The following is a 52,129-nucleotide window of genomic DNA, read 5'->3' as shown; positions in this document are numbered from 1 at the left end:
AGTTTTCAGCAATTATTTCTTCAAATACACTTTTCTATCCCTTTTTCTCTCTCTTCTTCTTCTAGTACCACTATAATGCAGATATTGTTCCGTTTTGATTAGTCACACAGTTCTCTTAATATTCTTTCATTCCTGTAGATCCTTTTATCTCTCTCTGCGTCAGCTTCTCTGCGTCCCTGTTCTCTGATTTCTACTCCATTAACGGCCTCTTGCATCTTGTCCTTTCTGCTTTTAAGTCCTTCCAGAGATTGTTTTATTTCTGTATTCTCCCTCCCAACTTTATCCGTTAGCTCTTGCATTTTTCTCTGCAGCTCCATCAGCATGGTTATGACCTTTATTTGGAATTCTTTTTCAGGAAGATTGGTTAAATCTATCTCCCCAGGTTCCCTCTCAGGGGATGTATGAGTTATTCTGGTCTGGATCAAATTCTCTGCCTTTTCATGGCGATAGAGGTAGTCGTGGGCAGTTGGCATGTGTGTCAGCTGGGAGAACAAAGTCCTTCCTGCTTGCTCGTCACCTTCCTCTCCTGCAAGAATGGCAACCCCTAGTGGCTTGTGCTGGACAGCTGCGCCCTAGCGGGGTCTCTCAGTCTGGCCCGCGTGGCTGCAGAGGAGGCTCCGCATGGCTGCTCTGGGTGTGGCTGGTCTCAGGCTGCTGCTCTGCTATGGCTTGGCCATGCCAAAGGGGTAACGGGCGGGAGGCTCTTTATCGCTGTGAGGGGCCTCAGAGCTGCGCTACCGCCCAGGGGGTTAGGGCGTCCGGACTTCCCCGGGATTCCCAGGTGCTGGGCTGAGTGTGCCGGGACGCTTCTGTCCAGCTGTGAGGCTCCTGTCCCTTTAAGACTTTAAAAGGCACTCACTTTTCTTTTGTCCCAGGGGCACTGGCTGTGGGGACCTGCTCACAGGTTTTACTGTTCCGTTTCCCTAATATCCAGCACACCACGCACTGTGGGGCTGTGCTCCCGGTGTGGATGGCTGGGGCTGGGTGTTTAGCAGTCCTGGGCTCCCTCTCCCTCCCAGCTCTGACTCCTCTCCTCCCGCTGGGAGATGGGGTGTGGGGCACTCGGGTCCCGCTGGGCCATGGCTTGTATCTTATCCCTTCGTGAGGTGCTGGGTTCTCACAGGTGTAGATGTAGCCTGGCTGTTGGGCTGTATCTTCTGGTCTCTCTTTTAGGGATAGTTGTATTCGCTGTATTTTCAAAAACATATGTGGTTTTGGGAGGAGATTTCCATTGCCCTACTAACACCGCCATCTTGGCTCCTCCTCCTTCTTCCCTTTTTAAAGGGAAAACTCAAGTTCCCTTTCACACATGAGTCATTGAAGGTTAACTTTTCAATTCAGTAGGAAGCAGAGTTTCCAGTGAGACTATGTTTGAGGAGAAATTGATACAGCTTGTGAGGGATACAGTAACTATGGGGATTGAACCTTCTCTTTTTGGAGAAGAGAACGGCTTCCTGGGTAGGGAGGACAGATGGATCTTGTTAGGTGGCAGTACAGAGTTTTCTCATTGGGCAGCACTTCAGATGTGCATAGAAGGTACACAGGGAAGCTGAGTACTAAGGGGTGGATGGTCCACATCACTGATTATTGCCTCTCAGTTCTGGATGCTTCCTTCAGTAGAAGCTTTGGGATAAACAAAGGAATCTCGTTAAGCATTTTCCTTGAAAGTATGGTATTAAGCGTTCTTGATGGAGGGCCCTGGAGGGCTACTGCAGTAAGAAGAGACATCTCTGTCATTTCAGCACAGGCCAGAGTCTGAAAAAGCTAATTTCAAAACTATATGAGTACTATGATCTCATTTGTACTGTAAAACAGATATTTACATATAGATCACTATAGTCTCACTGGCAAGCTACATCAGCCTGCATTCCTTCCCATTTCATTCTCATTTGCAGCCTCATCTCCACCCCAGAGGAGCAGGCATGCTTTGCCACCTGCCTGAAGAATCCCAAGCCTTGGGGAAGTGGGGGACAGATATAGAGGCTTCAGGGGAGGGTGTGGGGAGCTGCCCTAAGTCACACCAGCCAGAACCCCAGGCAGGACAATTAGCCTCCAGAAGCCCCACAGTCCCTAGGGCAGGAGTGCAGAGGCAGGAGACCAGTGAAGATTAAACACTGTACATATTTGTTCCAATAGTGATATGAGGAAGAAATAAAGTAGAAAAGGGGGCGATTACAAGGTGCTTGGCAGTGACCAGGAATGACCTTACTGACAGGGAGGGAGGGTGGGCAGCCTGGAGGGAGCTGGGTGGGCATGGGCCCAGCAGAGAGATGCTGCCCCACTGTCCAAGGCCAGAGGGGGCTGCCCCCAGGGGGACCTCCTGGGACAGCAGCTTTCCTGCAGGGATGCAGTGTTGTGAGGGGACACGGGGAGGGAGGGCAGTGGCAAGAAGAAGGGACCCTTTTCTCTGCCAGGAGTGAGTTTTATTTAGCTCTCTGAGCCAAGTGCTAGACAGGATGAGGACTCAGGGCAGGAAGGGTTATCTGGATGCCCACCTCCAGAGCCCACCAGAGTCCCAGGGAGGGCACAACCCTGTTACACTCCCTCCCAATGCCAGGGACCACTGTCTGCACCTGAATGACCCTGGGCTCCACAGCCACCCAGTGGTGCTAGCTGCACAAGCATGTTAACAGCTGGCAGATGATATGGCTCCTCAATATCCTGGACTCTAGCTGCTGTGTAGGGAGCCTGGGTGTTCTCTGCACTGTGGGGGCAACAGGGCCCAGGCTGCCTAGGGCATCCAGTACATGTATGGAGGCATGTGGTTGCATGGTGACCCACCACCTAGTCTTCAGCACCTCTGTCTTCCATTAGGACCAGGGGCAGGGTGGGCAGCCAGAGGCTGGGGTGGGGGGAACCCCAGTCAAAGCCATCAGCCATCCCTGTCTGCTTACCCTGTGTGGGTGGGCCATCTCCCCAACTTTAAGGTGAATCCCCAGAGTTGTCTGTTCCTTTCTTCATGGTGGGCCTCACTAGGGGACTCTTAACTCTGTGCAGAACAAAAGCACAGGCATGGAATTCGTTCTGGTGGAGAACAGTACTGTTGACCAATGCAGGGGACGCTCAGCAGGGCAGAGAGCCAATGGCCTGTTGTGTTGTTTGCTTGTTTTCCTATGGCTTAAGTCCTGCCTTGGCTCCCTCTGTCTGTGAACAACGTCAGGTTGGAGAAAACACCTAGGAAGCACGTATGGAGGGTGAGCACCTGATTCTGCCCCATGTGCAAGCTGTGGTCAGCCATGGCCATGCACACAGGCTTGTCCCCGAGTAAAGCAAGTCCCCTCGAGGGCAGAGCTGTCCCCTGCTGTTCTCTGTCCACAGCAGCCCTGCCTCCAACTGCTCATTCCACACACCCCAGAGCAGCTGCTTTCCAGCAGCTGAGTGGAAATGCTGCCAAAACCACTGGTAGGTGGTTGGACTGTACAAGGGTTGTTTTCCCTCTCTTTCCCTCCCGCCCTCCCTCCCTCTCTCCCTTCCTTCCTTTCTCCTGAAGGGGTAGTTGTTAGCAGTGATAGTCTCTTATTTGCCTCCCAAATAAAAACTATTCAAAAAGAAAACCACCCACCTCTGCCAATCTCTTTCTCCAAATCTTGACCTGAAATAGGACCTTTTAGAAGCCGTTTGTCTCAAGAAGCAACTCCTCCTGCCTCCCTTTCTCTGCAAGTAATTAAGCAAATATTTATTGATGATTTTGCCCCTTCTCCATGTTCTGGGGACACCTGAGGACACAAAGAGGCAGCCAACACAAAAGGAAGCCTAGTGCAACCTGAGGACCCTAGGGAAAGCTGGGCACTGTGCAAAGCTGGGGTTGGGAGCCAAGTGTGCCCCAATGGCCCTGTTCTGGGCGCTTCCAGCGTCCTCACCCAGCCTGCCCTGGGAAAGCCTGGTCTCTTCCCCTGGACCTTCCTCACTGCCCACCACCCCCTGGGGGGAAGACTTTGTTGACATTTCACAAAGGTGGCCCAGGGCAGTTAAGATCCTTGCCTAAGGTCATAGATTGCTAATGAGAACCCCCAGTGGGAGCCCATCCTGGCCAATGACCTTGGACAAGCTCATCACCTGCCTGTCTTGGCTTCCTTAGCTGTGAGATGGGGCTTTAATAACAGGTGATCCAAGAGCTTTGCTAAGGGTGAGGCCAGCCAGCAGGGCCAGGGTCCACGCCGTCACAGCAGCTCTCCTTATCCAAGTACAAGGTCCTTCCTGGCCCTCTTTTCAGAATCCAGGCCTCTCCTTGAAGCACCCAACCAGCAGAATGCAGTCAGTGACCCACCTGAGGCCACAGGCCAGTATGGGCCCTGCAAGGACTGGACCCAGGACTCAGCCTTGCCAGGAAAGGCCTGGTGAACTGAACCATAGGCTTTATTTCTGCCCAGGGAGCCCCAGAGAAGGGCCAGCCTGCTGAGCCCAGCTGCTCTGGGAGAAAGGGGTACCCACCCAGGGTGTGTCTGGAGACCCTAGGGAGCCACATGGGCCCCAGACCTGGGGTTAGAGAGTCTGATGGGTGGGGACTTGGGGCAGCCCAGGGCCCCTGGGCCTGGGCCTTGGGTCATCTAGAAAATCCACAGTAAAACCCAGAGCAGTGTTTGCTCCTGGCCAGGAAGGGGACAGATCCAGATCCAGACTCTGGCTGTGATCCAGACGTGAACCTGCTCCTGGGCCCCAGCCTTCACTGACCTCAGAGTCTCCTTAGGTTCTGGGCTGCAGCCTCCGGGTCCACAGAGACTGCAGGGTGACCTCTGCCCCCCACGTTTTCTTGGGTGCTCACCAGGCAGCTTGGACTCTGGTTGGGGTCAAATCCTGGCTTATTAGGGGTGTGTGGGTGGTGGTGGCTCCCACCATCTGCCTCTCGCAGCCCCCAACACCCATTTCCGCATGATCCCTCAGCCACAGGCCTGTCCAGGCCCCAGGCCCAGAACTGGGGTGCTTAGCTCTCCCTCACCCTGGCCCTCCTGGTGCCTCCAGCCCTGCACAGCACATCTGGCTTCAGGATGACTTCATTACCTCTGGGCGTTTCAGATCCAATCAGACCCTGGGGAAGGTCAGACTCACGCTGCTTCCTCTGCATGACAAAGGGTGGGGGCTGCCCTCCCTCCAGAGGCTAATCAGTCCATTGTAAAATGTCTCCCAATCCACATTCCCTCTCTTCTGGCTGATTGCCCAATTATTTTATTTCCCCAGCAAAACTCTTGAACTCGTGTGGAATCCACATTCAGTAAAGGGGCCTGTGTTTGCAGAGGGATAACAGGTCTGGGGGATTTGCCCTGTGTCTGACTCCACTGATCCCCTTGCTCATCCGCATTCACTCAGTCCCCTGTATTAGTGGTGTCTGACCATCTCTCGGACCCCAGGCCAGAAGGGTCCCCAGGGGCTGACCTGTGTGTTACAAACAGCCTGAAGTCATGGAAGGAAACTTCTCTTTCTCCTAAGTGATCTTGTCCAGTCTGTGGCTTCATGAGTCACCCATTCTCTGGTGACTCTTGGCTCACACCTCCAGCCTGACCACTCCACTGGACACCAGCACTATATCACCAACTGCCCTTCACCCCTACCTGTTCCTATCTTAGTAAATGGCTCCACCCTACAGCCAGCTAGGCCTTCAGACCCAGGGCTCATTCTTGGTTCCCATCCCACATCCTTCAGAGCCAATTCCCACCAAGACCCTCCATCTCACCTGCAAAATAAGTCTTTTCCTTTTTAATTTTTTTATTGAGGTATGATTGATAGACACTCTTATGAAGGTTTCACATGAAAAAACAATGTGGTTACTACATTCACCCATATCATCAAGTCCCCACCCATACCCCAATGCAGTCACTGTCCATCAGTGCAGCAAGATGCCAAAGATCCACTATGTGCCCTCTCTGTGCTACACTGTTCTCCCCGTGATCCCCCACACCATGTGTCCTAAATAAACATATTATTACCCCTCAATCCCCTTCTCCCTCCCTCCACACCCTCCCTCCCACACCCCTCCCCTTTGGTAACCACTAGTTCATTCTTGGAGTCTCTGAGTCTGCTGCTATTTTGTTCCTTAAGTTTTGCTTCATTGTTATACTCCACAAATGAGGGAAATCATTTCGCATTTGTCTTTCTCCACCTGCTTATTTCACTGGGCATAATGTCCTCCAGTTCCATCCATGTTGTTGCAAATGGTAGGATTTGTTTCTTTCTTATGGCTGAATAGTATTCCATTGTGTATATGTACCACATCTTCTTTATCCATTCTTCTACAGATGGACACTTAGGTTGCTTCCATGTCTTGGCTATTGTAAAAAGTGCTGCGATAAACATAGGGGTGCATCTGTCTTTTGTCTTTTTGAATCTGAGAAGTTGTATTCTTTGGGTAAATTCCAAGGAGTGGGATTCCTGGGTCAAATGGTATTTCTATTTTTAGTGTTTTTCCACAATGGTTGAACTGGCTTACATCCCACCAGCAGTGTAGGAGGGTTCCCCTTTCTCCGCATCCTCCCCCGCATGCAAAATAAGTCTTGAATCTATTTGTGATCTTCCATCTCTTGCCTGCAGCTGACGTCCCTGCTTCCATTCCCATCCCCATAATCAATAGTAATCTTTGATAAACTTTAACCAGATGCACTCTCTATTAAAACCCTCCAAAAATTAACTCAAAATAAATCATAGACCTGTTAGGCAGGAAAATAGGTAAGAGTGAGGTGGAAAGAGAATAAGGCCAATAAAGCCCACTAGAAGGGACTCAAAGAGTTAACCAGTTAAAAATAAAAAGCTCAGAAGGCCAGGAGCAACTTGACCTAGAATGCTGAATACTCCCCGGATAAAGAAAAGTATCTCAGCATAGCCTACGTTTTCACTGTGTCAGTTAGAACATACCCTTGTAAGATTTACTTTAGCACCTGCTAAAAGGCCCAGCTTATTCAGGAAGAACTCTATCTTAAAGCTAAGATTGCATTTTAATCAAATGGACAGTAGCTCAGCCCACTTTGGAGGCAGGGCAGACAGTCTTGATAGATATACTTCCAGACAGAAACTGATATCCTAGAAAGGAATCAAAGCAGACAATTTCTTGTGTTAAGTTAAAAGAAGAAACTTAATGTCTTATCAAACATGAACGTTCTGGGACCATTTGGCAGATCTGTACCTGGCCCTTTGTCACTTTCCTAAAAATCTTCAAGTGCCTATAAAACTCCAGACCCTAAACCTTTAGGCACACTCCTCTCTCTGAGGTTGCCCGCTCTAATTGCGTGGCCTTAAACTTTCTCTTTTCAACCTTTTAGAGCACTTCTCTCTCTGAGATCACCTACACTTTCTCTCTCTTTAAATATATAACTTTAAATAAAACTTTTACTCTGTTCCACTACTGTGTCTCTGACCTTCAATTCTTTATTGCAGGCAGGGACAAGAACCAAGGAAAAACCACAACACTCCCCCAACAGACCTAAATATAAAGTACTAAACTATAAAACTTCTAAAAGATAACATAAGAGAAAAATCTAGATGAACTTGGGTTTGGCAATGACTTTTTAGATGCAACACCAAAAGCACAATACATTAAAGAAATAATTGATAAGCTGAACTCCATTAAAATTGAAAACTTCTGCTCTGCAAAAGACACTGTCAACAGAATCAGAAGATAAGCGCAGACTGGGAAAAACATTTGCAAAAGGCACACCTGATAAAGGGCTTTCTTATGGCTGAATAGTATTTCATTGTGTATATGTACCACACCTGGCTTGTTCCACACGCACAGGTCGCACACTGGTGGGAGGGAGCCCCCATGTAACCTGCGGACTCTGATGATGGTGGGTCATCAGCTGGATCAGTGGCTCCTCTCTGGTGCCGCATGTTGATGGTCTGGGAGCCCAGGGTGGAACAGGAGGGAGATGGGGACTCTGTATTTTCTGCTCGATTTTGCTGTGAACCTTAAACTGCTCTAAAATAAAATCTATTTAAACAAACAAACAAACAAAAATTCTCCAATGACATCTTACTACACTTTGGATAAAATTCAAATTCCTCACCAGGTCCTTAGAGCACAAGCCTCCCTACCCAGTCCAGGTGCTACCACACCTGGCTTGTTCCCCAAGGGCCAGCCCCCTTCTTACTGGCCGGGTCGTGCTGTGTTGGCCCCACCTCAGGGCCCAGCTCTTGCCGCTGCCTGCAAGGCTCTGTATCCTGCAGGGTCAGCTAATTCTTATCATTCAGGACTTCACCACATGTCACCTCCTCAGAAAACCCCCTCTGGCCAATTCATAATACCTGTTTTATGGTCATGGGCTCTTTCAGCATCCAGGTTTATTTTCTTCATGCTATTTAGCACTGCCTGAAATGACCTTCTTCATCTGTTTGCTTAACCGTCCACTGACTGTCTCCCTGTTAGAATGTAGGCCCCATGGGCTCTGTGACTTGTCTGTCCTGCTTCCTGCTGTGTCCCTGTGTGGAGAACGATGAATAGCACACGTGGTGGGCACTTCGTCAGTATCTGTTGAGTGGATTAATTAATTCAAAGATGGGTGTTTTAGCTGTGCAAACTTTCTGACATCCTAAATCTCAATTTGTTTGTAAAATGAGGGAGATGAACTAGCTGTCCCTTCTAGCCCCAAACCACCAGCAGACAGAAGGGCAGGTAGGCTCCCCTCCTACAAACCCCCGTGGACATAAGACACTGCCAGGCTCGGCCAAGAATGTTCTCCCCAGGACCAGGAACAGCTGTCACTTTCCCAGTGCAGGCCACCTGTCCAGGGGCCCTCTGAGCACCCAGCCCATGCCTGCAGGCAGGACTGCCCCTCTGACAGTGAGAACTTGGGCTGGGTGTTGCTGTTGAACCTGGGGTTAGTTGGGAAGTTTCTGCACCTGTCCGGGGCTCAGTTCCAGCAAGAAGCAGGGTTTTGGGCCTACACAGTGGCTCCAAGTGGTTCCTTGCTGCAGGGCTGGTGGCTATGTGTGGTGAGGTGGGCTCAACCTCATCTCCTTCAGGAAGATAAGCTCTTAATTTAAGTGTTCAGTCACCCCAGGCCTGGGGGCTCTGGCCATCCATGAGCTCCCAGAGGTGCTCTCTACCCTGGGCATGTCCTGACAGGAGGGCATCTGGTGCATTTTGTGTGGGTGAGGGGCACAGTGCCAGGGGCCTGGCCTCCCTCAGCCCTGTGACAACAGCTCCTGGCTGAAACCAGCCTGTGCTTCCAGCCCCAGAGAGCTCCCGGTGCCTGGATGTGGGGGGCTGGGACAGGCCCTGGTGTGCTGTCACTCCAGGGAGACTCTGGAGAGCTCCTAACGAGGACACTTCTGCACTTCGGGCTTGACGGACAAAGGTCCTACAATCCAAAAACAAGTATCTGTCTCTGCTCTTGTGGAGCAAGAAAGCTGCACAGAAGCGGGGAGGGCCAGTTACTGTGGGACAGCTTCCACCCTGAGTCAGGTCCCCTCCTCCTACCCTTCCTGGGACCCCTCAGCAGAGGGCAGGCAGGTGGGGACATTATTAATTGTGGCAGGGAAGGAGTAAGGACAGCAGGATGGGGGTGTGAGGGGCAGAGAGAGAGTGGACAGTTGTCTGAGGACCCCGGGAAGTCCAGCAGCCCATACCCTGGCATCTTCAGGGGCTCAGGTGTGAGGCCAAAGGCAACTGGAGGTGCCCACAGGGGAAACATGTCCAGGCACCTGCTGGGAGGGGCAGGGACAAGGGCTGAGCACAGGGGTCACTGGCAAACTTTGGGAAACAACTAGTGGCTGCAGTTTGGGGGTGAGGGGAGGAAGCCAGATGGAACAGAAAAGATGGAGAAGCAGGAGGAGACACCCCAACTCCACACCCCAGGGAGCCATGGGCTGGCACTAAAGTCAGGGCAGGAGATAGGGAGAACGCCTCTGGCATTTATGGTACAAGGCCAAGCCCAAGTAGGGAAGAGAGACCAGAGGGCCTGTACACTTGTCTGCGACAGTTGGACAGGATTTAGGGACATAGTGCTGGAGGGGTCCTGAGGCAAGCTTGGGTCCCAGGCCTTCACAGAGGGGAAACCCAGGACTGTGGAGAGCACCCTGCTGTTGATGGAAGAGCCAGGCTGCAACCAAATGTCCAGGTCACATGTTCCGTGCAGTGGCCTTGAGGCTTTCCTTCTGGAGAACAAAAATCAAATTAAAAAGCTGAATTTCCGGCTCTGCCTTGGCTCTGTAATTAAAAACGAATAATACAAAGAGAGAAGAGGGAGTGTCCTGGGCTGCTGGGGACCAGCATTTCATTTCCCCCATGGGCTTTCAGCTTCCTGACCAGGAGCCCCTGAAAGCAGATGGAGGCTGGGGGGCAGGTTGGTGCCCCCACCTCAGATCAAAGCACCAGGCTGCTATGCCCAAAGGAGGGCATCTCCAGGGCCTGCGGGTCACTTTGGGCAGCCCAGGACCCTTCACAGACGTGAGATTTGACCTGCATGACCTTCACATCCCTCCAACGACTCTGGCTGTGGACCTTGGCTGTGTGCTCCAGTTAGGAATCATCTAAGATGTGTCTGTTTTATTTCAAATCCATTTTTACTTGTTTTCTGTAAGAAGATTCTGAGATGTGTTAGCGTGGTGTCAGCAGCAACTGAGTAAAACAGAAGCATCCTCTGGGGGCGGGAGTGTGTGTGTGCACATGTGTGTGTGTGTGTATACGCATGCACGCAGTCCTTTCCCTGACTACAGGCTGAACAAGGGCAGGCCTGAGGAACAGGGGCCCTTTAATTGCCCCACAATCACAGAGCAGGCTATTGATGGTCCTGGGAAATAGTTTTGTTTGGGTTTTGATGGGAAGGCCAGATCTTTCTGCCAGGTACCCTGAGGCCCCCAGAATGTGTCTGATAACAGGGCCTGGTCTCTCCCCATCTTTCAGGGCAGGGTCCCTTGGTTTCCAGATGGGAGCAGCTATAGGTAGATTCTAGACATGGACAACATGGGGAAAGAAAATGGACAAATCTGTTCTCTTTGGAGATGTGAGACGATGGCACAGTCCCAGGGGTTCAGAGATGCGGGTGGGTTGGTGTCCTGGCCCTGTGGTTGGCAGTGCTCAGGATGGCCCCTGCCTTGTGCAGGCCTGGAGCAGACCTGGCGTTGGGGCTGAGTCTGCCTGCTGACAACCAGGCCTTCCAGCTGCCGCCCCAGCAGGAGTAATGGCTGAGTGATGCCCATACCCCACTCTGGGATTGACCCCACTCAGATGAGGAAGCCACAGCCCAGGCTGGCCCAGCTGGAGGTGCACAGAAGTGCCCTCCATGGCTTCACTGGCCCATGTCTGAAAGGGGCCTGACTGTTGTTCCTCAAAGGCCTGGCTGGGGTCAGGAGTGCAGCGCCATTGTGGCATTGCCTCGCTCCTGTGCCCCCTGCCCTGCAGCCCACTCCCTCCCAGGCCTGCCTCTCCTGGTTCCCAGGCTCTGTCCAGCCCCTCTTTCCTCATCCCTTAGACCTTCATGTCCCCCCGACTCTGCTTGTTATGAACTGAATTGTGTCCCCCAAATCCATCTGTGAAAACCTAACCCTCGGGACCTTGGAACATGGCTGAGCTTGGAGATAAGGCCTTGAAAGAGGTGATAAGGTAAAACGAGGCCCCTTGGGTGGGCCTCTCAAGCGTGGCTGATGTCCTTTTGAGAAGAGGCGATTAGGACAGAGACATGCAGGGAAGGCCACAGCGAGAGGCAGCGGGGAAAGCCAAGGAGAGAGGCCTCAGAGGAGACCAACCTGGTCTTGGGCTTCTGGCCTCCAGACTGAGACAGTTCATTTCTGTTGCTTGTGCCGCCATGTCTGTGGGCCTGTGGCTGTGCAGCACAGATTCTTCCCTTCTCAAGGAGATGCCACAAAGCTCCAACCAGATGCAGCCCTATGTTTGGGAAGGGTGTGCGAATCCGCCTGCTGGCCTCCAGCCTCTCCCAAGCCCTGCCCACCTTCCCCTTAAGGTCTTCGCCTCACCCCAGGTGGGGTTCCTGACCACGAGTGCGGGCATTGTGGCTGCTGCCCACCCTGGGCACACCACCCACCTGACAGGCCTGCTAGGGAGGCCTGGGGAGGCTGGAAAGGACCCAGCTGGGTCTGACCTGTAATGGTCACTCAACAAATAGAACTGTTAGGCTTGTGCTGGAAACCTATCTCCTCCCAGTGTCTGGCAGGCCAGTCAATGGAGCCAGCATGCTGGGCGCAGCCTCCATACCTGTTTGCCACTCCCTTTGACCTGGTGGGCTGGGTTTGCAGCATTAGCTCAAAACTCTTTACCCACCTGCTAGGTGACAGCCAGCACCTCTGCTGAGCACACAAGGTGAAGCCTGTGGGGAACGTCAGCTTATCCTTACATCGATTATACAAGTCCATTTTCCAACAGTCACAATGGGTGGAGGAGGGAGTGGTCCTGAAGTCGTGGGGATTACCCTCTTCGCCCAGCCTCTCTCATTTCTTGCCCAGATGGCTGACGACTCGGTCACTGTTCTCCAAGGCTTCCAGACCTTCCTTCCAGAGGCCCAAGGAGAGTTGATGGCAGGACCAGCCACGTCCCGCAGCACACTCTCTCTTCACTCTCGCCACACCAATGACTCAACCAATACTGCAGGGTTGCCACCACCTCACCCAGCCACAGACAGTGCCGTGCTGGGCTGTCACTCCTTAGCCACCTCTGCCCTTTACCACTTCTATCTGGAAAACTTGCCATACCTTTCAAGACCTCCTCCAACATCACCCACCTCCTTCACCAAATCTCCCTGACGCCTGTCTGCTCCCCAGCACTCTTTACTGCCCCTGTCAGAGTATCATCACCTCCTAGGGTGGAGTATGCAGAGATGTCTTTCATACCTGTTTTCCCCAACAGCTCAGGAACCCACCGGGAAAGGAAGAGCTCAGGTCTGGCTCTACCTGCTGCTGTGGCATCAGGCACCCAGTGGTGCCCCAAATGAGCAGATGGAATCAAGGACTGAATGAATAAATTCACGGGAGTCAGGATGAGCCAGGTGCTTGGCGCACCCCATCCCACTGAATCCTCACACAGCTGGAGAGGTTCAACGTTATAGGAAAGCCACCTTCTCTAGGCTCTGCTTGTCCCCTGACCCTCCCTGGGTCCCTGGGTTTCTCTGCCTGGCTCCATTTCCAGGGCTGGACCTGAATATCTCAGGATATTGACACCATAACATCATGGTCCTTGTATTTAAATAACTTGTATATCATGTACCCTAAGTAAGATCTGAACACACACATACTGACTGATAACCATGCAGGGCTGGCTGGGCTATCTCCCCAGGGACCTGGGAATGTTGTCCGCAGCCACAATCAGCTTAAATCAGTTTGATGAGTCTTTGTTGAGTCCACAGGGCAGTGCTGGGTTGCAGCTCCCACACTAGCTGAGGGGCAGAATCTCTGATTCTGAGGTTTGAGGTGGGAGATGAGGATCTGGCACATTTCAGGAGGCAGAAAAGACCAGAAGGCACTTTCAGTGGAGGAAATGGGGAGAGCAAAGATATGGAGGACATACATGTAAGGGTGAGATTGGGGTCCAGACAGAAGGAGCATTTTGAGATTCAAGGATGATGAGATTGAAAGCAAAACCCAATAAATGGTAGTTTCCTCTCCATTTCCCTTAATTAAAAAAGGCAGGCAATCAATTGGTTTGAGAACCACATCTGGAGCCGGTGGTGCAGGGGAAGCTTGGGCCATAGGTCCTGAGGCTCTGGGAACTGCTCCCCTCTTGGAAGCTTCAGAGACCTTAACAATCACCATTAAAAACAATAGTAACCACCTGTTACTAGCCTTGCCTCCTGCTGGACACCAAGCCCAGCCCTTCATCTCCTTTAATCCTGTCTTAGCCCTCAGGGTGAGGACCAATGTCCCCCTGCTACTGCATGTAAGTTCATGGAGGGTAAGTAACTTGCCCAAGGTCACCCAGCTAGTCAGTGATCTGGCTCACAAAACAGGATGCTCAAGACTCTGAGCAAGACTGGTGTGCATGGATTCAGGTGACCCATGAGAAGCCTGGGCACAGAGGTCTCAGTAAGGCTCAACTTGAGCCTTCTGGAAGATGAGGGCAATGACATTGGAAAAGGAAGTCCACATTTCTTGCCCATTTCTTATTCTTTTCTCTTAATTCAAATGACAGGTAGGTCCATACTACCCAAAGAAATCCAGATTAAGTGCAATCTGTATCAGAATTCCAATGGCATTTTTCATAAAAAATAGAACAAACAATACTAAAATTTGAATAGAACCACAAAAGACCCTGAACAGCCAAAGCAATCTTGAGAAAGAAGAACAAAGCTGTAGGCTCCCTGATTTCAAACTATATTACAAAGTAATTAAGACAGTATGGTATTGGCATAAAAACAGACACATAAATCAACAAAAGAGAATAAAGTCCAGAAATAAATCTGCACATATATGGTCAATTGATTTATGACAAATGAGGCAAGAATATACAATGGATAAAGGACAGTTTCTTTAACAGTGTTGGGAAAACTGGACAACTACGTGCAAGAGAATGAAACTGGACCACTTTCTTACACCATACACAAAAATCAACTCAAAATGTGTTAAAGTCTTGAACGTAAGACCAGAAATCAAAAACTCCTAGAAGGAAACATAGGTGGTAAACTCCTTGACATTAGTCTTGGTGATGATTTTCTGAATTTGACACCAAACACAAATGCAACATAAACAAGCAGGACTACATCAAACCAAAAAGTTTCAGCACAGCAAAGGACACCATCAACAAAACAAAAAGGCAACTGAGTAGAAGAACGTATTTGCAAATCATAATCTGAAAGGGAATAATATCCAAAATATATATTTTTAAAAATCTCATACAACTTAACAGCAAAACACCAACAATCCAATGAAAAAATGGGCAGAAGATCAGAATAGACATTTTTCGAAAGAAGACACACAAATGTCTAACAGGCACATGAAAAGATGCTCAACATCACTAATCATCAGGGAAATTCAAATCAAAACCACAATGAAATACCTCACAACTGTCAAAATGGTCACTATTTTTGAAAAAAGAGAGAGAGAGAAAGAAATAAACAAGATCTGGTGAGGATGTGGAGAAAAGGGAGCCCTCCTACACTGTTGGTGGGAATGTAAATTGGTACAGTCATGACGGAAAACAGTATGGAGGGTCCCCCCAAAGTTAAAAATAGAACTAACATATGATCAATCAATTCCATTTCTGGGTATTTATCCAAAGAAAACAGAAACACTAATTCAAAAAGCAGAGTGGATTAAAGATGGCGGCATGAGAGGTGAGACAGAGGCTTCCTCCTAAAACCACATATAATACAAAAATACAATTAATACAACTAATCCTGAGAGAGCAACAGGAAAGAGGGCTGCACCAGACTACATACACCTGGAAAAAACAGCAGACCTCAAGGAACAGGGTAACGTACCAAAGCTGTGGCCCGGTGGGACCCAAGCCCTTCTCCCACCTCAGCTGACCGGCGAGAGGAAGAGAAACTGAGCAGGGAGGGAGTGGAGGCCTGGGACTGCTGAAATCCTAACTCCGGAGATCTGCTCTGGGAGCACAAACCTACATTTCATGGTGCTTTCGTGATACTCTCATGATTACAGGGTTGGAAAGCTAAGACAGGCAGAATTCCTGGAGAGGCTGAGATTCCAGCCATTTGTGGAAAGTGGATCCATATCTGGCTGCTCTGGGACAAAAGCTTATACTTGTGTGATCCGCCCACTGGTTCAGGCAGTGGAGACAGGCATAGCAGCTGGGAAGCAGGAAACAGCTCTTTCCTCCCCTCAGGCACCAATACCACTCCTCTGCGACCCCCAACATTGCTTAAGGGGCTGAGCAGCTCCAGAGAGCAGAGCTCCTGGACACTAGAGGGTGCCATACACAAATATGAAACACCAAAGGAACATGGCACAAAGTAAAATTAATATAACCCCTGAGAAAGATGACATGGAACTCATGACTCTCCCGGAAAGGGAGTTCAAAATAAAAATCATCAACATGCTAATGGAGGTATGGAAAGATATTCAAGAACTCAGGAATGAATTCCAGTTGGAGATCCAACTGTTGAAGAGCAAAATGGAGGGTATTAAAAGCAGATTGGATATGGTGGAGGAGATGATAAATGAAATTGAAACTAGAGAAGAGGAATACAAAGAAGCTGAGGCACAGAGAGAAAAAAGGATCTCTAAGAATGAAAGAATATTGAGAGAACTGTGTGACTAATCCAAACAGAACAATATTCGCATTACAGGGGTACCAGAAGAAGAAGACAGAGAGAACGGGATAGAAAGTGTCTTTGAGGAGGTAATTGCTGAAAACTTCCCCAATCTGGGGAAGGAGACAGTCTCTCAGGCCATGGAGGCACACAGAACTCCCAACAGAAGGGACCCAAGGAAGACAACACCAAGACATATAATAATTAAAATGGCAAAGATCAAGGATAACAACAGACAGTTAAAAGCAGCCAGAGAGAGAAATAAGATCACATACAAAGGAAAGCCCATCAGGCTAACATCAGACTTCCCAGCAGAAACCTTATAGGCCAGAAAGGAGTGGCATGATGTATTTAATGCAATGAAGCAGAAGGGCCTGGAACCAAGACTACTTTATCCAGAAAGATTATCATTTAAATTTGAAGGAGGGATTAAACAATTTCCAGATGAGCAAAAGCTGAGAGAATTTACCTCCCATAAACCATCTCTACAGTCTGTTTTGGAGGAACTGCTATAGATGGAAGTGTTCCTAAGGTTTAATAGCTGTCACCAGAGGTAATAAAACCACAGTAAAGAAAGTAGAACAGCTAATTACTAAGCAAATGCAAAATTAAATTAACATCCCCAAAGTCAATCAAGGGATAGAAAAATAGTACAGAATATGATACCTAATAAATAAAGAATGGAGGAGGAAGAAAAAGGAGGAGAAAAAGAAAAGAACCTTTAGATTGTGTTTGTAATAGCATATTAAGTGAGTTATTTATTTTCAAGAATAAATCATATTAAAAGAGTTAGACTCTTAGATAGGAAGGAAGTTAACCTTGAACCTTTGGTAACCATGAATCTAAAGTCTGCAATGGCAATAAGTACATACCTGTTGATAATCACCCTAAATGTTAAATGGACTAAATGCACCAATCAAAAGAAATAGAGTCACTGAATGGATGAAAAAACAAGACCCATCTATATGCTGCCTACAAGAGACTCACTTTAAACCCAAAGACATACACAGACTAAAAGTGAAGTGACGGAAAAAGATATTTCATGCTACTAACAGAGAGGAAAAAGCAGGAGTTGCAGTACTTGTACCAGACAAAATAGACTTCAAAACAAAGAAAGTCACAAGAGACAAAGAAGGATATTACATAATGATAAAGGGGTCATTCCAACAAGAAGATATAACTATTATAAATATCTATGCTCCCAATACAGGAGCACCTACATATGTGAAACAAATACTAACTGAATTAAAAGGGGAAATAAAATGCAATGCATTCATTCTAGGAGACTTCAACACTCCACTCATGCTGAAGGACAGATCAACCAGACAAAAAATACATAAGGAGACAGAGGCACTGAACAACACATTAGAACAGATGGACCTAACAGACATCTACAGAACTCTATACCCAAAAGCAGCAGAATATACATTTTCAAGAATAAATTATATACTAGGCCACAAAAAGAGGCTCAGTAAATTCAAAAAGATTGAAATTGTACCAACCAGTTTTTCAGACCACAAAGGTATGAAACTAGAAATAAATTAGGCAAAGAAAATGAAAAATCCCAAACACATGGATGCTTCACAACATGCTCCTAAATAACCAGTGGATCAATGACCAAATAAAAACAGAGATCAAACAATATATGGAGACAAATGACAACAATAATTCAACACCACAAAAATCTGTGGGATGCAGGCAAGGCCGTGCTAAGAAGAAAGTATATTGCAATGCAGGCCTACCTCAGGAAAGAAGAACAATACCATATAAGCAGTCTAAACTCACAATTAACGGAACTAGGAAAAGAAGAACAAATGAGGCCCAACGTCAGTAGAAGGAGGGACATAATAAAGATTAGAGCAGAAATAAATGAAATCAAGAAGAATAAAACAATAGAAAGAATCAATGAAAGCAAGAGCTGGTTCTTCGAGAAGATAAAATCGATAAACCCCTAGCCAGACTTATAAAGAAAAAAAGAGAGTCTACACACATAAACAGAATCAGAAATGAGAAAGGTAAAATCACTATGGACACCACAGAAATACAAAGAATTATTAGAGAATATTATGAAAAATTATATGCTAACAAACTGGATAACCTAGAAGAAATGGACAACTTCCTAGAAAAATACAACCTTCCAAGGCTGACCAAGGAAGAAACAGAAAATCAAACAGACCAATTACCAGAAACAAAATCGAACTGGCAATAAAAAAACTATGCAAGAACAAAACTCCTGTACCAGATGGCTTCACCACTGAATTTTATCAAACATTTAGTGAAAACCTAATACCCATCCTCCTTAAAGTTTTCTAAAGAGTAGAAGTGGGAATACTTTCAAACTCATTCTATGAGGCCAGCATCACTCTAATACCTGAACCAGGCAAAGACACCACAAAAAAAGAAAATTACAGACCAATATCCCTGATGAACATAGGTGCCAGAATACTCAATAACATATTAGCAAACTGAATTAAAAAATACATCAAAAAGATCATCCATCATGATGAAGTAGGATTTATTCCAGGGATGCAAGGATGGTACAACATTCAAAAATCCATCAACATCATCCACCACATCAACAAAAAGAAGGACAAAAACCACATGATCATCTCCATAGATGCTGAAAAAGCACTCGACAAAATTCAACATCCATTCATGATTAAAAACTCTCAACAAAATGAGTATAGAGGGCAAGTACCGCAACATAATAAAGGTCACATATGACAAACCCACAGCGAACATTATACTTAACAGTGAGAAGCTGAAAGCTTTTCCTTTAAGATCGGGAACAAGACAAGGATGCCCACTCTCCCCACTTCTATTCAACATAATACCGGAGGTCCTAGCCATGGCAATCAGACAACACAAAGAAATAAAAGGCATCCAGACTGGCAAGGAAGAAGTTAAACTGTCCCTATTTGCAGATGACATAATACTTTACATAAAAAACCCTAAAGAATCCACTCCAAAATTACTAATCTAATATCTGAATTCAGCAAAGCTTCAGGACACAAAATTAATACACAGAAATCTGTGGTATTCCTATACACTAACAATGAACTAGCAGAGAGAGAAATCAGGAGAACAATTCCATTCACAGTTGCATCAAACAGAATAAAATACCTAGGAATAAACCTAACCAAGGAAGTGAAAGACCTATACCCTGAAAACTACAAGACACTCTTAAGAGAAATCAAAGAAGATACCAATAAATGGAAACTTATCCCATGCTCATGGATAGGAAGAATTAACATTGTCAAAATGGCCATCCTGCCTAAAGCAATCCATAGAGTCAATGCAATTCCTATCAAAATATCAACTGCATTCTTCAACGAACTAGAGAAAATAATTATAAAATTCATATGGAACCACAAAAGACCTCGAATAGCCAAAGCAATTCTGAGAAGGAAGAATAAAGCTGGGGGCATTATGCTCCCCAACTTCAAGCTCTACTACAAAGCCACAGTAATCAAAACAATTTGGTACTGGCACAAGAACAGACCCATAGACCAATGGAACAGATTAGAGAGCCCTGATATAAACCCAACCATATATTGTCAATTAATATAAAGGGGCCATGGATATACAATGGGGAAATGACAGCCTCTTCAATAGCTGGTGTTGGCAAACCTGGACAGCTACATGTAAGAGAATGAAACTGGATTATTGTTTAACCCCATACACAAAAGTAAACTCGGAATGGGTTAAAGACTTGAATGTAAGTCATGAAATCATAAAACTCTTAGAAGACAACATAGGCAAAAATCTGCTGAATATAAGCATGAGCAACTTCTTCCTGAACGTATCTCCTCGAGCAAGAGAAACAAAAGCAAAAATGAAATCATGGGACTACATCAAACTAAAAAGTTTCTGTATGGCAAAGGACACCATCAACAGAACAAAAAGGCATCCTACAGTACGGGAGAATATATTTGTAAATGACATACTCGACAAGGGGGTAACACCCAAAATACATAAAGAACTTACACTCCTCAACACCCAAAAAGCAAATAATCCGATTAACAAATGGGCAGAGGAGATGAAGAGACAGTTGTCCAAAGAAGAAATTCAGATGGCCAACAGGCACATGAAAAGATGCTCCACATCACTAATCATGAGGGAAATGCAAATTAAAAGCACAATGAGATATCACCTCACACCAGTAAGGATGGCCAGCATCGAAAAGACTAAGAACAACAAATGCTGGCAAGGATGCGGAGAAAGGGGAACCCTCCTACACTGCTGGTGGGAATGTAAGCTAGTTCAACCATTGTGGAAAGCAATATGGAGGTTCCTCAAAAAACTAAAAATAGAAATACCATTTGACCTGGGAATCCCACTCCTTGGAATTTACCCAAAGAATACAACTTCTCAGATTCAAAAAGACATATGCACCCCTATGTTTATTGCAGCACTTTTTTACAATAGCCAAGACATGGAAGCAACCTAAGTGTCCATCTGTAGTAGAGTGGATAAAGAAGATGTGGTACATATGCACAATGGAATACTATTCAGCCATAAGAAAGAAACAAATCCTACCATTTGCAACAACATGGATGGAACTGGAGGACATTATGCTCAGTGAAAGAAGCCAGGTGAAGAAAGACAAATGCGAAATGATTTCCCTCATTTGTGGAGTATAACAATGAAGCAAAACTTAAGGAACAAAATAGCAGCAGACTCAGAGACTCCAAGAATGAACTAGTGGTTACCAAAGGGGAGGGGTGTGGGAGGGAGGGTGTGGAGGGAGGGAGAAGGGGATTGAGGGGTATTATGTTTAGTGCACATGGTATGGGGCGTCACGGGGAGAACAGTGTAGCACAGAGAAGGCACATAGTGGATCTGTGGCACCTTGTGCACTGATGGACAGTGACTGCATTGGGGTGTGGGTGGGGACTTGATGATATGGGTTAATGTAGTAACCACATTGTTTTTCATGTGAAACCTTCGTAAGAGTGTATATCAATCATACCTTAATAAAAAATTTTTTTAAAAAGCTACCTCACCCCATTTTCACTGCTGCATTATTTGTGCAATAGCCAAGATATGGAAGCAACCTAAGTGTCTATTGATAGATGAACTGATAAAGAAGCTAGTGTATACAATGGAATATGATTCAGCCATAAAAAAAAGAATGAAATCCTGCCATTTGTGACAACATGGACAGACCTAGAGGGTATCATGCTAAGTGAAGTAAGACAGAGAAAGACAAATGCCCCTATGATCTCACTTATATGTGGAATCTGAAAAACAAACTCATAGGTGATTGCCAGAGGCAGAGGATGGGGTGTGGGAGAAATGGGTAAACTGTTTTTTTTTTAATAAATCGAATTCTTTATATTTAAAAAAGTACAATTTAAGTTAAAAATTTATTTAAAATGTCAAGAAAAAATTAATATGCCTCAGTTTATCTCTAACAGTTCTTAGCTTGTAAATACATTTATGGATCAGATAGGTAATCAAGATTTTAATGACTCAGACAGGTAAAGGAATGATTACCACACGACATAAGTGTCACTAGGAGGAGACCCAGGCTTCACAGGAGCCCAAAGCCAGGTGCCAGCCCACCCTAGGGACTAATGGCACAGGAGGGTTCAGGTGAAGAGAAGAGCCTGGGGCACAGAGCACCTGCTGTCCACCTTTGCCAAGAAGGCACTCTTGTGCCCATGGTATCCCTGGACACAGTTGGATACCAGAATGGGGCACATGGCATGCTTGCACCCCAACTCACCCCCTGGGGCATGCGCCCTGGATAGCAGCTTGGCCAGGGCATCCTGGCAGCCCCTAAAGGTTTTCAAATGTATTTGGTGACTAGGTGACCCTCTCCTACAATTCTTTAATCAATACAGTATAAAGAGACCTGTCAGGAAGTCTTGCTCCTGACTCTCCCCCATCTGTCACACTCCCTCTGTGCTCCATGCACCCCTTTTGTTGGTGTTCTGGGTATCCTTCTAAAGTTTCTTTATCCAATTTCACATTCCCCGTTCTTATGTAGAGGCAGATACTCTGCACACTGGCTTGGACCTGGAGAGGAGGTGCATGTCATTTTCCAATGCTACTGCTTTTGCATAACGCCAGCATCTGTTTCTGCCCATGTTCTGGTGTTTGGGGCCTCAAGGGAAGCCAGTTATGACAGGCAGCCCGGGGCTGCTCTAGGCCTGGCTGTCCAGGCATGGTGGGAGCTGGGACTCAGCAGGGTGGGCACGCTGCCTTTTCCTCTGCCTTCCTGTTTCCCCATATCTCTACATCCACATCTGTCCTCAGCCCTTGTGCAATTCCAAGCAAGGACAGCCTACTGACAGGACACTCCCAGCTTCGCAGGACACTGGCATGGAGGAGCAGTCACAGGTGCTGACTGAAAGGGCTGCGCCAACCTCTCCTGCCAGCTCTTATTCCTAAAAGGCATGTGGGGGCATTCAGGCGTTTTCCTCATGGCTCAGGCCACAAGCTCTGGAACCTCTTTCCAGAGTTTGACACCCAGGGGGTCCTTTTGACCTCCTCAGGGAGCTGTCAGCCCTTGAGAAGGGGGGCAGCTGGGATGGGAGCAGGCCTGAGGTTCCCAGGAGAGATGGACTGTCTTCCAAATGATGACCCCCTTCGCCCTCTCCCTGGAGGGCTGGGGGTGCATCTGCCTTCAGTCAAATCTAGCCTTGACCTTATCTGGTCGAGCTCAGAAGCAAAAGTCTTTGTGTCCTTAGTGGGTGAGGATTCACTGGGGCCAGATCAACCCCGTACACCAGGCGTAAGCCAGGGCCTGGCAGTCAGTGGGGCCTCAGTAAAGGTATGTTGGTGGATTCAGGCCTGGGAAGGTGGCCTTGCAGGGGATGAAAGGACTGTCTCCTATCACCTAGGACCACCCACCAGCAGGCATAGTGCAGGGAGGACAGGGTCTGGTTACCAGACATGGATTTGTGTCCTGGTACTACTTCCTAGCTTACTGAACTTACTTTGTTTTTAAAAAGCCTTATGAAGTATAACATATGGACCATAAAATTCACCCACTCTCCAAGTCGATGACCATGTATGTAGAGTTGTGCAAACATCACATCTATTTTAATAATTTCATTGTTCCAAACCAACTGCTCGCTTTTCCCATGCCCCCTCCAGGCCCCAGGCAACCACTACCTCTGTCTCTATGGGTTTGAATTTTCTGGACATTTCATATAAATGGAATTGTAACTTGTCCTCTTGTGACTGGCTTCTTTTGCTTAGCATGTTTTGTGGTTCATCACATTCTTTCTATGGCTAATACCCCATTGTGCAGATATAATACATTTTGTTTTAACCATCCACCAGTTGATGGACGTTTGGGTTACTTCCACTTCATGGCTAGTATGAATAACGCTTCCGTGACCACTCATGTGCAAGCTTTGTGTGGACATGTGTTAATTCTCTTGGATAGGTACCTAAAGCATGAAAGGTAGGTACCTAACTCTATGCTTAACCTTTCAAAGAACTGCCAGCAGGTTTTCCAGAGTGGCTGTACCACTTTCCCTCCCCACAGCAGTACTTGAGGGTTCTAACCTCTCCACACCCTTGCCAACATTTTTATTTTTTAACTAATTAGAGTCACACTGAGCATGCAGTGGCATCTCCTTGGACTTTGTGTCTCCTTACCAATACTGAGAGCCAGTCATGTGCTCATTTGCGCATCTTCTTTGGTGAGCTGTCTATTCATTCTTTTGGGGCAACTTATTTAACCTCTGAGCTTCCCCTGTTAATTATACCCAGCTCCTGAGGCTGTGAGATTTTATGTAAAGGGCCTGCCATGCAACGGGAACTTTAAAATGCAGCACAGTGTTGTCCTCCTTGCCACTTTGGCCACAGAGGAACCTTTTCCGGACTCTCAGGTTTGGAGCTGAGCCAGGGCTGCTGGACTCCGGCAGCAATGGCTCTCTTCCCTCCTCAGTGAGGGTGAAGGACAAGAATCACTTGCATGAGGGGTCCGTGTTCTGCACATTCTGTTGAGCAACTCCATACCCATGGTCTCACTTCATACCCACTTCATACTCACTGAGCCTCTAGAGGAAGCACAACCTCAACATCTACGGAGGAACCTTGTAGATGGCACATGCAGCCTCAGCTTCTGGGAGGCAGGAGAGCCAGAGGCTAAGAAAACAGATGACCCCATTGCTGACCTGAAGCTCATCCCCACCAGTCTCAGCTTCTTCCAGAGTGAGGGAAGGAACAGCTCCTTCCTCAGAGGGCAGCTGTCTGGTCCCAGTGCTTAGCACAGGGCCTGGCCCACTACAGAGCGGACAGCTTCCTCCTTTGTGTCTGGGCTGCTGACCCATCACACACCCAGGCCACTTGGCTCTGCTCTGCTGTGAGCTTTGGCATCCAAGGACACAATCTCTTGCCCCTGCTCCTGAGGGCCAGGCGGCAGCTCTCTGCCCTGGCTCTACCTCCCCTCATCCCTGCCTCTTGCCTTTAGACAGCACTCCCCTACAGAAACACACAGCACCTGGTAAGGCCCCAAGTTCTCTAGAATGATGACTTGAGATTAAGCATAAGAAAAGTAGGGCAATACAAAACAAACCTTTATTAAAGCAGCTCAACTTAGCAGTACAGAATACTTTTTCAACTGTACACCTATGAAGCGGGGGTTAAATATAAGCACAGTCTACTTTTCTGTTTCTGATTAATTGTGACAATTCTAAGTCACTCACTTTTTTTCCATTTATCAATCCAAAGAGAAAAGTCCTTGTCATGTTTGCACCTCTCACCCCCCTGGCTTGGCATTACACTGACCCTGCCTTGGGCTCCAGCTAGAGGACCCCAGTTGAAGCTGTCATGACCTCCCTCCTCTCCAGACCTTACCATGCCTCTCTCCTCCAGCAGCAGGAGGTCTGCTGAACTGCATCTGACCCAAGCATCAACTCTCTCTTCAGAGCATCTCCCAACATGGCAGGGGAGGCAGTCTAGAGCTGCAGGGTCTGGATGGACTTAAGGAGGATTTAGCACAAGGACCTGAAACTATCTGAGCCTGCCGGAGCTGCCCAGCCCCCATGAGTTGAGGGCCCTACTCATAAAAGGCAGGCAGAAGCTGCCTCAGTCCTTGTCTCCTGGGGCGTGATTTCTTGTGAGGAGCCTCCCTGAGCTGGAATGGGGCAGTGTGGACACCGTGGGGGACTCCAGCTTCACTCTGTCAAGGAGGGTCTTCTTGAGCGCAGCTGGGGAGATCTTTTCTTGGTCAGTCATGGACTGTAACTCTCTGTAGACAAGGACCCAAAGAGGTTGAGAGCAGCCAGAGCTTCTTGAGGCTTCCCCATCCACATAACCCCCAACTTTTCATGACACCACTTGAAAGCAGAACCTCAGACTAAATGCTCTCCCAAGCTCCTCAGAAGTACCATTTAACTAAGTTATCACACGGACGCAGAATTCCAAGTGGGTCTATGGTCATAAGGGGAAAGAGTGTCAAAAATCATGGGGTTTGGCACCGGACGTGAAGCTAAATCCTGCTTCTGCCACTTACTGTTCGACCTGGGGAAATTCTGCTTTCTGAGCCTCAACTTCCTCACCTACAGATCAAAGCTAATCACAGCTACCAGAACTGTGGTAAGAATGAAGTAGGGTCTGCAAACTCTAGCTCAACAAGCCAAAAACACATGGCTATGAACACAGAACAAAAAGCAGCAGGTTCTGCAAAATGGTGCCCAGCCCAGGGGCCAGTAGGAATGGAGGCTTGGGGTGGGGAAGGAGAGTGACCCACCGTGTTCGGACGCAAGAGGCCTCAACTGCATTGATGAGCAAGGAGCGGAAGCCCCCACTCTCCAGGAAGTGCAAGGCATGGATGGTGGCACCCCCCGGGGAGCAGACATTGTCCTTGAGCTGGCCTGGGTGCTGCTCTGAGTCTAGCAACATCTTGGCAGCCCCCTACGGCAGGAAGGGACTATCAGAGAAAACTGCTTGTGCGGGATTCTCTGTGCCCAATGCTCATCCCCAATCCTTATCCCAGCTTCTCAACCGACCCCTGTTCGTAGCACTGAGCCAACAAGAAGCCCCATCCTACACCCCGATCCAGAACATATAGAGGAAAGATACTGACCAACAAAGCCTGGGCCCCCAGTCGGACTGCCAAACGCCGTGGCAGGCCCATCTTCACCCCACCATCAGCCAACACATCGAGGGCCATGAATGCCTAGGGAGATACTCACTGACTGAGTCTCGGGGCAGCAGGCACTCAGGGGCCACACTGTAAGGTCTGCCCTTCCTGATGACTGAACTAGCTCCAGGGTCAACCTCCTACCCCAGCCAGCCCCACCCAAGGGGTAGGCAACACCCCAAGCCCAAGCCTGCCTGTAGCCCATCCTGCTCCTGAGGCCCCAGAAGGCTGAGCAAGCAATGAGGGCCTCACACAGGCAGGCCTGCTACCGCTGAGCCCCGTCACAGCATCAATTAGGTCCTCTTCCACCTCTGTGCAGAAGCCCACACTGCTCATGAGCTGCTCCAGAAGCTGCCCATCTTCCACCAGGGCATGTGTGCCTGTGACATACACCGTGGCACCCTCTCGTACCACCACAGGTGTGTTGGTCATGCAGCGAATCACCTTGGGGGCCAGCTGGAATGCCATCAGCTTCTGGGGTAAGGAAAAGGACTGAGTGAGTGGCCAGGGTGCAGGGCCCATGGTCACCCACCCCTCCCCTCTCACAGGGACACCAGGGCTGAGACGGGAACCTTCTTCACAGAGCTGATGGTGACACCGGCTGCACAGGAGACCACGATGTGCCTGGCCTGGACATCGGCCCCGATCTCATCCAGGATGAAGGGGATGATGTGCGGCTTCACAGCCAAGAAGAGGACGTCACTGTGCTTCACTGTCTCCTTGTTGCTCCGGGTCAGGTTCACACCCATCTTCTGCAGGAGGAGACTGCCCAGCTCACAGTACAGGGAAGCCTCTCCACCCAGCCCTCTCAAGGAGCAGCTGGATCCCTGCTGTGTCCACTCTGCCAGCTGCAGCCTGGAATTCCCTGCTCTGTCCCCTTAGCGTCTCCCTCTACACCCGTGGCACAACTTTTCCAGTGTTGCTACTGGGCAAGTGGGCAATGGTGCTGGGCATGGACAAGCTTCTCCATGGCAACCAGGAAATGGCTGTTCCCCATCCCCACCATCCTCTGGCACCCAAGGCACTCTCTGCTAGTAAGAAGGCCCGATGGCTGGCATGTGGCAAAGTCTAAGGGCAAGGTGGAGTATTAGCACCCAGTGGTTGGAAGCAGAGCTGGGTCAGGCCCTATCCCAACCCCAGACACTTGTCCATCATACTGCATGGTCTCCGTGGGTGGAATGGAGGACAAACTGGGAGCAGGGCCCCTCCAGTGCTAGGACATCAGCCATCCTAGGCACAGACACTGCCTGTCCCCTGCCCCATTAGACATCCTCTCCCACACTGTCCAGGTGACGGCTTGGGATATTCCTTTTTTAGAGAGAAAGAACAACTAATAGTCCAGGTTCATGCCTCAGAATAACTCAGCAAGGTAGCTACTGTGGTCTCCGTTTTATAAATGAGGAAACTGAGGCTCAGACTAGCTGAGTATCTTAAGGTTACACAACTAGTCAATGAAGAAAAACGAGTATTCACTAGGTACCTACTATGTGCCAGATGCTTTCGCATAACCTCAATTAATCTTCTAACCAACCAGTCAGTGTCTGCATGGGAATGTGGAGGGTCTGGAGGGTCGTAGTGCTCCTGGCACGGAGATGGGCGCAGGCCAGCGGCCAGCACAGGAGCTCAGGGACTTCAGGCCGTCCTCCTCCTGGGCCTCCACCGCCTCCCCGCCCCGCTGAGTCACCTACCCGGAGCGAGGACACCGTGGGCAGGTCCATTTCCGAGGAGCTGGCTATAATCTTGTGATCGGACAGGATGCCTGCAGAAAACAGGGCCTTTCAACGGGTGGTCGTCGGCGTGCTTTCCCTGTGAAGCAGGCACAGACACACGACGCTCTAACGGTGCCGACCTCTGCCCTCGAGGCCGGACCGCGGACACAGGGCTGTCATGCAGCTTATAAGAAGCGACTCAGCGCCAGTAGGCGCAAGGCCCTCCTTTGCTCGTCCACCTATATTCGTGGGTGGAGGGCGGTTCACAGGCCCGGCGGGGACTCGCGCAGCCCCGCGCCCACCTGCGGCCGTGAAGCCCCACGCCAGAGCGGAGGCCAGCTGGCCGGCGCCAATGAAGCCCACGCTCATGGTCCGGCTGCGCGTCTGCCGGGCAGCGCCAAGGAACGCTCAGCTCCCGTCCGAGAGGGCCTCTGGGGAAGGCGGAGAGCTCAAGGACGCAACCTGCCGGGTCCCGCGCCCCGAAAGCCTGACCCAAAGAGCTTCCGGCAGCTTCCGGGCGGGACCCTTCGATCCCTCCTCACTCACAGACCGCGCGCGCAGAGCCTTGCGTGGCCCCGCCCAGACAGGGCGACCAGTCCGCGGCCTGGAGCTTGGGAGTGACCAATCCGCATCCAGGAGCTTGGGAGGACCAATTGTCGGCTGGGGACTCGGGCCGCGTGCCCGCCTCCTGCGCACGGGTTTGGTGGCGGACTGCGGACACGGCGGCCGGAATATAGTGTGTTCGCTGCTGGCGCAGTTCCTTATCTCCAGGCGCGGGGCTACCGTAGTGCCCTGGGCTCCTCGGCGTCAGGCTGAGGCCGCGCGGAGGACTGGCTGATATAGCTGGCCTAACGGGCGGCCGCCATCGGTGGGCAAGGGCAACTGTGCGGGCTGCTGATTGAACTGAGAGCGGGACCCTCCGGCAGGCTGCGGCCGGAGTTCCGCGGGTTTAGGCCTGCTGCACCCCGGTCCGCGCGCCAGTCGTGCTGAACGCGGAGGGACTCATTGCCCCGCTTGGAGGGCTGCCGGCTCTGGGGCCTGGCCGAGTGTGATGAAGCCGGGCCCTATCCCGTCATCGCCACTTGCTTTAAAAGGCTCCACACATGGCTTGTTCCTCGGTCATCGTACATTACGCTTCGTCGTAATAAGTAAGGGGCCGTGGGGAACAGGTGACAGGAGAAGCACGGAGGAAGGAGGGGCTCCTCGGGGACTTGGAAGGGCGGGGAGACGTGATTACCCGCGGCCCACCTGTCTGCCTGGAGCCCCCGCCTCAGTTTCTGCACCCTTAAGTGAGGACTAAATATTTACTGTTAAGTTAATATTTCTATAACTATGCCTGATTGGAAAAATAATACCTGCACATTGAGGAAATTTTGGAAAATGCAAAGAAAGTAAAACAAAGTTAAAATCACCCATAATCATACGTCCTAAGAAGAGTTTCTTGTTTGGTGTATTTCTTAACATTATCTTCTAGGCATATATACTTTTTCCATCATTGGAAATGCGTTATATACGCATAGTCTTGAAATGCCTATCCTAGGTATGTAAGAAGCATTTTCCAATATTACAAGTCATTTAAAACAAGTTTTTAGGGACTACTTAGCATTCCATTATGTGGATGCACTGCACTAATTTAGCCATTCTTAACAAAGATAAACATGTTTCATTCAGTAGATTTTTATTCAGATTCTGGGGACAAAACCTCATCAGAACATGGAAGTCCCTGTCCTCACAAAATTTGTATCAGTTTTCGAAATTAATCATCCTGAGAAAATTTTTGCCTATTTCCTTGGTGTGCATCTCTACAGGTGAGATTTTGGGTTCCACATGTAGAGACTTTAAAGACATTCCATGGTGGCCATGTTGCAGCCTGCCTAGTGGTCACCAGCATGAACTCTGACACCACAAACCCAACAGTTCAAACAAGAAAAGGGGGCCTTTTGATTCAGGTCTTGGGAAGGTACTGGGGAGCAAGCTACGTAGGAGGAGCATCTACCTCATGAGAACGTGGGGTGGACTAAAGTCCAGGGCTGCCAGCATGCACCCTTCCTCTTCTTTCTTTCTGCCTCTCTACCTGCCTCCACTGGGCCTCTTATAGAGGAGCCTTTGTCAGGGAAGTTGCGAATTTCCTAATGCTGCCCAGTCCTCTAGGGGCACATAGTCCACTGGGAAGTCTCCAGGGCTGCTTTGCTGTCCCTGGCTCTCTGGTTCCTGTCTGCAACATAACAGGATGTACAAAGCTAAGTGTGTGTTGGAGGTGGGTGGGGCAGAGTGGGGGACGCTCGTTTACCACTGTCAGGCCCTTTTACGTACGTCAGTCCATTCTCAGCTTCCAGGAGTAGAGGTGCAATATGGGGAGGACTACGAGGGCCTAGGAAAGGAGGTTGTGTTGGTGATCCCTATGCTGGCTTTGTCACCAGCTGGGGAAGACTACTACGTGAGAGGGGAGCAGCAAGGCCCCCCAGGCCTCCTGACTAAGCTTGGATGTGCAAGCCACTGGCCAGAACTGGATTATTTTTTTTGGTACTTAGAGATTGATTACTTTTTCATTTCCAGTGTTTAAAGTTGATAAGCACAAACTCGCCTTGTATATTTTACTTGTAGGCAATCCCATTTCTTTTTTTTTTATTAAGGTATCATTGATATGCAATCTTATGAAGGTTTTACATGAGCAACATTGTGGTTACAGCCATATTGTCACCCATATTGTCAAGTCCCTGCCATATACCCCATTGCATTCACAGTCCATCAGCATAGTAAGATGCTATAGAGTCACTACTTGTCTTCTCCATGTTATACGCCATCCCCGTGACCCACCCACGTTATGTGTGCTAATCGTAATGCCCTTAATCCCCTTCTCTCTCCTACACCTACACACCCTCCCCAACCCCTTCCCTTTGGTAACCACTAGTCCTTTCTTGGAGTCTGAGTCTGCTGCTGTTTTGTTCCTTCAGTTTTGCTCTGTTATACTCCACAAATGAGTGAAATCCTTTGGTACTTGTCTTTCTCCACCTGGCTTATTTCACTGAGCATAATACCCTCTAGGTCCATCCATGTTGTTGCAAATGGTAGGATTTGTTTTCTTCTTATGGCTGAATAATATTACATTGTGTATATGTACCACATCTTCTTTATCCATTCATCTACTGATGGATACTTAGGTTGCTTCCATTTCTTGGCTGTTGTAAATAGTGTTGTGATAAACATAGGGGTGCATATGTCTTTGAAACTGGGATCCTGCATTCTTAGGGTAAATTCATAGGAGTGGAATTCCTGGGTCACATGGTATTTCTATTCTTAATTATTTGAGGAACCTCTGTATTGCTTTCCACAATGGCTGACCTAATTTACATTCCCACCAACAGTGTAGGAGGGTTCCCCTTTCTCTGCATCATCACCAGCATTTGTTGTTCCTAGTCTTTTCGATGTTGGCCATCCTAACTTGTGTGAGGTGTATCTCATTGTGGTTTTAATTTGCATTTCCCTGATGAATAGTGATATGGAGCATCTTTTCATGTGCCTGTTGGCCCTCTGAATTTCTTCTTTGGAGAAGTGTCTGTTCAAATAGTCTGCCCTTTTTTAAATCCAATTATTTGCTTTTTGGGTGTTGAGGCATGTGAATTCTTTATATATTTTGGATGTTAACCCCTTATCAGATATGTCATTTACAAATATATTCTCCCTTACTATAGGATGCCTTTTTGTTCTAGGTAATCCTACTTCATTCCCTTGTAATGACCTTGCTAACTAAAGGCCCATTCCATTGGTGCCGTGGCCCCTGCTGTGGCTCCCACGGTGATTACATCCTGAGATGCCTGGGGTGCGGTGTTTGGTAGATGAGATGAAGAAAGGCCCTCCTTTCTACCCAACCACTCAGGACATGACCTGGAGGGCCCAGCCTGGTGTTGCTGTGCTGCCATGGACATATGCTTTCCACATCTGGCACCTGTCTCCTTGAGTGCCCACTCTATCCTTTCACTCCGTCTGAACAGAGAGCAGTCTAGGAAGAAAATTGAGATGTTCACTAAGCCTCCAGGACTGCCCCCCTTTGCCCGTCTCATACCATCTCATCCACTAGCCAGATGGGTTCAGCTCTATGTGTCTTTCCCCCTGCCTTTCCACAGTCCTGCCCCCTGTCCCTCTCCAGGTGTCCCAGACAAAGTGGAAATGCTTCATTTCAGCTTCCCTTGTCCAGGTTCTTTGTCTTAGGGCCTTCAGGTCTCCTTCCTGGTCTATCCCTTAACAGCAGGCTCATCTGTTTTAAGAGTGAAGGTGATGAAGGGAATAAGGGAGACTCCTGAGCTCCTCCCAGCTAATCAAAAGGCAAGTCCAGCAGACACCTAACATTTTGCAGACATTGTTACATTTTTTTGTCATTACATCAATAATCCAGTAATTGTAAAAAAATTAGAAATTCTATCAAATGAGAAAATGAACATTGCCTTTAATCCTACAATCTAAAGAAAACCAATGTGACTCATTCAGAATATAACTCTAGACTTCTTTTTTCCCTTTGCAATCAGGCTCATTTTAAGCTTGATTTTTAAAAAGAAAATTATTTTATTTTTTACACTTTTTAAATTGAAGTGTAGTTGGTGTACAATATTATATTGGTTTCAGGTGTGCAATAGTGATTTGATGATTATATATGTTAGTAAATGCTCACCATAATAAAATGCTGTCAATATACAAAGATATTACAGTATTATTCACTATTTTCCCTATGCTATACTTTCATCCCCAGGACTAATTTATTTTATAAATGGATGTTTGTCCCTCTTTTTCACCTTCAACTATTTCACTGCCCTTACCCCCACATTGCAACCATGAGTCTGTTCTCTGTGTTTAATAGACTATTTCCATTTTGTTTGTTTTTTCATTTGTTTTTTTTAAATTCCACATACAAGTGAAATCATATGTTATTTGTCTTTCTCTGCATGATTTCATTTAGCATAATATCCTCTGGATTCATCTATGTTGTCTCAAATGGCAAAATCTCATTCTTTTTTATGGCTGAGTAATATTCCATTGTGTATGTATACCATATCTTTATCCATTAATCTATTGATGGACACTTAGGTTGCTTCCATATCTTGGCTATATGGTAAACAATGCTGCAGTAAATATAGAAGCTCACATATCTTTTAATTAATTTAATCACATAAATTAGTGATTTTGTTTTCTCTGAATACATTCCTGAAAATAGAATTACTAGGTCATACAATGTTTCTATTTTTAGTTAAACTTAATCTTTAAAACAAGTATGTGCTCATGTTTATGTCAACAGGTCAGTTTGTATGTAATAGGAGATACGCAAAAATCAAAATAACTTTATTTTAGGATGGTGGGATTTGGATGGTTTTCAGTTCACTCAAAATTACCTTTAATGTTGATACTTCATCTTTTATAAGTCAAAAAATATATAATTACACCTTACTTCTAATGGAATTTGGTTTATTGTCTATTAACTTTCCATTGCTGCCATAACAATGCACCATAAATTTAGCACTTGAAACAAAGCAAGTTTATTATCTCACATATTGTAGGCGAGAAGTCTGCATAGGTCCAGTGGTTTCTCTCCTCCAGGTCCCTCTGACCAAATCAAGATGCCAGCTGATTTGGGTTGTTATCTGGAGGATCTGGGGGAGAGCTGGCAACCAGACTCACTCAGGTTATTGGCAGATTTTGGTTCCTGTGGCTGTAGTACTGAGATCCCCTTTCCTTGCTGGTCATCAGCTGGGAGTCATTCTCACCTTCTAGAAGCAACTCATATTCCTTGGCTCATTGTCTCCTGGTACTTACAACATCATCTTCAAACCAGCAATGGCAGGCTGAGTCCTCATGCTTCAGATCTCCCTGATCTCCTCGTTTGCCTCTGTTGGTTGGCAACCTTGTAGGGAATTTCCCAGGTGTAATCTGAAACCAGCACCCATAAGTGGAAGGCAGGGAGAGACAGAGAGAGGTAGCCACTCCAGAGGGTGGGTGGTAGGTGTAATAAGCATGGAAACTCACAAATGAGGTTTGTGCTGGGCAACTGCAAGACCAGTGGGCCTGTCCACCAGCCCACCAAATCTTCAAAGTTTATATTGAGGCCTTAGTGGGGTTTAGACACATATACTATACTATCCAGATGGTCTCAACATCACATCACTATCTCAAGGCTGTGTCCCTGGGGCAGCCTCTAGCAAGGGAAAAGCAAGCAGAATTCACTTCTCAAGGACAAGAGGGGATGAAGAATTTCTGACTGCAGGGTTCCACTCACAGGTCAGCCAGAGATCATATCCTCTTCATGACCTCCAGCAGCCTCCTCTCTCCTGACTCCAGCCAGAGAAAGTTCTTTGTTTTGAAGGGCTCATGAGATTAGATTGGAGTAATCTGAGATCATCTTCCTATTTTAAGGTCTGTACCTTAATTGCATCTGCAAAGTCCCTTTTGCCATGTGACATAACAGAGTCACAGGTTCCAAGGATTGTGGGAAGGACTGCAAAACATGGATGGATTTGCAGAGAATGTTCTGTCTGCCACACTGTATCCCTGTGCCAATGAGCACATCCTTACATCTTGAAATGAAGCCAATCTGAATTTTTTAGCTCCCATGGGATGATTTAAGTTGGCCCATCCTTGCCACTGATTGCATGTGACTGGCTGGGAGTCCACAGAACTTTTAGAGCCACAGATATGTCACGGAGTAGCTGGTAGAATTCTTTAGATGACATCAATGTCCTTGTAGAGAAAGCAACTCTCTGCCCTGAAACTCAAAATATCCTAAGTGGAAAGGCTTCCTTCTGATATCTTATGGAGATGATCTAGCCATTTACAAATCAGAGCCAAATCATCTCCTACCTCCAACAACATTCTTGCCATGTCCTCAAATCCTGGCTGTCGATTTTTTCCTCCAATATTCAGTTGCTGTTAATTAGTTTTGTGGGTAAAAATAGAGTCCGTGAATTTCAATAGCCAGGCATAAGGAAACCCAGCTGACTGGGAAAGGTAACCTGCCATATGTGACAGCTTCCAAATGACATGTTAACTACTACTGTCTATATCAGCAGAGCATGCTTACTGGGGCATGGTGTGCGAAGGACTTTTTAGAACCCATTCCATGGGGTAGAGATTCAACAGATTCACATTGCCTCAGCCTTGATTTCTTCATTTGATTAATACCTAGCTCTAGGAATTAGTTGCAAGAATTAAGCAATACAATTGTATAAAATTGCCTACCACAGCGCCCTGATTCATAGTGAATGCTCAGTAAATGTTAGCTTGCTTACACACCATTGTCACCACTTCCCACTCCTGCTCTATCCTCATAAGCACAGTTGCAAGGGTTAAAGTGCTTTCTAAAGAGGTGGCATATGTGAGTAGTGGTTTACAATACTAATTGTGGAATGAGAGGGGATGTGAGCATAAAGATACTGTAAATTAAAGTGTAATCTAATCTTAGTGCAGTCTTCAGCGTCCTCTAGAGGAGAGTCACTGTCATATCACCTCCTTTCTTCCTGTCACTTTGCTCTCATTCCCTATTGCTCCCCTCTCTCTAGTAAAGGGTACTAGAAACTAAATACAGAGACACAGAGTGAAACATCACTTTTATTTCAGCACATTATCTGCATTCAATTGTTTTTTTGCTAAATTAAAGGAAAAGTAAATACATGTGGGTTCTGGGGATAAGTTCTCTAAACGGGGAAATGACTAAGTATGTGCAGGCAATGCTGGGTCTCTGGGGGTGCAGAGGAGTGGGTGGGTTAGGGCTGTCTGATCTCCAGGGCAATGAAGTTTTAGAGCTGAATCCCAGTTCTTCCTTTTTAAGAGGAAATGGTGGCCTAAAGGTGTCTGCATTTGCTTAAGTTCATAGCTGTGGCCCTGTTAGATCCAGAGGCCAAGTGTCCTGATTCCCTGTCCATTGCCTCTAGCCAGTAGCCCTTCATCCTCTCTCCTAGCTCTCTCTCATGGGAACGGGACCCAAGTATGTTTACAGAAGTCCATAATGGGTCAATAATTGGGGGAACAAGGGTTCTTTTTTAAGTCTCCCTACCTAGGGGGAACAAAGGGACAGTCTTGCTTTGTTTTACTTCATCATATATAGAGCAAATCAATCTCATCTCAGTCCTCATCATAGGGTGTGCTGTCCCACACTCAGCTGAGAATTTTCTGGGGAACAGATGCTCCCAGCCGGCAATCTGCCCATGCTCAGTTACATCCTATAACAAGTAGGCCGGGATTTTCCTCTAGAGCTCAGCAACCCAACTTGCATTAGTTACTCATGTAAGTGCTTGTGGGGTGGTGGGGGTGATGGACAGAAGGACAAGAAAAGGAAGAACACACAGGGAAAGGTAAAATACGGGCATTCAAACTGGGGCAGGGGTGACTTGCTAAGTAGAAAATTAGGATCTACAGTAGGACCTGCTTCAGTGCATGAGTCCACCTGCCCTACGGCTCCAACTTCCTTGGCACCAGCGCCCCATCTGAGGCACAGCTGCACTTCTGCACCCTCATGTTGGGTAGGCTGACCACCTGCGGCCTGAGCATGCCCCCCTCCTTGACGCTGACAATCATGGGCAGCGAGGTCATCTCCGAGGCGATGCACTGCCTTGGCCCCAGAAACGGCCACTTGAAGGTCAGGGGCTCCGGAGGCTGCTGGCAGGTGCCCACACACTCGTAGGCCAGGAAACCCGGGGGCTCCAGGACCCAGTGCTCAGCCCACTTCATGTCCTGCAGGTCAATGTACATCTCCCGGCGGCAGCAGCGGGTGCGCACGGGCCCTGGCTCCTCAGGACCACAGTTGCCCTGAGCTCTGTGGGGCAAGGAGAGGCAGGGGTACTGGTCAGCTGGCAGGGCCGAGGTCAAGGGCCCCGGGAGTTGAGGGGTGGGGCGCGGCTAGTGGACCGTCTGGGAGTGAGATTCATGATCCATCTCTCATTGTGCCCCTAACTGCAGGGTGTTTGTGATGAGGGTGGACAGCTAGAAACAACCAAAGAGTAAATCCTAAGTGATACCGCTCCTCAGAGGCAGAGGAGACCTTTTTCCCGTGCTAGTTCTTCCCCAGGGCACCTGCGGAGACACCGCCCCAACCGGCTTAATTCCCCGCTAGCTGGCCCGTGGGCTCCCGGCTGACCCGCGACGCCTACCCATAGTCCCTGAGGTCCAGGGCGTGCAGCTCCAGCTGGGGCTCGCCCTGCCCCGCGGCCCGCGGCTCCTGCGAGGCGAAGCGGACCAGCTGGTGGGCGCTGGAGGCCAGCGGGCCCAGGTGCTCCCTCTGCACTGACACCTGCAGCAGCAGTGGCTGCCGGGGCCGACTCAGCTGCTGCCAGAAGTGCACGGCCTCCGTCACGTCGAAGGCCCTCCAGCCGCTCTCGTGGACGGACACCAGCCTGCACCACCACACGGACACAGGCCTGAGCGGAGGGCGACCCTTGCGGCGGGGACTGGGTGGCGTCCCCGCCCCTCGGGGTGTCCTGGCCGCGCCGCCTCGCGCCCCGGCCCCGCCCTCCAGGCCCCGCCCCGGACCTGCCCCGCCCCACCTGGAGTCCACCAGGGAGGTGCGGTTCGAGCCGTCGTCGCGGACGTGCAGCCACTGGACGGTGACGCGCGCTCGGTCGCTGCGCGGGGACAGCCGCTCGTGCCTGCGGAGCGCAGCCTTGGCGACCGGCTCCTGGAAGAGGCGCAGCACGGCCTGCACCAGCTCGCTCTCGGGCGGCAGCCGCTGCTCCAGGTGGAACACCAGCAGGTGCACGGATGCTTCGGACGCCAGGAACCTGCCAGCCACCTCTGGGGACAGGGCCGGGGTCAGAGGAGCCCTCCGCACTCGGGGGGTGTGAGGATGGCAGAGCCACAGAGTGGGTGGCCAGGCGGGAGAAACCGGCCCCTGTTCTGTCTCCCTGGGCCAAGCCTTTACATGGGCATGTCCCTCGGGTCTGGGACCCGGTTCGTACAGTCTACCCGCAGCAGGCAGGGGCCGCTCTGGAACCCAGAGCTGACAGGCCTACCTCAGCTGACATTTAAGTGTCAGAATCCTCACCTGGGGCACCTGCCCTTGGGGCTGGCTCTGGAGGTGAGCCCCAGGCCCAGGGGGTGATAGGCGGAATGGAATTCAAGCCAGCCTTGTCCCTGACTGCTGAGTGGCAGGTGTTACACTGTAGTTAATTCTTCGGTTACCCATGAATGATCTCTCCCTGATCATGCACTTTACAGTTACAGCCCCAGGAGACCAGTCAGACATTGTCATACCAATGTTGTAGAGAAGTGAGCAGGTTGGGAGCCTTATTTTAAAACCAATTGCTCAAGGTCAGGGAACCCCAGAAACCCTGGTTCCCCCCAGCACTGAGGCAGAACCGGGCTGCATCATCCTCTCCACCCTCCTCTTCCCTGAATCCTCCACTTGGGCAGTGGGTCCCAGGAGCCCACCTCCTCCCGACCCTGAGATATGGGGCCCTTGGTGCAGGCAGAGACCAGACCAGGGACCCCGCTCAGCCACCTCAGAGGCCGAGGTTCCCCCCACCCACGTGGCCCCTGGCCCTCGGGCAGCCTCCCCCTGCAAGGACCAGGCTGCAGCAAGGGAGGAGGCCTCACCTTGGAAGTTTTGGCTGAACCTCTTCCCTCGGGATCGGGCTCCGTGGCCTCGCTGCAGCAGGGACACGTACTGGGCCCTCACGTGGCCAGGGGTGTCTAGCTCCTCCACATTGGCCTTGTCCAGGGTGGGCACCTCCCTGAGGTGCAGCTGCTGCAGCAGGCTGCCCAGGATCTGCTCCCCTGTCAGGGCCACCCCGGGGCCGGCCGGGGGCAGCACCCAGAGTGCCCAGCAGAGCCACAGGGGCCTCATGGTGCCGTTCGGGAGGAGCAGGAACGGAGCAGAAGTGTCCCTGGAAGAGGCTCCAAGAGGGGCCCAGCTGGGTTGCTGAGAGCCAGGCTGGCCAACTTTATAGGCAGCCCTGGGCTGGGCGTGGGTGGAGGGAGGGAGGCTGAGGGGGAGGGAGGTCACACCCTCAGACCTCCTGGGAGCTCAGTAGCCAGACAGGTCCGTGAGCCCGAGGTGGGGGCTGTCTACAAGGGGCACAGAGGGCAGTCTGGATGCCATATCATCCTGGGGCCTTGCCACTGTCTGGGTAGCTCAGTGATAGTTTCAGTGCCTGTTGACTTTCCCTGGTCCTACCCTAGTCCTAGTCTTCGAAAAAACGAACTTGTTCTGTAAAAAAAAAAATGAGTCCTTTTAGCCAGCTCTTTAAATCTCTTTCTTGGGGGCTAGTCTGGTTCTTGGTTTGCTTCATCAGGAGGGAAGGAGGGAAAGGACTCTGCATCTTGCCTGTGCCAGGCAAGGCCCTAAGCAGAACACTCCCACAGGAACCCCTGGAGTCGGCCTCCTCAATCCCTCAGCCCTGCCCACTCCTCTCCACTGTCCTCAGGGGACCTTGTCTACCCCAAGACCCTGAAGCTAGAGGCTGTCAGGACAGGAAATCTCATGGCTCAGCTCTCTCTGGCAGTCCCAGGAAAAGCAATTTTTCCAAGTTTCTTTGCAATCACACGACTGCCTTGAGAGTGAGAGTGCCCCTCCACAGTGGCATCGTTCTGGGGAGCACTTTTCATGGGAAGCCTGGCTGCTGGCTCACACTGCCAGGGCTCAGTTCGAGTCCAGGTCATGCCCAGACGTGCTGAGGGACAGGAACCTGGAAAGCAGAGGCCAGTGCTGCCCAGAGTCATGTCCTGTGTGAAACCGCAGGTACCGAGCCCCCTGGGCAGGGAGCCCCCCATGCCCCCTCACATGCACATTTTAGACTGGCTGGGTTCAAAATGAGGCCTGCTGCTTGCTGGCTATTTGGCCTGCTAGCAAGTTCCTGCTTGCTCACCCAAAGGAGGGGCTGGTAGTAATTAGGTCCATGTTGCAGGGCTGGCATAGAGAGTAAATGAATCAACATGCGTAAGGTGTTCAGCTTAGCACCCGGTACCTAGTGTGCCCTGGATATGGTTTGTAAGCCCCCTGTAAGGGTTTGCTGTTGTGTTATCCACACAGTCATTGCCCTCTGGGGGATGATGAGAAGTGCAATCCTCTCCTGAGTGCTCACTATGCACCAGGCATCTTTCTGAGCTCTGAACATGTATTCACAACAGCCCTGGGAGGCAGGTGTCAGATGGCCCACCTTCCATGTGCACAGTCAGAGCCCGGTGAAGGAAACTGTCCTGGCTTGCTCAGCAAGTGGAGGGCTAGGTTGGTCACTACAGGCATCTGTCCCCAGAGGCCCCTCCCGGCACAGAGATTTGATGATGTGCAGGGGGAAGCCCTTCCCTAAATGAGACAGCCTCACTTCCCATGTTCTGTCACGGTTGTTCTGTCCTCTGCAAAGGTGGTAGAGGACAAGAGCTGGTTGAGGGCCAAGGGGCCTGGTGGGCAGGGAGCATCCTGTTTCCCCTTCCTCTGCCGTGGGTGTGCTGTGTCACTGACAGGTCTCTGGTGCCAACTCTCTGCCTCTGTGCTGCTCACATTCAAGGCAGAAGAGCTGAAAACCTGGTACTCAAGGCAGAATTGTCCCTGCATGAGAGCCCAGGGACATGATGCGCTAATTGCCACCATACATATTTACATATGCGCATGTGCCTATGTACAAGAGGGGTTTTAGTAGTAAGGGGAGGCTTAGAACTGGAGGAAGGGGAGGGCCAAAAATAACAGTAATAATCATAAAGGCCAATAAGCTGATGGGCTGCACACCATTCTGATTGTTTTGTGTACTTTAACTCTTCATGAAAATTTTTTGCAGATTCTCTTCTTTTATTGAAGTATTATTAATATAAAATATTATATTGGTTTCAGGTGTACAACATAGTGATTCGACCATTATATACATTATGAAATGCTCACCATGCTGTGTGGTTACCCTCTGTCACCATACAAAGTTATTACAATATTCCCAAATGTATTTCTATGCACTACTTTCATCCCCATGACTTACTTATTTTATAACTGGAAGTTTGTACCTCCTGATTCCCTTCACCTATTTTGCCCATCCTCCTACCCCACCAAACTCTTTTTCTTTTTAAATTGAGGTATAATTGACATATAGCATTATATTGTTTCAGGTGTACAACAAAATGATTTGATATTTGTATATACTGCAAAATGATCACCTCAATAAGTCTAGTTAACATCTGTCAACCAATCATAGTTACAAACTTTTTTCTTACAGTGGGCAACTTTAAGATCTACTCTCTTAACAACTTTCAAATAAACTACAGTCCCCATGCTGTCCATAGTATCCCTGGGGCTATTCATTTTATAACTGGAAGTTTGTACCTTTGACCCCTTTGATCCCCACCCCTATATTAACTTTATCTTTGCAACAACTTGCCACATTGTTACTGTTTTATAGAGGAACACAGAGGCACAAAACTGTTACCTGACTTGCCCAAGATTGTGCAGGTGCCTCTGCCTGAGCTGGGGTTGTTCAAAGAGAAGGAAACAGGAATTCGGTCAAATGTGACACACCCAGGGTCAGAGGAAACACTGGCAGCTGATGGGGTGAGAGGTGGGAGGATTCTTGGGGTGACAGAACCATGGCCTCAGCTGCCCTCCTGCTCCCTCTCCTCCCCTCTCCCACTGCTGTTTCAGTGGAATTGGGTTAATTCACAAGAAGGAAACCAAACCCACCTTGGAACTCGTATCTCCGAGGTGGAAGGTCACTCAGAGTCTAAGATGTCACCTCTGTGTTGGGCCCTCCTGCACTATGTGACGAGAGTGACCACCTTCAAAAGAAGAGCTGTTGCCTTTCTTTGCAAGTGATTAGCGGGGAAAGGACTTACTTGAATCAAACATTTGGGTCTTAAGTCAGGCCAAAAGGTGCAGAAGTGTCACATTTACAGGCAACCCAGGACCTATGGCCCTCAGTCCCTGAAAGCTGCTCTGGCTGGTATTCCATAAATATGCAGTAGTCCGCCACCCTTGCCACTAGGTGAGAGGAAGCCCTGTGGCTTATGACTGGCAGGATGGTGCCAAGAATGTAACACCAGGCTGCCCCTGCACGCCATGGTCCCTCCCCTGGTACCCCATGTCTGGATTCCCGGGGAGCTCACAATGAGGCCTTGTTGGGTCCCCATGCTGGTTTCAGCAGGGACCTGCTGTCACAGGGCAGAGGCAGGCCAGGCCCGCCTATGCTGCTGCCCCCGGACCAGCACATGCCCACATAAGGCTCTCTCCCACCTAGTAGGCATCTCAGGGCTGAGGACTCTGGGAACCCTGGGTGGTCAGGAGCCCACTCCACGCCTAGGGTAAGGGACAAGTTAAATGGAAACCTCATTTCCAGAGAAGAAAGTTAAGTGGAAGGACCATTCTCTGCTGTTCTCTGCCTACTGATGTCTCTCTGGTGCTCCTGGGCTGGCCTCCCAGCTCAGAGCTCCCCTCAGTGCTGAGCCCTCACTGGGAGGGGGATGCCCAGTCACTAAAATGCATCCCTGTTGGAGGACCAGGCCTGTCTGCAAGGGTGGCTTCTGTGGGCTGGTGCTCAGGGACTTCCTAGGAGCCACTGGGTGTCCTGGCATCTGGTCCATGTTGGGAAACAGAAGCCCTCCCCAAGCTTGGTGACTTCCTGTAAGGGGGAGAGCCTGGGTGCGTTTGGCACCCCATTCTCCTCTTTCCTCTGCTGCTTTGCAAGATTAGGGGGCTTAGTGCTGAAATGGACTCTCCAGTTCATTCTATCCCCCAGGCTTTAGAGCTAAGAAAAAGGAGACTCAGACTAGTGGACCACTTCCCCAAGCTCACACAGTGAGGACGGAGGCCTGGCCAAGTAAGGCCAGGCAAGCTGGGGCTGTCAGTCCAGGAGGGTCTGGGCTGGGCAGGGAGGTGGGAGCAGCAGACAGACAGAGGGCATGTCCCCCAGACTCCTGCAGCTTCTGGGACACAGGCTCCTGGTCCTGAATGTGGATTCCAGGTGGGCTAAAGAGTTCTGCTGGGGAAATAAAATAAACAGGCAATTAGTTAGAGGCCCAAGGAACTCTATGTGGATTGGGAGGCTTTGTAAAGGACCCATTAGCTGTCAGGAGGGAGGGCCACTGCCTTTGCCGTGTGGAGCTGGGAGCCAGGCCCCTGTGGGCCTAGGAGAGTCTGTGGGTAGTCAAGGGGTCAGGTTGGGCTTGAATAGTGGAAAAATTGTAAAATTTCTCTTCTGGCCTTGTGGGAAGGAAGGCTATAAAGCCGTCTAGTTCAGACCTCTCTCTCCCAAGGCTTTCCATGGTGAAAGAAGCCCATACCATGCCATGCCATGTTATTAGGTATTTAAAAATTTTGTGAAAACTAATTTTTCCAGAATATATTGTGAATGCTCTAAGTGTGATTGTAAAAATGCTGTACAAGAACACAAATGCTTTGTGCCCCCATTTATTTGTGGGCATGAATATATGTTAGTACCCAGGACCCTTAAAACCAGTCTCCTCCAACCCAGATGGCCCTCAGATAAGCCAGCCTTTCGACTTGCTGTGTCCTCTCCCGACAGGACTATGGTTTCTGCAGCAGATCGCCCCAACCTGCTCTTGTCCAACCTGGCCTTTCCACACAGGCTCCAACATGGAGCCACAGTGCAATGACCTGTGGGGTGGGCTCTCCATTCCTCAGATCCCCCCACCCAGAAAGCTTCTCCACAATGTTTCCTGGTATCTCCCACCTCTACCAGGTTGGGGTTTGTTCCAGGGGAGAGTCCCTGGGGAGGTTTCTGGCCAGAATCACCTGAGGAGTATGTGCACGAGAGTTTCCTGGGCCCCAGTCCTTCTGAACGGGCTTCACTGGGGCTCTGGTGCAGGAACCTGAATGGCAAAGCTCTCCACATATGAGGTCTGAGCAGGTGGGTGAGGCTGGGTGGGAGAAAAAGCCCTGTCCCTACCCTGAGGTTCACACCATGACTAATCGGCCTGTGTCTGAGTCCTCAGCTTCCTGACTGTCTGTGATGAGAGGAAAGAAAATGACCAGAAATAAAGTAGAAAAGAATTTTTTCCTGAGGCTCGTCTGGGTTTTCCCTGAAATTTCAAGAATGAGAGCAGGCAAGTAGAAAGGATTTTTTCTGTCTTTAAATACTTGGAACACAATCATGTTATATGCAAATCATGTCTAATATTTGACACTCTAAAGTTAACATAATGTAGGTCAATATTTTCCTCTAAATTCCTGTATTTCCTCTGTACCACCCTCTCCTGCAACAACTGTTTGTGGATTTGCCCACTGCCTCAATAAACCTGAATATTCCCACTTCCAAGAACATCTGAGCAGGGGCTAAATGATACTTCTGAACCGTGCCTCTCTGTCACGCTGTCCCCTAACCTGCTACTTCATGGCATAGACACAGGCCCCTCCTCCTGGGCCCACCTGGAGGGTGTTCTTGGGCCCAGCCTGGCTGTCCCGCCCCACATTCTGGCCCGTCCTGCCCTGTCCTGGGCCGCCCTGTACTTGGCATTCTGGCCACTCACAGACCAGCCCCTTTACAGTCATGTATTGGCTCCTTCTTCACCCCTTCTTTACCTTTGAAATCTGGAAAGTCTCAGCATAAATTTCACTTCCTCATGAAAATCCTTCTCTCATATTCTGACCACTCCATCTCTTCCCAGTTCATCACTGTAACCTCTGGATACCTTTGATCCCTCATGAAAACAGTTGGATGATACTCCCTCTTGGCATTCTGGAGATAGCGTTCACATGCAACTCTTCCAGTGGAACACAGGCTCAACCAGGGATGATGCCTTCTTGTTGATCCTGTAATCAGGCCTAGCATGGTGCCTGGCAGATAATTGGTGCTCAGACAGTATCTGCTGAGAGAGAGGGAGGAGAGAATGGATGGATGGATGAGGCCAGTGTTCATTCAGGAAACTAGTAACCAACACATGCAACTTCAAACCAAAAAGACATATGCTCATGGCTGATGAACAGACCACAACATGTGTCTCCTGTGCAGCCATTTAACCCCTGCTCAGCTTCCTCACAGCAGCACTACCTTGTATGCACGTCTAGGACAGTCTGAACCTGCAAGGTCCCAATGTGTGGTCACATGGGAAAATAGTAACATTTGCCTGTTTTCACCTAACACCATATGCTCACTGCCTCTCTGCCCTCAGAAACAGCCAGGGATCGCCAGGGCCAGAACTGCGACCCAGTTCTCCTGATTTCACATGATTCCTTTGTCCTTTCTTTAGGATCACCCTGTTTCCAATGGGAAATTCTTAAAGGTCAGGATCAGATTCTATCTTCTAGGCTGTAGGAACTGAGTTCATCAGCTTGGAGCCAGAGTTGTAACCAATCCAGGGGAAAGCATCAGCAGAGGTCAGACGTATTGATAATGAGGGTAATTACCCTATTCTCTAATCTCCAGCACATGGCTGATAAAGCAGGGAGGGAGGAGTTACACATTCTGACAAGTAGTTGGAAAGGTGGGCTGAGTAAACAAAATACATAATAACAAGCATGGAGTCATTTGGGAATCCATAGATTAGGCATGTCCTGCTGGGACAGATCCTTTCCCCAGACACTTCAGCACTTTATCAATAGCTCAGTGCTGCAGCTATCATTGAAAGGAAACGAGCTTTTGCCATCCACTCTGGCATGTTTTAGCCCCTTCCTGCATGTTCATTAGGGAATGTGACACTCAGCCACTGAGCAGCCCCAACACCTCCTGGAAACACTTTGTGCTTCCTCCTCATGCAGCTCTAAGCTGTCCTTAGACATTTGGCTGGCCGCTTGGTCTTAGGGCTCTGAGAGGTTCCTGGTGGGAGCTGATGAGTTTTCTAAAGACACTTTATGTGTGTGTTTTCAAAGACATACCTATGGTCAAAATCAAATAGCAAAGAAGGGTTTATAATGAGAAGCAAAAATCTCCCATCCAGCCTCCCCAGTCTTCAAATATCACTTCTGATGGTTTTCCTCCCAAACTGTGAACAGTATGCTGAGGCCTCCCTTCTTTGATTTCTTAACGTAGACAGTATCTATTGACTCCCTGCTCTGAAAAACAAGGACTTGGCCCCTTCCCCCTCACTCTACATTCAACTCTCCAATTTTTAATTTAAAAAAATACATAGGTAATTTTAGTTTTTTGTCACTTTTGCAAATTTAAGCAATATTTTAACACTGTTATCTCTTGCTCCTCAAGCTTCAGTGTCTCAGTCTTCCACCAGATAAATTAAGTCTATGAAACGGCCACAGTCTCTCATTCCCCTTCACCTCCACCAGTTAGTCCCTAATTTTTGCATTATCAGGTTTGGTGACCTTTACATTCTGTTCAGTCCTTTGTTTATGAGTGGATTTAAAATGCTGAAAACCAATACATAACATTTATGTCACCAATACTATTTTTTTATCACAATAAATATTGTAGGGCCAAAAAGGATGTTAAGATTCCATCCCTTCTACTATGGTCCAAAATAAATGCTGGCCAAAGAAAAGTGCTTCTGACATCAGAGACAAGCAGATCCTCTGTTCTCATACCCATCAATTATTCCCAACCCTACCTCATTCTCATTTGCTTCATATTTGGACTCTGATATTCTTGTTCAGGTTTTCATTTTTCTTAGAGTTGCTGACTACCTTTCTTATTTCTTGTTGACAAAAGAATAATGTGTTTTCACCTTTTCTTCAAAATAATTCAGTCTTTCCTCTGTATGTTTAGGGTAGGGGATCCAATTTTTTTTTCCAGAGGCATCTTCCCTTCTTCCTGAGAACTCTGTCTCGCTCAAACTCAGACAAGGCTCTTCTCAAGGCATGCTATGCACTTGTCATTGGTATTTCCCTTCATTGCTTTCTTGGGTCAGAGCCACTGTTTTCCTTTTTCAGTTTTCTCCTTTATTTTGCTGGAATACATCTTCAAGTAACTTTCTCAGAAAGGGAGCTTGACTGTCTGAAAATGGCTTTATTTCTCCTTTTTACTTGATAAGCTGGACATCGAATTCTAGTTTCAAAAATCATTTTCTCTTAGAATTGTTAAGGAATTGCTCCACTGACTTCCAGATCTGGGCCATTAGAATTGCTAATGAAAAGTTAGAGGCCACTCTAATGATCTACTATTATTATTGTTTGTTTTCTCTAGAAGCTTTTGGATCTTCTTATCCCTGGTATTCTGTAATTGCACAAAGTTGTGTTTGGACTCAAGCCTTTTCTTTCACTCATTCAACTCAGCACTTAAAAGCCTTTGATTTTTTTAAATTTCAAAATTTGGAATTAAGTATAAATACATTTTCATTGTAACAGATTTAGACAATAGTGAAAACCATGGCTCCCCTATTTTAATACCCTTCTGTCTTCCCTGTGTCCTGGCAAGCCCTCCCAGATTACTAACCACTTCCCTGTTTTGGTGTGCATCCCTTCACATAGGTGTTCCACAAATTAATATGCATGTATATTTATACATATGGAAATATATATATTGCATTCTTTTTCCTTCTTTTACATGGTTGGGATCAAACTGCACATAACATCCTGCAACTTGCTTTTTTCATTTAACAATATGTTTTGGAGATATTTCTGTGTTAGCCCAGCTAAATCTAGTACATTCTTTTCACTGCTGCATAGTGTTTCAAAGTACAGGAACATTCTCTTTGTGGACTTTCAGATTTCTTCCATATCATAAGCATGCTGCAGTGAAAATTCTTGAGCATTCCTCTTTGTATATCGTGTATGGCTAGGTCTCTAAGATTGATACTGAGAACTGGGTAGAGGGTGTGCATAGTTTAGTTTTATCAGATTGTGCCAAACTGCCCTCCAAAAACTCTCTACTAATTTACAGACTCACCCAACTGTGTCTGAGAGAACATGTTTCCTCACATCCTCACCCTCCTTTAAGTAAACTCCTACACTGTGCTAATTAATGTGGGAGTGAGGGAATCAGGTGGTATCTCCTTTATCTTGCATTATCCTGATTATCAGTGAGACTGAACACCTTTCCTCATGTTCATGGCTGTTTAGATTTCCTCTGCTTTATGGTGTGGTTTGTCTTTTCCTTATTGATTTGCCACAGCTGTTTATATATTCTGGATACAGATTCTTTCTTGATTATATGCGTGGCAAATATATTCTCCTAGACTAGCTGGAATGGCCCCTTATTTTGTAGTTTTTTTTTCAAGTTTATAGTGCTTTGTACTTTGTTGAAGTCAAATTTATTCTTTCCTTTTTTGCATCTTATTTTTTAAGAATGTCTTCTTTCCTCCAAGGTCAGTGAGTCCTTTTCATCTGAAATTCTTCTTTAACTTAGGAAATCTCTTCCTCATATTTCTTATTTCAATAAATTTCATCCTCCCAACCTTCTCTACAATTCAGCTTTCATATATAGATAGATAGATGATAGAGATGTGGATTTTGTTTGTTTGTTTTTGGTCTCCATCCTTGGTCCCATATTTTGAAATATTCATGACTTTATAGTCTGGCCCTCTGTTGTTTTATTTTTGTAATAAAATTTTAATTTTAGAATAGCTTTATGTTTACAGAAAAAATTATATAGTACAGTTTCCATGTATCTCACACCAGATTCCCCTACTACCAACATGTTACATTAATGTAGCACCATTGTCACAATCAATGAACCAATACTGATGTATTATTATGAACTAAAATCCATACTTTACTCAGATTTTCTTAGTTTTTACCTAATGTCTATTTTTTGTTCCAGGATACCATTCAGGATACTCCATTACATTTAATTGTCTTGATTGTTCTTGGCTGTTGCAGTTGGGTTTTTAATTTCATAAATTATAATTTCCAAAGCCTTTTCTTGTTGTGGAATCACCCTGAGAATGCTAATTATAATTTTAAAGTATTTTATGTTCCCAAATAACATTTGTTTGCTCTAGAGACAGTTCTTCAAAGTGGACCAACCTAAGTCATCACCTGTTACTTTGGAGAGAGCAGGGCTGTGGGTTTCCAATATTAAGACTTGTTCCTGAGCAAAGACTTGAGGCCACTTCTCCCCAGGTGGATTTTAGTCAGTGTGCTTCTTGTACAGTAGTGTGTGCATTTCACCCCCACATCTTCACCGCCTACAATACTCTGCTCCCCACATCCTCACAGAACTGCCAAGAAGTGGGCAGAACTGGACACTGCAGCTTCACTCCCTTGATTGGATGGAAGAAGGAACCGATACTGTCAGTTCAGCTGCCTGATCAGGAGGGTGTGAGTGTGAGGAGAAGGGGGAGAAAACAGGGATTTCTAACAATCTCATTGGACCACTTACCACCTCCTAATATTTGCATTTGTATAGAGGAACATTTAGGACAAGTGAGCGAGTGACAAGCAACATGGCAGGCCATGCCCCGAGACAGCTTGACAGCATCCCACACCAATCAGGTGTCCATCATACATCTTTCCTGAGCCCTGCACAGCAGGGACCCACTGGCCAGGCCTGTGCCTTGGGCAGCTTCTATTCTAGTGACAGGAGACAGACGATAAACAACCTCTCAAAGTCAGATAACAGGCAGGAAGTAAACAGGGTGATGAAAGAGGGTGACTGGGGAGGCCCCAAGAGAAGGCACATCTGGGATGAAAAGGAACCATGCATGAGCAGGAAGGCGCGGGGTAGAGTGGCTCCAGGCAGAAGGACAGAGCCTGGTGGGGGGACAAGCAGCATGGCTGGAGCACATAAGGAGGGGTCCCAGGCCATGGTAAGGCTTTGACTCAGAGCTGTGGGAAGCCATTGAGGAGTTTAAAGCAAAAAAAGTTATCTGATTTGCACTTCAAAGCCAATCTACTGAATATATTTGGAAGTATATATTTGCAAATGATATATCCAATAAGGGGCTAATATGCAATATATAAAAACTGATACAACTCAACACCAAAAAACACAAATAACCCAATTTAAAAATGGGCAAAGGACAGACTTATCAAGAAAAAAACAGACTACCCACATAAACAGAATCAGAAATGAGAAAGGAAAAATCATTACGGACACCACAGAAATACGAAGAATTATGACAATACTGTGAAAAATTATATGTTAACAAACTGGATAACCTAGAAGAAATGTACAACTTTCTAGAAAAATACAGCCTTCTAAGGATGACTCAGGAAGAAACAGAAAATTGGAATAGACCATTTACCAGCAATGAAATTTAATTGGTAATCAAAAAACTACCTAAGAACAAAACCCTGTAACAGGTGGTTTCACTGTTGAATTTTATCAAACATTTAGTGAAGACCTAATACCCATCCTCCTTAAAGTTTTCCAAAAAGTAGAAGAGGAGGGAATACTCCCAAACTCATTCTACGAGGCCAACATCATTCTAATACCAAAATCAGGCAAAGACACCACAAAAAAAGAAAATTACAGACAGATATCCTTGATGAACATACATGCAAAAATACTCAACAAAATATTAGCAAACCGAAATTAAAAATACATCAAAAAGATCATCCACCATGACCAAGTAGGATTCATCCCAGGGATGCAAGGATGGTACCACATTTGAAAATCCATCATCATCATCCACCACATCAACAAAAAGGAAAAGGACAGAAACCACATGATCACCTCCATAGTTGCTGAAAAAGCATTTGACAAAATTCAACATCCATTCATGATAAAAACTCTCAAAATGGGTATAGAGGGCAAGTAACTCAACATAATAAAGGCCATATATGACAAACCCACAGCCAACATTATACTTAACAGTAAGAAGCTGAAAGCTTTTCCTTTTTTTTTTTTCCATGCAAGAGATTTTATTATCTGAAAGAGAAAATGGCTGCCCCCAGAGAGAGAGAGCAGTAGCTTGTGGGTGAGGAAGTGCATTTTTAAGGAGTAGGGGTAGGGTGTGTTCTGCATTGGTGATTGGATCTTAAGGGGTGAGGTCTTAGTGCACCAGAATTTGCCTTCATTCCCATCTTTTTCTTTTCCTAATTGGGCCTCTGGGGTACTGGGTGTAGAATCTTGTTCTCTAGTTACTTTCTGCTGGAAGGGGGTGTAGATTCTGGGGTTAGTGAGGCCACTGCTGTAGAGTTGGGGAGGGGCAGGCATCCTAAGATGATTCGTGATGTCATTTAGCTGGTTTTGTTATTCTTCATGAGAAGGCCTTGATAGCCCTGGAAGAGTAACAAATTGAAGGACAGTGTTGGGTGAGAAGACCAGCAACCAGGTAAATGGACAGTGAGCCCGTGGAGGAGGATCAGGCAGTGAGGGTTCCCAAAGCAGCTCAGATTCCTGGAGGAAGAGCAAAGTCAATGGGAGAGCCTCATCCAAAGTCATGGCACCAATGAAAGGGTATCTCGCCATGACCCTCCTTACCCCAGAACGACTCAGGAGACACTGGCCCATGCAACAAATTTTATTACCTGAAAGAGAAAGTGGCTGCCTCTAGAGAGAGGGAGCAGCCTGAAAGCTTTTCCTTTAAGATCGGTAACAAGACAAGGATGCCCACTTTCCCCACTTTTATTCAACATAGTTCTGGTTGTCCTCACCACAGCAATCAGACAACACAAAGACATAAAAGGCATCCAGATTGGCAAGAAGAAGTTAAACTTTCCCTGTTTGCAGATGACATAATATTGTACATAACAAACCCTAAAGAATCCACTCCAAAACTACTAGATCTAATATCTGAATTCAGCAAAGTTGCAGGATACAAAATTAATACACAGAAACCTGTTGCATTCCTATACACTAATGATGAACTAGCAGAAAGAGAAATCAGAAAAACAATTCCAGGGGGGCGGAAGATGGCGGTGTGAGTAGAGCAGCGGAAATCTCCTCCCAAAACCACATATATCTATGAAAATATAACAAAGACAACCCTTCCTAGAATAAAGACCAGAGGACACAGGACAATATCCAGACCACATCCGCACCTGAGAGAATTCAGCGCCTCACAAAGGGGGTAAGATACAAGCCCCAGCCCGGTGGGAGCCAAGTGCCCATCCCCCCAACTCCCGGTGGGAGAAGAATAGGCAGAGTGGGAGGGAGACGGAGCACAGGACTGCCGAACACCCAGCCCCAGCCATCCGGGCCAGAGTGCAGGGCCCTGGATACTAGGAAAACAGGGCAGCAAGAACAGTGAGCGGGCACCGGAGGCCGGGCGCCGGAGGACATAAGAAAAGCCAGCAACCATTTTTTTTTTCTGTTTTGTTTTGGTGAGCACTTTTTGGAAGTCTTAAAGGGATAGGGACCCCAATACTAGGGAAACAGGGCAGCAAGACCAGTGAACAGATGCCTGAGGCAGGCGCCGGAGAATAAAGAAAA

The 52,129-nt window shown here is 47.9% G+C and overlaps 2 protein-coding genes across 4 annotated transcripts; both read right to left on the bottom strand.

The window, feature by feature from the left end:
• Positions 1–24,661: 24,661 nt before the first annotated feature.
• PYCR2 (pyrroline-5-carboxylate reductase 2) lies at positions 24,662–28,523 on the bottom strand. Of its 3 annotated transcripts, none has more exons than XM_057507809.1 (7): positions 28,262–28,523; positions 27,939–28,056; positions 26,823–27,002; positions 26,503–26,724; positions 26,194–26,286; positions 25,858–26,021; positions 24,662–25,356 (listed from the first exon to the last, which is right to left on the bottom strand). In XM_057507809.1, the coding sequence occupies exons 2-7, from the start codon at positions 27,966–27,968 to the stop codon at positions 25,194–25,196; spliced, it is 852 nt and encodes a 283-aa protein (XP_057363792.1). In that variant the 5' UTR covers positions 27,969–28,056; positions 28,262–28,523; the 3' UTR covers positions 24,662–25,193. The 3 variants fall into 3 exon arrangements, with proteins under 3 accessions (XP_057363792.1, XP_036758492.2, XP_057363791.1); XM_036902597.2 differs by having other exon boundaries at positions 27,939–28,009; XM_057507808.1 differs by lacking the exon at positions 26,194–26,286 and having other exon boundaries at positions 27,939–28,009.
• Positions 28,524–35,531: 7,008 nt separating this feature from the next.
• Positions 35,532–39,085, bottom strand: LOC118921159 (left-right determination factor 1-like). Its single transcript, XM_036902833.2, has 4 exons — positions 38,529–39,085; positions 37,481–37,727; positions 37,088–37,330; positions 35,532–36,753 (listed from the first exon to the last, which is right to left on the bottom strand). The coding sequence occupies exons 1-4, from the start codon at positions 38,776–38,778 to the stop codon at positions 36,390–36,392; spliced, it is 1,104 nt and encodes a 367-aa protein (XP_036758728.2). The 5' UTR covers positions 38,779–39,085; the 3' UTR covers positions 35,532–36,389.
• Positions 39,086–52,129: the final 13,044 nt, after the last annotated feature.

Source organism: Manis pentadactyla, chromosome 9, assembly GCF_030020395.1.
Source record: "Manis pentadactyla isolate mManPen7 chromosome 9, mManPen7.hap1, whole genome shotgun sequence".
In the NCBI taxonomy this organism is placed as follows: Eukaryota; Metazoa; Chordata; class Mammalia; order Pholidota; family Manidae; genus Manis; species Manis pentadactyla.
This window is presented reverse-complemented; position numbering and strand designations above follow the sequence as displayed.

Coding starts and splice junctions, on each gene's coding strand:
- PYCR2 (XM_036902597.2), bottom strand. CDS start 28,328: ATGAGCGTGGGCTTCATTGGCGCCGGCCAGCTGGCCTCCGCTCTGGCG. Junction 26,287..26,502: donor GCGGTAGCAGGCCTGCCTGT/GTGAGGCCCTCA, acceptor GTATCTCCCTAG/GCATTCATGGCCCTCGATGT. Junction 25,357..25,857: donor GCCTCTTGCGTCCGAACACG/GTGGGTCACTCT, acceptor CCTTGTCTACAG/AGAGTTACAGTCCATGACTG.
- LOC118921159 (XM_036902833.2), bottom strand. CDS start 38,778: ATGAGGCCCCTGTGGCTCTGCTGGGCACTCTGGGTGCTGCCCCCGGCC. Junction 37,331..37,480: donor ACCTCCCTGGTGGACTCCAG/GTGGGGCGGGGC, acceptor GTGGTGGTGCAG/GCTGGTGTCCGTCCACGAGA. Junction 36,754..37,087: donor CTGGACCTCAGGGACTATGG/GTAGGCGTCGCG, acceptor CTTGCCCCACAG/AGCTCAGGGCAACTGTGGTC.